This window comes from Enoplosus armatus, chromosome 1, assembly GCF_043641665.1.
Source record: "Enoplosus armatus isolate fEnoArm2 chromosome 1, fEnoArm2.hap1, whole genome shotgun sequence".
In the NCBI taxonomy this organism is placed as follows: Eukaryota; Metazoa; Chordata; class Actinopteri; order Centrarchiformes; family Enoplosidae; genus Enoplosus; species Enoplosus armatus.
Genome location: NC_092180.1, coordinates 19,518,610 through 19,590,698, shown reverse-complemented (window position 1 = coordinate 19,590,698; position 72,089 = coordinate 19,518,610). Strand labels below are relative to the sequence as shown.

The 72,089-nt window shown below is 41.0% G+C and overlaps 3 protein-coding genes across 3 annotated transcripts in view; all 3 read right to left on the bottom strand.

Moving 5' to 3' along the window:
• The window catches only part of LOC139288923 (uncharacterized), a 3,936-nt gene extending 2,412 nt beyond the window's left edge, over positions 1 to 1,524 (bottom strand). The window contains exons 1-2 of the mRNA XM_070910388.1: positions 1,504 to 1,524; positions 1 to 11 (exon numbers count right to left, since the gene is read on the bottom strand). The exon at positions 1 to 11 is cut by the window's left edge and continues 112 nt beyond it. Of these exons, the coding sequence (XP_070766489.1) occupies positions 1 to 11 (11 nt within the window). The 5' untranslated portion in view covers positions 1,504 to 1,524. The remainder of the gene's footprint in view (positions 12 to 1,503) is intronic.
• Positions 1,525 to 6,349: 4,825 nt separating this feature from the next.
• On the bottom strand, positions 6,350 to 19,855 carry lpin1a (lipin 1a). The gene is made up of 23 exons (XM_070919622.1): positions 19,655 to 19,855; positions 19,247 to 19,342; positions 15,607 to 15,703; positions 15,287 to 15,521; positions 13,503 to 13,577; positions 13,168 to 13,260; positions 12,885 to 12,996; positions 12,199 to 12,436; positions 11,711 to 11,863; positions 11,500 to 11,593; positions 11,061 to 11,260; positions 10,819 to 10,912; positions 10,330 to 10,399; positions 9,314 to 9,400; positions 8,805 to 8,897; positions 8,643 to 8,698; positions 8,407 to 8,545; positions 7,826 to 7,974; positions 7,538 to 7,624; positions 7,119 to 7,271; positions 6,864 to 6,978; positions 6,630 to 6,733; positions 6,350 to 6,521 (listed from the first exon to the last, which is right to left on the bottom strand). Exons 1-23 carry the CDS (start codon positions 19,844 to 19,846, stop codon positions 6,350 to 6,352), a joined length of 2,904 nt encoding a protein of 967 aa, XP_070775723.1. The 5' UTR covers positions 19,847 to 19,855.
• Positions 19,856 to 32,011: 12,156 nt separating this feature from the next.
• On the bottom strand, positions 32,012 to 48,052 carry greb1 (growth regulating estrogen receptor binding 1). The gene is made up of 33 exons (XM_070902043.1): positions 47,899 to 48,052; positions 47,632 to 47,739; positions 47,209 to 47,385; positions 46,720 to 46,902; positions 45,388 to 45,501; positions 44,978 to 45,112; positions 43,194 to 43,355; positions 42,939 to 43,061; positions 41,939 to 42,124; positions 41,581 to 41,717; positions 40,993 to 41,269; positions 40,746 to 40,874; positions 40,429 to 40,641; positions 39,929 to 40,126; positions 39,610 to 39,793; positions 39,276 to 39,459; positions 38,998 to 39,134; positions 38,522 to 38,873; positions 38,267 to 38,382; positions 37,904 to 38,109; positions 37,260 to 37,806; positions 36,682 to 36,838; positions 36,482 to 36,584; positions 36,151 to 36,306; positions 35,865 to 36,001; positions 35,596 to 35,757; positions 34,625 to 34,829; positions 34,336 to 34,498; positions 34,076 to 34,194; positions 33,388 to 33,620; positions 33,014 to 33,214; positions 32,719 to 32,857; positions 32,012 to 32,175 (listed from the first exon to the last, which is right to left on the bottom strand). Exons 1-33 carry the CDS (start codon positions 48,050 to 48,052, stop codon positions 32,012 to 32,014), a joined length of 5,961 nt encoding a protein of 1,986 aa, XP_070758144.1.
• Positions 48,053 to 72,089: the final 24,037 nt, after the last annotated feature.

The window sequence follows — 72,089 nt, the reverse complement described above, 5'->3', positions numbered from 1 at the left end:
TGAACAGACATCTTATAGACAAACAGACACAGGACAGAAACAGATTGAAAATATTTATATGGGCATTCACTTGTATGTGCTGCATCCCTGTTACACTAAAGGACATTCTGATTCTGCCAATCGAATCTTGTCACATTATTTGAGAAGTAAAAGTGAAACTCATTTATCACCAAAGCTATCTTCAGTTTCAGCAGATTTAGATTTAGGCTGTGATGAACAATATTTTGTCCTACATGACAAGATGTTTTGTGGCTCTTTTTGGTAAAATTAAAGAACATTTATAAATCACGTTTGCTGTATTACATTTGTTTTTAATTGAGTTTGCTGTCTTAGCATTTGTAGTCTGCCTGTTTCTGGGACATTGGACTGTGATTGGGTACATTAAAAACACTGTACACTGACTCCATGCTTTAAAAAAATGCTTTCTGATGCAGATGTACTTCCTCCCTGGCAATGAAAAACATTTTTTGTGCAGTGATTACATTTCGGTTGTCTCACATGATGTATTTTGTAATGTGTGGGCGTTGACACATGAAGCCTAAAATGTAAATGAAAGTGCAGGAAATACAAAAATGTGCATCTGAAAAGTCATTTCCAGGAATTGATGCGCAGAACTGAAAAGCATGTTCCTTGACAAATTCACACATTTTATTCTTATTTATCTATTTTATTTAGTTTTATTCAAATTTGTATTCTTTTAAATTTGCCTGTTTAGTTGGAGATTAGTTTTTATTACTTTGTACTTAAACAGAAATTCCACAAAAGAGTCAAAAGCAGGCAGTGTGCACTACGTCATTGCATTGACTTTCTTGCTTTTCTTTTTTTTACTTTTTTGTGCAATGCATTACATACACTGCAGTGTCAACATCACACAAGTACTCACACATGTTATCAATTTAAAAAGCGGTCAACAACTCCTGCTCCCATGACGCTCTGACAGCAGGCCAATGGCTGAGGCTCATGGGATATGTTGTCCTTGAATGCAAAGCAAATATTCGTAATTTTTAACATTAAAATCACTTTAAAATAACAATGTTCAAATTGAACTGTCCAGTGCAGCAATAGACACATATCTGTCATAGAACACGGACAAAATACCCCAGGAACATAGTTTAAGATTGTCAAAAATACTCTTGAAGTGAAAACCCACGGAGTTTCAGATATAGATACAGACGCAGAAGCAGAAAAACTTTGAGACTAATGCGTCTATTTGTATGGTAAATATCTCCAACACGTCGGACAGATCCTGATGTTGACATCAAGCAAAACTGATACTCACGTAATGAAGAAATACGACACATTTAACTCGAATAAGTCATTTTTTTCCCTCTCCACTCCGCTTGCAGAGATTTCAAACAGTTTGGGTGCGAGGTAAACTAATACGATGACCGTCTACTGATTACATGCTGATGTAACGTGGACACGAGTGCTGCTTTAGTGTCAAATCCCAAACAAACATGTTACAAACAAAAGAGATGTTAGAAAACAGAAGGGGAGGCAGACCTTGTGCAGCCTTGTGGTCGGTGCTGTAGTCCAGCGTCCAGCTCTTCTAACAACTCGCGTCACGTCCACATCTGGAGCCGCGTGATGGGGGATGCGTGAACGATCGGTTCGTTTTGAACACAACCACAACTCTTTATTTACTTTATTTATTTTATTTCTTCTTTTGCTTTGCTGTTATTCATTGTGATGGACGTATTCAACAAGTTCTCCCAGTTAAATCCCAACACGTGTTGTTTGGTAATATCCACCTCCAGGGAGTGTCTGATTAGAAAACACTACAACTACAATCACTTTGCTGATTCGTTTCGCTTCCGTTCAAAAATTGGAAGTCGATGGCTATGCAGTCACTTTTTCTAAGCTAATTATAGTTCAAAGGCAGATCAGTATTAAGTGAATAGTGATAGAGGTCTTTGCCACTTAAAAGTAAACATATGTCATTCTGGGGCATTTCCTGAAGCGACTGACGTTGTCTCTTTACTTTTACGCCCCAACATAAAATTAGTTGAACGGAATATGTAACTTGTTAACCATTAATAGTACCCAGTGTTACATTATGTAGAATAGGCATCACAAGAAGCATCGTTAATTATTGTGTTAATTATTGCTTGACTAGACCTGGTGTGAGTTTGTGTCATTAGGACGAGACACGAAAGAGATGAATTTGGGCCACAATCATCTTTTATTGAAAGAGAGAACGAACAACATGAGCAATGTTAGCTTTAACAGGCCGAAATGGTCGACTCCTAAAAGAGAGTCAAACTTTCCTTCACTCCAGCAAAAACACAGGGGAGGGGAGGAGGAGGGATGAGCTGTGCATGTGTGTGTGTGTGTGTGTGTGAGATAGCCCCATAACCCTGGGGTTACAAGGGGGGCAGAGCTGAAATGGAGAAGTAGAAGTAATGTGATGAAACAGTTTGAGAGAGAGGACAGGAAAGAGAGACATGGTTTCCTGTTTTTCCCAAACTGACACTGCTGTGTGCGTTTGTGTTGCTCCATCGATGAAACAGAAATGAGATTAGAAAAAGTGTGAGGGGAGAAAAAGAGCGTAGGATAAGGTGGCGAGGGGAGAAAGCAGAGATAGAAGGAAAGGGGTTGGCCTTAATTAAAAAGAGTGCTGAAACAGCTGCTATTTTTTTAACAAGACAATAAAAGAAAGATTAAGTGTTTCCTTTCCTCCCTCATGCCATTTACACCCTCGTCTCCCCCTTTCCCTCCAGCGGGGGAAGAAGTATTCAGATCTTCTACTAAAGTACTTAAGTAGCAATACCACAGTGTAAAAAGACTCAATTACAAGTAAAAGTCCTGCATTCAAAATTATATATTAGTAAAAGTACAAAAGCATTCGCAACTAAATTAACTTAAAGTATCAAAAGTAAAAATACTCATTATGCAGTGTTATATTATTGGATCATTTCTATGAATGCATTACTGTAACATGTAATTGGTACTTTAATGTTAAAGCACAATATTTCCCTCTGAAATCTGGTGCAGTAGAAGTATAACGTAGCTTAAAATACAAAGTACAAGTACCTCAAATTTAAGTACAGTACTTAAGTGAATGTACTATTTCGCTGCAGCAGAAACGTGACCTCTGTTATCATTCTCAACATCACAACCTTACGTAGACCTCAGAGAGTTAAATAAAACTTTAAACACACAACAAGAAACACGCATCACATTGCCAGAAAGTAGCAATCACCTTTGAGTTTATTGAAAAAATGTGTCCATTGTACAGATTTATTCAAACTACGTTGTTAACAAATAGCTTACACTGCACACTGCTCGGTAGGCTGCTGCTGAGTGCCCAGAAACATCATCTTTACAGGGGACAGCAAACTGGATCAACATCCATGCCAACACAGAGACGAACTGGACAGCTGGTCAAGAGTTTTAATAGATCTTTCACAGAAAGAATTAGGTGATTATCATCAAAAAAGATGATATACTCTAAACATTTGGGAAGAGCATTGTGTTCATTTAAAAGAAAAATCATATTCTCTTACTTTTGACTTCCATATTTCATAAAAAAATCTTGGAGATCTTTACACTAAAATTACAAGTTTACAAGGCAGACGGATCTTTCAATTTTTAAAATGAAGCGACACTGACCTCACACAGATCAGAGTGTGCTTTTGGCCTGAATAATTACAACATGTCTGCGCATGTTTCACACACTAATAACAATACTAAAGCAACATACTTCCCTACAAAGATCAGGTGACAAGACAGTGATCATTACATCCATGTAAATATGCATCTTAACATCACAACGGCATGCGTCCTTCGCTTCTTTTCAGATTACGCTGGACTCCAAAAAGGCATATGAACATAAAAACTTTTAGATCTGATTGAAGGTTAATTCCTGGTTCCTAGTTTTCTTTTAGGCAAAGTCAATCACAGCACAGCATCAGACATATCTATCCTATCCACAAAGAGTATATAACAGTATAACAGACTCAGCCACAGTCAATCAGAGGGCTTGTTCACAGTATTCTATCATTTTGATGTCACTTTTGTTTTCAATACAGGACACATTAATATCAGTACAAATATCCTTATTAAATTCTGACTAAAATCGTGTGAATTACTTTGAGAATTACATTTTTTCTTCAGATGATTTAAAATCAGGAGCTGTCAGGCGTTCAAAGCTGCTTTCAACTATCCACGTTTAATTTAGCATGAACAGAGGAGGTTTTATGTAGGTTGATGGTACTTTTCTTTAAGTTGCATGAAGTCTTTTCAAACAACATACTGCAGTTTGCACTTCATGTAGCCATCTTGATGCCCATGATACACCAGAGGCACCAAATGAAACAAAACGACGTAGGATTAACATCAGGAAAGAGGCAATGAATCCATCTGTTGGCTTTCCTTAAATCCTGCATGGCGATCTATTGCTCTAGTGGTCACATGGTGAAGCTGCCACCTCTCAGTGCAACAGGAGGCAACTGGTTTAAAAAGACATTTATAGTAATGCATAAAACGGATGCAAGTGCATTTGAATGAGCACCAGTATTTTAGACAATTCCTCAATTCTCAAAAGATTCGCAGAGTTTTCTTAAAAAAAAGAAAATTCACTTCATATGGTCACAAAAATGAATGTTACTCATTATTTACAGTGGTTTCCCCCATTTTAAGTTATACATGTGGTAAAAATAAACAGACAGGCTTCCATCTCACAGTACAGTAGATGTTATTTGATCAACAGAAGAAAACAAACATATAATAACAAATGAAAAAAATATGTACACAGACAAAGACATAGATGTGTTGTATACTGATCTGTGCAGTAACAACATTACAAAACTGAAAATATGTGACCAGACTCGTATGGGCTAATACAGTAATTGCATTGATGAGCATTAGTCATTAGAATAACATACACTCTGAGTGATTTATATACTACATTCTAGCTTATCACCAGAGTTTATATATTTGCACGTATAAAAACAGACAGAAAGAACACAGACAGGCGTTATTTGCATTGTCCTGCATTTATCTTGAGTATTGTCACTGAACACTGGTTAGAAAATGTACCAGAGCCACATCTTTCACAGTAGGACGGTCAGAAGACCACACACGTTTAGCTGGACCTGCAAAGGAGTTTGGCACGGAAGATGACTGGATACACCGTCTGTGCTATTTTTGCATGTTCTGGATGGTTTTACTGTAATGTAATGTAATGTAATGTGGTGTTTCTGGCGCATAGTGCTGTGCTGTATTTACTGCACTTAAGGTCAGAAAAGATGACTACAGCCACATACCTGGACCAGGTAAAACTTTGACCAAGATTCTGAGTCTCTTCTTACTATTTGGTGAATATATGGCATGTGATGGGTAAAAAAGTATTCTTTCCTAAACAAGATAAAAAACTTACTGATGCACCAACAAGTTGATTTGAGATTTGAAAAGCTGAATTGTATATGTAATTTATATTTTATTGTCGATTGTGGAAGCCAGTTGTGTAGACAATCTGGAAGAGCAGTTTGCTTCGAATCTCTGCGGGTTGCAGCAGTATTTTTGCTAAATCATTTCTTATTCAATTTACATGCTAACTCCTTATGTGTTAGTGGACTTCACTCAATGCTTAGGTCAACAGGACAGTTGATTATTTTAAGATAGACTAGAATTCTTTTTTTTTTGCATAGAATTCTGAAAAGTAATATCAGGTGATACGAATAGGGATAAACCGATACAGATCTTTTCTATCCACCGGTGTGGGATGAAGGTGAGAATGGTAACCAGTTAAAGGAATCTCTTAGGGAGCTAGAAATGCTGTGATAGATATTATACTTATGTTGTCCAGTGTTGTGCATTGTCTGTGGAATGCCTTTGCAAGTTTTATTTGTGTGTGTTTGTGTGAGTCAGTGCACTTGCAAATGTGTGATATATGTGAGTCTTTGACCCAGTGGGGAGCACTCCTCAGACAGAAGCATCAGTTAGCGTCACTCCCAAGCAGCTTTTGAAATTCTTCAGGGACCCCCCCCCCCCCTTTCTCTTTAAAAAAACGTATTTTTCCAGACTCAGCAGTCTTATTTGTAATGGACTCCTATGTCTGCTTGTGTTCTGTTTATGTGGGATATTGAAAACACATTCATCTACTTTGAATCAGTAGTTGCAGTTACTTATCTTAAGTAACTTCTTTGAGCCATTCATGTATCAGGTATCGCATCAGGAAAAGACACGCTGTTCTTGGATAAGTTTTTGATTCTAAAGTAATCAGCATCTTCACTCATAATCTGGGATGCCGGCTTCACAATGAATCACAAAACCACTGACAGCCGGACTGTGAAGTGGAGAGAAGCTGGAATGCAGCGCCCTCAGTGCTGGATTTGATGGGGTTTCCTCAGCTTGTCTCAAGTGGCTGTGGGTCTTCTTCTTCCTGGTTGGTGCCGTCAGGAAGTTGTTCGCTCCAGTAGTTGCACTGGCCAAAGGTGTCAGAGCGGGGGAAGTCTACTCCCTCATTTCTAACCAGGACCGGGAAGACATGGTCGACCATCTCGCACAGACGCCCAAAGCTGAGAAAATGACACGCAGACGTTTATAGATTTTAACTGTGCAAAACCACAGTTCAGACAGTCAAACATTGAGTACGTGTCCAGAGTGAAACAGAGAATATAGCTTACGAGGAGATATTGGTTTTGGCGTGCTCCTGAACCAGCTCTCCCTTGGGATTGACAGTGAAAATCCTGTTCAGAGGAACACCCACCTCCTTATAGGAATACACATCCTGAAATCACACACACACAAACAATCACCACCAAAAGCAAGAGGTACCAACACTATACAATTGTGACAAGGCTGAAATATTGTTACAGAGAAAGTACGTGCTTGTGTCTGTTCATGTGAAGTAGCCTCACCGTTGCTCTGTTGCCAAAAGCAGCGTAGAAAGGTTCAGTGTTCGGGTAGAAAAGGTGCTTTATGTCTGTGAGACACTCGATCTTAAACTTCTCTGGTTTCTTCTCAATCACCTCTCTACACGACATGACATCAAACATGAAGTAAATATTATTCACTGCTGTTGAATATTTTCAGTTTTGTTTTTCTGGTTTAAAGGCCAAATTAATTCTGTTAACTCCAACGTAGCCTTTTTGTACATGTGCTGTGTGTCTGACCTGTGCAAAGCAGAAAAAAGACTGCTGGGGCTGAGCAGCACGGGGCCCATTGGCAGCATGGTTCCCCTCTCATTGACCCAGTGCAGGTAGCCTCGCGTCATATCAGCCATGCCAATTGCCCTCGCCGAGCAGTACATGAATTTATATCCATTCCTGTGACAGAGAGAGAGAGACATAGACAGAGACAGAGAGAGAGAGAGAGAGAGAGAGAGAGAGAGACTGTGAGAGAGCTTCTACTTAGTTCTGCACTACAGTTTAAATAAGAAATCGATATAATGAAGACCAGCTATTAAACATATTTCAGTTAAAGGTAAGTAAAACAATGAACCGAATAAGTTATGTATGTAATATGTAATTATAAAAGCCAATCTTTACAACTGCACTCTGTACATGTGTGCAGATTATATGGTGGCACTCACTGGCTGACTTTGTGGTAGAGCCGTGCGATACCCTGGTGAGTCCAGTCTTTACCCAGTGTGGGGAGGATGTGACCCAGGGTGTCTGACCTACAACGCAACACAAGAGAGGCAACATCAAACAATCAATACTGGTGCACTTCAGTACTGTAAATAGAGACAAACCCCCAACACCAAATCTGCATAAAGCCTGCCATCTACTGGTGAAAAGCAGAAACTGAACTGCCTTCTGTTGTATTCTGTTGAATTTCACAAATTGGATAACAGTGAGACTATCTTGCTTTCCCTCACCTGGTGATGGTTCCATCTATATCAGAGATGACTATCTTGTCATCCCAGCTCCAAAGATAGATTGTGCCGTGGCAGCGACAGGTGCCCTGATACTGAGTGGTCACGCTGAACACCACATCATTAGGACCCTCCTTCAGCTGCAGGCTGGCCTGTAAACACACACACATACACACAGAGTGCATGCAGAGATTGAAAGAAGGAAGGTTATGCTAAGGATGCTAACATCACACAGGGAGGGGCTGTCACTGTCAAAACACCCATCATTAAAAGATACACTAAATGTTGCCAACTATCTTTCATTCCAGTGTTTTTGCAGTGATAGAGAATTTAATCTACATGTTTCCACTCTTGGTGGCCATTTTGAGATTTATAATGTGAGACTGGTCCAAGGGAAGACAAGGTATCCATGTTTATTATATAAGCAGAGCTACAACTTCCACATTCTTGCTTTATCATAGTGAACCATGTGTGTGATATGTATGTGTCAAGTCTCTACAGAGCTCCAACGCTGCCATAAACTGCCTTGTTGGCATGTTTTTATCCCCATTAAGCCCAATAAAGCCAACCGTAGGGATACATACCAGTTGCTCTGAGGTGAGCCGAAGAGTCTTTTTATAACAGACGCTGCCAGAACTCATAAGGAGCTCTGACTGGCATGATCCTGACGCCTGATTGGACGATCTGTGGTCTTCATCACTAGAAGATGACTCATCCTTCATCCTGAAAAATCAAACCCAACCAATTTAGTATAAGATGAAACTATGAAAACCAATGAGAATGAATGTGTTTGTGGGAGAAATATGGTGATTTAAGTCACCTGCTCATAGCGAGTGACGTCTCTGCTTGGTCTCCTCCTGCATCTGTCACTGATTCCTGAAGTGCACAAAGGTTAAAGGTCACAACTGGCTTAATCAACTGACCCCCCCATTACTGTGGCAGATTATATAAAACAAATCTCACCAATAATGTGTGTACTTACTGATTTGGAGTCGCTGTTCCTGCTCCTCCATGAGAACCACCAGCGTCCTCCTTTCTTTGGCATCTTCTCCTTCATGATGTTCTCCACTGAGGCCTGGAGACAACCGTGCACATACAACTCAAAACTGACTGAAAAAACTCAAAACAAAGTAAAGCAGAAAACACATGTCAACCCATAAATAAATGAACAGAAAGCAAAAAAAATGTAAACATAAAAGTAAAACATAACAAATACCAAAATAAAGGCAGTTACAGGTGAAACTTCAATGGCACACAAACAAAAGAGCAAAGGATGCAAAGCAAAACCTGGAAGGAAGAGACATCTGAAGACTGGACTGGATAACAGTGGGAAAATGCATGGGAAAAAATGATACACCACAAGAAGAAAGAGAGAGACATGCAAGACAGACAGACAGTTTGACAATGGTGGGAAATGATGACCAAAATACCAAAGAGACAGACAAAGGCATGCCCTGACCAACACCCAAGCAAAGCAAGAAAATATCATACAGGCTGGGCAGGGCTGGAGCCAAAGAGACCAGGTAGGCAGTATGAGAAGAGGCCAAAAGCAGAAAACACATAACTCAAACACCAACACTTAGCACACATAAACATCGGATGGATGGTGGGAGAAATAAAATATGTAAATAAACGGAAAAAAATAAGAAGGGGGATAAAGACATGACATTATTAAAGAGTTAGGAAAACAGATTTAAAGCCATATTTCACTGTGGTATAAGACTGGCAGCTTCTTCATGTGTGTTCATAAACAGCCAATTTTTTTACTGCCATATCAGATCCAGTATCCATAACAACGCTGTCAGCTTTGTCCACCTTGGTTATAATAAAAATATCACATGTAGTGTACACCAATAGCTGAAAGGGTTGAATATTGATTATGAGAGTGAACACACATTATCTGGGAGCATTTGGTTGAATTTTCTTGAAATAATGTGAGTACACTCGCAAATGGCAACACTGAACCAAAGTGAAACATAAGATTAAGGGGAATTGCTGAAAAATGCTGGGGGTGCACAGGAGAAAGTGACGCAGGGGGTTGCAGAACACTAAAAGACACCAAACACCACCTGACAAATATAATGATAAGATAACCAAATTAACATAATTTAAAAACATTATATAGTTATTTTGATTTTAACCGCTCATTCTATGCTGTATAACATTACCCTGAAGGACAGGTAGGCTACGTTGTAGTCTCAAGTGATTCATTTTAAGCTCACAGAATGGAAAAAAACTGGGGCTGGAGACCATGTTCCAGACCATAAATGAAATAAAACAAAAACTAGAATTAATGGAATCACCCACTTCATTCTTAAATTATGGTCAGAAAAGTCAAAAGTGTCGCCCATTCAGTTTCTGACCAACTTTTGAAACATGGTCATCAGTTCTTGAATTGTGGCCAAAAAACATGTTTTATGACCTTTGGCCCCCAAACTTCTCCTTGTGTCCATTTGGACATTTGTGCCAAGAGAGTATATATTTGTGTATCACTGTGGTGGTCTTACCTGCGGCAGTGGTTTCTGATAGACCTGCATGGCCAACATGACAGGAGCTGCTGTGTTCCAGTTGTAGTACCTACAACAGAGGACAGAGAGCGCTATAAGCATTTCTTTACACCTCCGACCTCTATCCGCAAAAGACAGCTGACATATTTGACTCTAAAGGAGGAATTACGAATGCTGTGGCTCTTTCGCTTCTCGATCTTCTCATCTAACTTTAGGCAAGAAAGAAAATAAGCTTGATTCCAAAAATGTTGCTCCATTATTGCAGGATTCACCAGAGATGTAAATATGCCTTTCACATTATACCTTGGTCCTGGAGAAGGTTTGCTACAATGTTTAATAGCCATTAACCCCAAAATAGAAGTATGTATGTGTCTTAATGTGTGTAGACTATTAAAACAGACAAATAACAGATGGTTGTCATAGTTTCTGCACTCTAAATGTCACACTATACTATATTCACTGTATTGAATGTAGTATAGTAGTACATACTTGTTTCCTATCTTCACCACCAGGTTAGGGTCTTCGATGATAGAAGGGTTTTCAGAGAACTGCTGGTAGGAAATTGCCCTCTCCTGGAACTGCTCTGTGGCATGAAACACACACACACACACACACACACACACACACACACACACAGATTGACAGACAGATGTTTTACAAAGTTAAAATTTAACAGCACTGTAAGCTAATTTTCCTTCTGTCATTGCCTCCGTGCAAATTCCTGATCCTACCTCTTGTGATCTCCCGGTTGTCAGTGAGCCCTCCGCACAAAGAGATGGCAACATGAGGCAGGTCCCCCATTTGGTCGGACAAACTGTCTACGCCGCTGTCCATCCCACTGCTGCTCACTGACTGTGGGGACTGATTAGTGCTCCGCACTCCCATCATCATCATCTCTGAGTCCCCCCTCATTGAGTTACTGCCTCCATCACTGAGGAGAGAGAGAAACACACACACACACACACTCTTAAAGATGTACATCACTGAAAAATATTGCTGGGATGGTGTAGGTCAGTTTCAGCCAACTACAGCTATTACAATTATTCAACTGTAATAAGTAATTACTGCCATTATTTACAATAAGGCAGTGTGTATTTGGGGTGGGGTATGATTGCACTCATGTACGCATGCTCAAACATGTTCAGTACATATATATGTCTGTTACTGAACCTTTTAGGGAAGTAGAGAGCAGCTACTTCAGGCTCCAGCTCTGTAATGTCGTCCAGGTATATGCCATCGGCACCCAGGTGTTGGCTTCTCTTTTCTAATATGAGACAATATCACACATCGTCAGTAGCAGAACTAAAAGATGACAATGAAGCATATCGACACTTTGAGATCAAGAAAATCCCTTGTATTGTTTGAGATAGAGCACTGATACCTTTCTTCTTGGATGGTGAATCAGTTCTTCTGATGGGACTTCCCCTATTCCCGCCTTCGTCAAGGTGATCAGGGAGGATCCTGGGAGACGATGAGCAGGCTGTTAAACCCTCCATCTCTGCGCACGACAGCCCGACACTTTCCACTTCTCTCCCTAAGGGAAAAAAAACACATTGGTGCATAAAAACAAACTCATGGGTCAGTAGGATATACTGATACATAAAGTTAGCATTCATTCTGCAATTCAACAATCACTATGATTACGACTTGAATCAGGCTGTCCTGTTGATTTATGGTCCATCCATGGAAAAGTAAACATGTCTCATTTCAGAAGTCAAATTTGCAAAACATAGGACCTCCAAAACATCACCACTGGAGGTCACTAAAGGGCCAGTGCTGCAAGTCTGAAAGAGAGAAATTTACAGAGACACAGACACTTGTAGAGAATACTTTGCACATTAAAAGCAATAGTGTCCTCCATATAACTACCTTGCTCTCCTCCAGCCCTGTCCAGAGTGTTAGTGGTTAGTCCGACCCTGGCTCCATTTTTGCTTTCTTCAGTGTCTTTGTCCCCACTGTGAGCAGGGGTCCCCCCTGGCTGGGGAGCATAAAGAGCGAGGGAGGGGGGTCCAGTGTCACTGATGGCTCTGAAGTGAGTGCTAGCAGACACAGGGATGGAGACAGTTGAGGCAGGATTTTGCTTCTGGTGGGACGTCAGGAAGGACGGCTGTGAGCGAGAGAGACAGAGATCAAACCTTTCACACAATATTTCTTTTTTTTTCTACCCTTACTTTCCTTATTTCCATTTCTTTCTCCATTGTGGGAAATATGCTTATTCACTTTCTTGAGATGAGAAGAATGATACCACTCTCAGGTCTGTATGGTGAACGGTTTACAGTTAGTCTTACAGACTATTTCCTATTTCCAGGTCAGGAACAGTACCTTCCTGGAGTCTCCGCTAGTTGGTCTTCATGCTAAGCTAAGCTAACAGGCCACTTACTCTTGCAGTAGCTTCCTATTCAACGTACAGACAGCAGAGTGGATACGTGTAATAGCAGCGAAATTTACAATACTAATATGTAGAGCCAATACAACAAAAATAAAGTTTTGAAATCTTAATAATATATGAAAGCAAGAGTTGAGATATTTTCTGCAGTGTGCGTGTGTGTAGATACCTGGGCAGCCTGTGGCAGCTCCCCCCATGTCCACAGCATCTCCGGGTTGTCTTTGTTCTGATTGGTTAGCTCTGAGTCGCTCTTTGGCGTTGATGACCGTGAATCATCGGGGCTGCAGGGAAAGTGACGGACACTTGATGTAAACTTCAAAAGTATACGTCACTAGTATAAAATAAAGCAGAAATGCTAATAAAAATATTTGAATAATTTGAATAATCTGTTTCCTTCATTGGTGCATTATTTCATTTCCAGCATTCAAAGAGGGTAAAATCGAAGGTGTTACCTAACAGGTGAAGAGAGGTGAGAGGTCTGCTGAGGACAAGAGATGGACAGGCCACAGAGCGGAGGGATGGAGAGAGTCTCCTTAATCACATTACTACAGGAAGACAAAAAGACACAGAAAGACAGACAAAAACAGAAAAAGAAGACAAGGAGCAGGAAAGAGTGAATCATGATTATCATCTACTAATCGTGAACACAGAAACTTTGTCAAAATGCTTAGCACAATAAGAAGAGAAAAAAGAAGAACTGAATAGAAGAGTTTACTAGACAGTCAAATAAGACAAGGATAAGTTTATCATTAAGTGTCTGTGTGTGTGGTTCGTGTCCAAATAATACCTCTGTGAACGGATCCAATCAGTGCTGGGGTGTGTGCGCGTGTTGGCTGTAGACCCCTGATCACCGTACACGGGTCTGATCATAAACACACACATGCAGGGAGATGTCAGTCATATACACGCGCACATTATTTCGAATCCTGTGCACACACCATACTTAAAATACACACTGTCCCCGAAAGTTCAAATAAAGTAAAACAAGTGATTTGTTTGCGCTCATAAAAATGTCCTAAAACACTTTGAAACACCAATTATAGTCCAATAATATCTCATCCTTACTTTGAAAAACTACTTATGAGACTGTTTGACTGTAACCACACGTCACAAACCAGCCTGAAATGTGCTTATCAAGTACAGTATGAAGCATGACAAGAGGCAGACACACATTCATTCATGTCTTTAAGGGTTTCAGGAATTTTCCTGTCCTGCCAAAGCTTGAAACCTCTGCACTAAGAGCCATTATTTCAAAGAAAGAGAGAACACTGTGGGAACATGACAAATCCTTGGAGTGCGTCCCACAAAGAGAGCTGGTTTTCAAAGGGCTTCACACACGTACGTAAACAGAAACATGCACACACATGCAGACTCACACATTAATTCTCATCTCCCCAAACTGTGCCAAAGCATACAAAACATGTAACACTGGTTTAAAGGCCCTGAAAACATATCAGCTTCTTACTATGAGTAATGGTTTCCTACTTTGAATCAGAATCTGATGACAGTTGGTGGATTGTTTGGTCATTGTCAATCAAATCTGAATAAAACCCACCCACACAGTCCTGATGAAGCAGGTTGGCTGAGCTTCTGAGTGTTGAACTCTTAATAAATAAATAATTACTTCCCTTAATTTTACTGTGATTGTTGCTTTTTAGTCATAAATATTTAACGTTACAGAGTAACACTTTTTTCAGGGGTTTTACGGGACACAGATGGTAAGCTCACATTTTGTTATGCAATCATTCTCTGAATTTGACAAGTTGCTCACAATGACAACATGCTGATGTTTAGCAGGTATAATGTTCACCATGCTCACCATTTCTCAGCATGTTAGCATGCTAAGTACAGCTGAGGCTATCGGGAATGTCATCAGTTCTGCAGGTACTGATATTTGCTTATAAGTGTAAGTATTGGACCTGATGTTGGCGCTAGATGATGAGTAAGGGGGATCACCAAAGTGATTACAAATCATCCTAATGTTTGTGCAAAATTTCACGACAATTCATCCAATAGCTGTTGAAATATCTCAGCCTGGACCAAAGGGAAAAAAAAGCGACATTGCCATCCATAGAGCCACACACACAGATAAATGGACACAATCCAATTTGAGCATTAACACAATGTCCTCAGTTTATAGGGCTTTTATTTGTATTCCTGTTCTTCTAATTCACGTGGTGCAAATGCACAAGCCCGTTTCTGGACAGCTGGAACAACCACTTACACACTCAAACTGATTCAAAACATAACCACATACACACAGTCTCTCCGCTTAAACACAATTAGAGAAGTTATTAACAGTTCATCTGTTCACAAACAACATTGTGACTGCTGACGACGGTTGTTTACCACAGCGATGGAACAGACTGACTGGTATTTAATAACCTCTCTCTCTCTCTCTCTCTCTCTCTCTCACACACACACACGCTCATTAAAACAGACAGAAACAAAAACCCATAAGCTCAGAAATACTGGAAATACTAATGTTTTTTTGCTTTTTCTGTCACTCCTGAAAGCCTAAAATGTTCAAATTAAAACACACAAACACAACAATCTACCATGTACACACACCTGCTGCCGTCACCCTCTCTCTCCTCATCAGAGCTCAAGTCAATAGTAAACATGTCTTCGTCCTCTGAGAACTCTTCCCCACTCTCCTCTCTCCTGCCTCCTCCTCCTCCTCCTCCTCCTCCTCCTGCCTCTGGCCGCGCCTTCCTCCTCCTCTTCCTCCTCTTCTTGGTCATCCCGCCATCACTCTGCTGCAGTCCCAGTGTCTGGACAGGAAGTGAGCTGCAGGGCATGGTGTCTATGTGATGACAGAAAGTAGCATGAAAATGAAGCACACACACGTTCACACAAATTCCAAAATGTGTTTTTTCCACAGGGCCTACCATGGTGACGAGAACTGCCCCTGCCCAGCTGGGCCTCCATTAACTGCTCCCCGGTTGACATGATGGGTGATGTTGCAAGGTAGGACGGAACTATTTCCTGTCAACAGAAGAACATGACATGATCCTATGAGGCCATCGATATGATCCAAAATCATCATTTACTTCTTACTCAAACTGAGGTGAACAGTATTTGATGTAAAATATTTGAAATTTGGAGAGAAATCACGTGGGAAAGTGAGTGTGAAGATAAAGTGGGGTAGCAGCAAGAGTCTACAGCCATGCTGGCAATTCTGAGGCACATTGGTACGTTGAGCTAAATGCACGGAAACATGCATTTGTTTAGCAGATACAAAGACTACCATGTTTACCATCTTAGTTTAGCATGTTAGCATGCTAAAATGTGCTAATTAGCACATTAAAATTAAAATTAAAATTTGACCTGATGATGGTGCTAGATGAAAAGTCAGAGGATCACCAAAGTGATTACAATTCATCCTGAGGGGAACATAAATGTGTGTAACATATTTCATGGCAATCCATGTAATAGATTACATATAGATAGTTGAGATATAGTGGACCAACCAACAGAGATTTCCATCCCTGGATCCTACAGCTAGCTTTGCTAACAAATATAGTATGCATTTTTGTTATTCCACAAAAACGCTGAGAGCAGAAACTGAGTGTTCATGATTGATGAAACCAAAACGCTTATTTTCCCCCATGCGAGTCTACATAATCTGGAGGGAATTTGGGTTTGAGCTCAGATTAGCAAAATCACAAGGATTTGCTCGTCGAAGTCCCCCAGCAATGACTATGCAAGAGAGAGAAATAGACAGAGACAGTGTGAGAGATGAAGAGATGATCCAGACAGTGCAGACTGACACATGCCTTGCAGTGCACGTGTCACAACACAGTCCAATTCATTTTGATGGGACAGGAAAGGGGGACAGAGCTCAGGGTGTTCATTATGGCAGGTCACAGTTCATCTGCTCAGAGCTCTAGCCTTGCTGGAAACATCCAACCCAAAACCACTTTTAATTCCTTTAAATGTTTTTGGATGCTTCATTCTCAACTATTTCTTTAAAAATTGGACGTGTTGTTTCTGTGTATACGATTTTCTGCACAAATCTGAATCTACCTGCATCAAAGAAGTATGTGACCTGATTTCAGGTGGACTATCCTTTGAGACGAACCCACTTTCCCCACAGGATACAGAATTTGTTTTTACACTGCAAAAACTAGATGACATGAGACTGAGATTACATTTCACACAGAATTTTAAATCCATGAGATCGGTCACACTGAATAAAAGTTGGTTATGAAAACAATTACACTTAATTTGTATGTTTTCACCTGTAAGGCACGTCAACATAACTACATCAAGATAAATTACACCATGTAGGTATTAAGAAATTCCTCATGTTCTAGCCTAGATTCATTTCTGCTGGAACATTTGATTAACGTTTCATGTGCAGGATATTTTTGCCAATACACAAGCCCCAGCAAATCCTCAAGTTTAACTTTACACCCTGAGGAGCAGAGAGGGAGAGAGTTAAAAGGGGGGTTGGGTGGGTGAAGCACAGAAGACTGGGCTCGGTGCCAAATAGTTTCTTTAAAATGTTGTTGATCTTTTTCCATTCAAAACGTTGAGATGATAAGGTAGACCGTTACTGAGAGACAGAAGAAAAACCCTAATGGAGGATGAGTAATTTGAAACTGAAACAGACCATATAATGTTTATTATCTGACAGTGTTTCATCTTGTGCATGTTTATCTGTGTGGAAGATACACTGTGCACAGTACGTGTTGTATGTGCTGTCTGCCTGTCTCGTTTGTCATGCTCCTCTTTCACTATTTGTATGTCTATCTGACTGTCTTCCCGCCAGTTTGGACAGTACTCAGATCAGTGACAGCCAGTTTCTGAGTGCAGTCTGTGTGCAACAGACTGTAGGTGAAGGTGAATTTGGCGGAGCTATAAATAGCCCTCTGGTGGTTTTCCACTCTGCAGAGGGAGAGAGGTATGTCAAGGAGAGGACTTGACATAAGGCCCAAACAGTGTGACAGACATGGTCGAAAAGAATTAGCAAATAAGGCTCAATGTTTGTTTGAATTTGAAAAAGAGTCTATGGCATTAAAACGTTAGTCTTTATTTTCACATCCATTAAAGACTGAGGCATTACAATAATCTAAAGAGCACGTATTGATTGATTGACAGAAAGGTTCCCAATCTTTGACAGAGACAGTAAGTAATGAAAGCAGAATTAGACCAACATAATCCATTGACATGATGTTTGTCAAGTACTTTTTCCTAATCTCATCTGTCCATACACAACCAACATACTGTTCACATTGTCAGGGACATTGTCACATTGTTCAGGACTCCAGAATGAAGCCTCAAAGAAAAAAATAACCAAGCATCAGTGGCTACTGAGTCACTATCGGAGGACAACAGCAAACAAGCGTGCACCTTCTGGCATCGAGATGAAGTCAAATAGTTGTGCTGCCATGACTAACTTTCCAGGGTTGTAAAATCCAGCTGCAGAAACAGCTGTGTGGTGTCTTAGCATTTGATAAGCTTCCAAACTGGATTTGCTGGTTCATATTTCATGCTCTAACTTTACAATGTAAAAACATCCTCACACCAAAGCAAGCCATTGCATTCTATAGCCAGGCTGCTGCTGAAAAAGATCAAAACCTTTCATTTCTAGACACATTTCTTTCCATATTTCAAATGTAAAAAATAATCCTTGGCTTACAACCACTCTATCGAGGTTATTAAACAAAAATGTGCGAACAGCTATGCTCTTAATACCCAGGTCTCACTGAAATCTTAATTTTTTTGGTTCTGTATGTATGATGACAGACTGTATGATGAACACAGGATTTTCAGTATTAAAGTGGAGATGAAATGGCAATGGCACTAACATCGTGACGTATTTCTGAGTGAAACAGGATAGGCAGGCGGGAGAGGAATTTCGTTGAAAAGTGGGCGTGTCATAACTGACGTACCATGCTGTTGCTTGCCAGCCAACAAATGAGTGTTAGCTCTGTGCTGCTAAAAGTTGAAGATTGCTTGATAGGTGGATGTCATGATATTATTGGTTGAAATTGGTTGGTTCAGCACATGTCATGTTTTGTTTTACAGGAAGAAAACATGATTGGATTTTGATGTAAGAATACAAAGACATTTTTTTTTGTTGCACAATATGACTGCGGGTCAAAAGGGTTTAAAGGGTCATTTCTCATTTCATCTCAACTTTGAAATATTTTGAAGCCTCCTCCAGCAGCTGTCTGACAGGACTCTGAGAGGACAGCCTCATGTTGCATCTCAGACTACACGAGAGGATGGGGGGCATGTCTGCCTCCCCCAGGCTTGTTTGGGCAGGAAAACTAGAGATCTAAGCCTGATAGTTAAAATGACAAAACAACATGTATTTGCAGATTCATCAGTAAGTGGTGAAATCACAGTTAGAACTACCACAATGTGAGAGGGAAAGAATTGAATGTGTTCCCTATGAGTCCAAGCACTGTCTGTATTCTAGTTCAGGCTGTACAACCTTCAGGTCAGTAAGTTATGTTCCGTCCTATATTTGTGTGTGTTTACCGACTCAGAGTAATGACTCTGTCAATCATCACTCACCAGCGTGTTCTCAGTCTCTTTGACGAAGAAGGCCTCTCCATTTTCTCCCAGCTTCATTTGCAAACTCACTGGCTCTCCATTAACCTCTATGTCCACCTGCAGGACAGAATAAAGAGTCCTTTAACGTGCTTTAAACCTCATTAGCGGGAATCAAACAAACCTTCAATTTGGGATTTTGTGTCAACATATTCAGTAACTTTTACTTAGTAGTTCTTCCACCTCTGATTAAAACTTGTGTCATCATCTCTTAGGAACTTGCTTTTCTGCTGTTGTCAGAATACAAGTGTGAGCGACAGCCTCTGAGCTCTCAAATAACCTGTTACACAAAAATACACTGCATGCAGTACAGTACAGTACAAGAGATAGAAAGAGTGAACGCATGAGGGAGGGAGCACCCTATAATCTCACCACTTTCTCACGGGACCGCAGCACGCCCATCTTGCCGAACCGGACGTGGAAGGGGGAGCACTGCAGGGAGCCATCAGGCTGCCGGACCACGATGACATCTATACACCCGGACAGTGTTGCAGGGTTGAGTCCCCTGTACAGCTCCTTGACCTGCACAAACACCTGGCCCGCCAACTGACCCACATAGTTCATGGTCTGCAACTGGAGACAGACAGGGAAGGAAAGAGGGAGGGGGAGAGTTATGGTTGATTTATTTTCCTACAAAGGCGTCTCTTTTGTCCATTAAATGAGGTTTTATTTACATTTCAGGCCTTTAACGTATGCAGAGCATCACACACTGGCAGGACAAATGACCTTTAATGGACTTATTGGCTGTTGGAGATCAAACTCTTGACAGATGAGACGTTATATGTAACCACAAGGCCATCCTGTCATCCTGCCACAGTAAAACACATTATTGATCCACTCAGTCCAATTACTGCCCACTCACGCAAGCTAACTTAGCAGATGTTTGGCAGGTTGCTGAAACCAAACAATGACAGTTTTCACATTATTTTCTAGTCTCATGGTGTGGTATTGATTGATGTTGGTGTGTGGGTGCATGGATGTGAAAACATTCTTCTTTTTAATGTCTGTTGAAAACAAAAATCACTCTCAAAAGTGCCTTTTCCTCTCTGTAATGCAATGCTCCATCGGGGACAAGAGTAATCATGTGGTGCTGTGCCAGTCTCTGTGATCCACAACCTCTAATGCTCTCTGTCTAGAATGCCAAACATGGCCCTGGAGAGAGCCGCCGACAGGGAAATGCATTCATTGGGCTGCGAGATGGGTGGTTGTTGATTCGGGGCGCAGAGAAGAGAGAGAAGAGTAAGAAAATATATTCAGCGTCCAGGAGAAATCAACAGTATTGATTGAGATAATAAGAGGGAAAGTGAGGAGAAAAGAAGACAGGAGGAGAGGAGAGGGGCTGAGAAAAAGAGTGAAATTCTGAAGGAAAAGAAAAGAAACAAACAAAAGCAGAGGAAGATGGATGACTCTAGAGAAATAGATAATGTTAGTTAATGTTAAGAGGAAATTTGGGGAAGAGGGAGGGAAAATACTTTATTTAGCTTTAGTCTGCAAAATGACGTATACACACACACACACACACAATATGTGAGATCAGCGTGTCGTCTGTGTAACAAACTGTCCCTTAAAATCTCCACCTGCCACCTGTTTGTGCTGACTCAGTTACTGGCATCCTCTCTGTCTCCCATCACACACACACACACACACACACACACACACACACACACACACATTGTTACAGCGTAGGGGACAGATGGCTAAATATTTTAGCAGACCACGTAAGAACATTCTAATGACGTTAACATGATTTGTTAACACCAATTAATTACTGTGAATCACAGATTGGGGCTCTTCTGCTCTAATGATCCAGCATTACTGTTGTACATCACAGGCTAGTTCTGACCGGCCTGCTATGGCTACACAGCACGCTACAATTTAGCTGTTATTAAACCAATGAATACACTGTGTCCAGACTGAGCCTCATGGCACCTCTGCTTAAATCACATCAAACTAAATGTGGGTGTATTTATATAAAAATGTCACATGTACTTAAAAATAAACCTATCATCACAGAAACAAACTGTGGTGCCTTTTGGATATTTTTGAGGGGTCAGTTAATCCAAATGACAAGAAACATATTTTCTAACTAGAGCGATATCTAGCTGTGCAGACAATTGTGGTTTTCCTGGGGACGATGTCTTTCTATTTTTAATTTCTACTACAGCAGAAAGTACATCCAATTGTTTGAGGTTTGAGGTGGCAACAGAAATCTTAGAAGAGACATATTTCTAAAAACATGGACAAATAAAAGCAAAACTACCTGCATGGCTAGATACCACAGGAGTGAAAACACAATATAAATCGTCTTTTGGGTGAATGGACCCTTTAATCTCTCGGTGGGACTTGAAACTGAGAACTGGGAGTGGGACTGTTGGACAATGATAACATAATTACTTGACCCCTTTTTCTCACTTGTCCCTTTATTTTCTTTCTCTCACAAACACACACATGCCACAGACCTAATATCACTGTCAACATAGACCACGTGCAAACAGTTGAACCATTCACTCACACACACACACACACACACACACACACACACACAACCAAAGCCTTGCCCAGTCTTCCAGGAAATCTCTGTTTAACAGCCAATCACAATGTTTCACCATTACGTAACAACCAATCACAAGACAATTCATAAGGTCATTCGTTGTCATTCAATGTAATTGAATTTCTAGGAAACAACACATCAAAGCCCACAGAGATATTAATTAATAAAAGTTAGTCAGTATAAAACTTCACTCTCACTACAGCAAAGACAGCGAGACCATAAACCCGAGAGACAGACAGAGGCCGAGGGACTAACAGACAGATGATGATGTGAAGGATTATCCAATTAAATCAGTTTAATGTGGCTGGAGCAGCAGTCTGACACTCTGGGATTACTGACTGTTACAACTAAATGGCAACAAGGACAGACAGAGATCATCGTAATTCATTATAGTACATATTTGGTAAAGAGAAAGAAGTATATATTTATATCATGTATAACCTTGTCCCCCATGAATTAGCAGAAGGAGGCATGTATATGTTGAAGCTGAATAACAAACGAGATGGAGTGAAATATCTGCATGAGGTTGATAATTGGATCGTAGTATCGTGTGTGGCCTGTGAGGCGACATGTAAACATCTGCACACGGGGTGAGGCTCTGCAGTCTGCACCGCAGCTCTGCCTTCATTCAAACAGCCGCACATTGTGACACGCAAAACCAACGTGAAGGCACACGTCCGATCCCATACGGAGTACACACTGAATAAATGGCATATTATGATTATTTGATATTTCCCTTACGGCGGGTTACAGTAATCTACAATCCAGCAATCCCACTTACATTATTTATTGATGTGTCTCTTCGCTCCGGGATCTTTCCGCCATCCAAACTGTTCCTCTAAACGCCCGCTACAGTTTTAGTCCGTTACGTGTCCGTCATCAGATCAAACATAGTCGGTAACGCGTTCCTCACATCTGATCTGGGATCTTAAGCTCAAGGCTGCTTCGCTATTTAAACCGCAGTGAAGCGATTCCTCCCACCGCCACCGGACTGCAGATACGGAGCCGCCCGATTGGCTGAGCCGGCGGCGACGTCACATAATATTGACTCAAATTTTCCCTCTTAATAGGCTGGCAGTTTTGTTTACGATTATATTACTGTGATTTTATACTATTTATGTATTGTACCCTTTATGAAGGATTAATAAATTGTATCTAATGGCTTTTTTAATGGTTAATAAATAATATAAGCCCTTTTTGGGTTGCCATGTTGTGGCTGTGTTTATCCTCATCCAGCATGACACTTGATTTGTCGTTTGTCATAAGCTTTAACTAATCAGGAATGGACTGTTTGACCTCTGACCTTCTGGAAAAGAGCTGCAGGGCATCTGGCTGCCTTATTACCTAGTGGCACCTAATTCATTTTTTATTTTTTTTAATTTATGCTGTTTTGATATAAATAGTAAACAACATGTGAACCCAGTTACCCAAACGACATACTATGAAATACATAGCAGTCTACATAAGGCAAATATGACAATCTTAGATTCCACAGAGTTGGTTAATCTTAAACAGCACATGCAGAGCAGCATGTTTTAAGCCATACATTTCTCCCTGTGTATGACTGGGAGAAGAGCACCAGTAAACAGGCTCTTGTTCTCTTTCTAAAGAAACACAAATCTAGTAAGTGGAGCAGAGGAGACCAGAATAGCAGTGACATTCAGGCGGCTCGAAGGCATCTGTAGTTGTGCAATGTACTGACTGTGTCTCAGTTTTCAGAAATGTAAATCTACCCACTTGCCCTTACACATCAAGGCCAGACCAAGACATTGTTGGCCTGTTCATTATTCTCACTACGTTTTGATTCCCAAATGGCGGGCTTTACTATAGCATATTTATTATATATATTTATTTTTGTCCCCCATATTTTTTTTTATATCTGTATTTATTATTTGTATATTGTTTTTTCTTTAAAAACAAACAAACTTCTAATTCTTATTGAAACAGTGCTGTCTGCTGTGTGTTTCTGCACCTTTCTGACTTTGCTGCTGTGACGTGTAAATTTCCCCACTGTGGGATTAATAAAAAGTCTAAGTCTAAATCATATTAAGATTGTAAAACTTACACGTTTTTAACAAAAAGTAACATATGCAAGTTAGAGTTATTGAACTGAAACCCCATTAACTGCCACTCTGAATCTGCAATATTGTACCCTATCTATGTGGAATAATGTGGTCTTTCAGTTCCAGGTTATCTTCAACAATATATATATATACAGTATATACATTAACCTGGGAAGCAAAGTTTTTTTGACACAATTTACTGGAATAGTTCAACATTTTTGAGAAATACTCTTATTTGCCTTCTTGTCAATGGTTAGATGAGAAGATTGATAATCCGTGAATATGAGGCTACATGCAGCAGCAGGTTAGATTAGTTTATAAAGACTGAAAACAAAATGTGCCTACCAGCACCTCTAAAGCTCATTAATTGACACGTTATGTGTCATTTGTTTAATCCGAAACAGATAACAGAAGTGTAAAAATGCCATGTTGTGGTTTTATGGGGGTTATGTGCTCTTTCTTGGCAGGGAACAGTAACTTCCAGGAGTCTCCTCTGGTTGCCATGGCATGATGACGACAAGATGAAGTTACTGTGCCTGGCCAAGACATAGTCTGGCGCATAACCCACTGTTATACCACTTTTTACATGCCGGTTTTTGTATTGATTAAACACATTTTAGAGGTGCTGATAGGCAGATTTTGTTGTTTCCAGTCTTTGTGCTAAGCTAACTGGTGGTATCGATTTTTTCATTAAACCCATGTCTATAAAGTGTATTTCCCAAAATGTCAAATTATTCCTTTAAGTATAATACTCTTTTTTTTTGTCTGTCAAAAACAGCAATTTGTGGTTTTATGTGTGGTCAAATGTGGGACTATTTCTTGGCTGGGAGCAGTGACTTCCTAAAGTCTTGTCTTTACCGTGAGGTTGCCAGGCAATAAACTAAGATAACCTGCTGTTGGCTCATTATGTTGACAGCTTAGAAATTTATGGGCTCGAGACAGAGAGCCTGAGGAGAAGGTGTCTTTGATAACGGACAAGTAACATGCATGATACATGTACCGTTATCAGTCCCCTAAGCTGTTGTACTGTACATTACATCACATGTGTTCCTATTTTGTATTAAGATACAGTATGTGTAACAGGTAGAGTTCTCATGGCACATGTATGTATTTATGTATGAGGGGCCGTACAAGCCATAATTCATTCTGGCCCTCTCACATAGATACATTCTCCTTTCACATACATATATTATAGATCTTACATTTAAAATCAATCTACTCACATACATATATTGTCACTTTTACATATGTATATACTTGACACTCACTCACTGCATGTATTTTGTCTCATTTTTTGTGGTATCCATCACTTTTACTGACACAGGAAGTTCCTGCTTAAGCAGGAAGTCACTCTCAAACCAGTAAATACATGTGCAAGACTTGCTCATCTTATCCTAACCTGATATTAAAAAGCAGAACAATACAATGATGCTATTCAAATTCATTCTGTTTTCTTATCAAGTGCAGTTTTCCATTTTTGGAGGAATTAGCAATGAAAATGACATTAGATATGTTTAATAATGTCTTAAAATGTACTGAATGAATGCAAAGAGAAGCTATAGATTATTTTGTTTGAGAGGCTGCATGGAGAACTTTGTGATCACATTCAGACTTTATCTGGATTTCTGTCAATCTCAAGATTTATTGAAGATTCAAGAAATACTGAAGCAGTCAATACATTAGAGTCCTTGTATGGATGTCTTAATTTTTGCTGACTGCTTATGAAACCAGACAAAGAACCAGGTCTGAGCACAGTCATGTCCTGTTCCCTCGACCTGTCATGACTGGTCATCAAGGCAGACCTCGATACAGCATTTCAGGAGAGCAAACAGACATAGTGTTATCAAACCAAACTTCCTTCGCGGTAACAATAAAGCTAAAGTTATAAACAAACACAACCGATTTATTTCCACTTGACATGGGCAGAAAATGATATAAAATGATACCACTTTCAGTGCTTCTCCTATCTGTTATTATATGTTCCTGACCACTGTAATCAGATTATAGTAAGATTATGTAAGGTGCTATTGCCTGACCTCAGATCTGGACACAGAGTTCCCACTTTAGAGAAACAATCACAACGTGTCTCTCCTCACAGACTCTCCCCTGGCTGCGTCTCATGGCTTTTTTTTTTATTCTTAGAACCAGCCCTGAGTTACACTCACATCCAACATCCCACTGTTTGCTTTTCTAGACTTTTTTTAGAGAGTGCTAATACAACACAAACACAGTGACTTTCTCAACATGAGAACACTGACAGAGAAGTATATTGAGCATCTCTAAAGGAATAATGTCTAGAGAGAACTGGGTTTTGTTTGTGTGTGAGCATGAAACTCCCATCACAGCCTGTGATACAGTTCATGACTCACACACACACACACACACACTGCACCGGGCAGACGGAGAGGGAACAAGGAAACACGTGTTGGGTTTTCTAAGAACTGAGTCATTCATCAGGGAGCCACAAGTAGCCAACTAGAGGGGGAGAGGGAGGGGAGAGGGGGAGACAGACTGAGAGAATATGGAGAGTAGGCTAGAGAGAGAATTTGCAGAATGTTAATGTTTGTGTGGACGTGTGACTGAGAGAGAAGGTTGTAGAGGTGTGACTGAGGAGAAGAACTTGTTTATTTACTCCATTGTGCAGGGTGATCATCGGATCAGGTGGATTTACAGACTGTTTTGCAGTCAACAAATCTATATTCAAAATCTGACAAGTCTTGTCATGGATGACGCAATACATGGATTTATAAATGGACAACCAGAATAACAATTTATATTTAATTATATTTATCTTCTATCTCTTTATTCTGTCCCCTGCTTCACTATTTTCACTTTTATCCTTCCTAAAATTGTTTTCCCATTTAAAGAAATAATTCGACATTTTGAGGATATGGATACTGTAGTGTTTGTATGGTAAATACGAAGCTGCATCCAGTTGCCGGTTAGCTTAGCTTAGCATAACGACTGGAACAGTTAGTTGAAAATCCACCTACCAGCACAAATTAACATGTTATATATTGCTTGTTTAATCGGTACAACCAAAGTCAGGCTAGCTGTTTCCCCGTTTCCCGTTTTTATCCTAAGCTAAGCTACCTGGCTGCAGCTACAAAGTCAATGCACAGAAATGAGAGTCTTCACATGTACCTCTTGGGAAGAAAGCAAAAAAACGTACATTTCCCAAAGGTCAAATTATTCCTTTAAGATCGTAATTAAAAGAAATACGCAGTAAATATTTCTGGACCCGTCAAATGATGGCTGGTCAATGAGGTCTCTAGTTCCTACCTTATTTAATTTTTAGTGCATCACATTGGCTGCATGTCTTTGAATTCAACAGGGGCATCATTGAATTAAACAGAAGCGTATTTAAGTGTTAAGGAAATGAAACTGCAAACACTGACACAGACTTGACTTCTGGAATTTCATTCATTACAGCACATGTGTGGCCATGTGCTTTGTTTGTTTATGTGGGTGGGTTAATATTTGCTCTCTGCATGCATGCACTGTATGTGTCCCTGTGGGCATGGACAGCATAGTGTACAGAGTGTATAAAGTGTCTGTTTACAGTGTGTGTGTTTGTGTGTGTGCTGGCTGATATGTTCCCTATCACTCCAGCGATCGCCCTGCTGCAGTGTGTTACTTTATGTCAGACACGTGAGAGGGAGAGAGAGGAAGGAAGAAGGTTGGTTTGCTGAGAGAGGGGAAGCCTGATCTCTCCCAGGAACTCTCACTGAGGTCAAGAATGCATTCACTTCATCACCACGGAGACGGGGGTGTTTCTGGGAGGATGGGCTGAATGAGCCAATCAGAAGGCTGCCTGAGCCACACATTACAACTAAACTGTACAACCCGTCCTACCAGACACCCTCCATGGCCTCAGAAAAAATCTGATTAGTTTGGTTTCCAGAGCCAGACATGACTGGTTAATGCTGTAATACCACTGCCACCTACTTTGACCTGAACAACAATGTCTGACATCTGACTGGAACAAATATCTGATGTATTAGTGAAAGAGCAACAACGTTATGAATTGAGCCTTAAAAAGGACATACCTACCCAACTCTTATCTCATTGAGACAAAAGCACATGCTGTTGAGAAGAGGACAGATATAGCAAATCCTCTTATATAATGTGCAGTAGTTGTCACATTCCAAGGTTTATTAGCATCATAAATGAGTCATCATTTTGTCTATACAGTGCATACGCATGTTGTGTTGTCTTTAGCAATACACAACAGGCTGTGGTGAAGCTTCTTGCAAGAGGCTGCTAACAATAAAGGTTTCCAAACTATATGTGTACATCATTCTAATTAGAGCATGAAGTGCACTATGTAAAGATGTCTTCCTGAAAAATCATATTGACTTCTATTTAAATTGTAGTGCCCAATAATTATATAACAATTGAAGCGTGTGTGTTTTATTTACTGGACTTGAGGATATTTTTGCATTCTGAAATTTTCATGCCATAATTGATTAAGCTCATGATGCACCGCCTGACAGCATGACGGCCTAAAAAACAAGTTTTACATGTGGTTTGAGGTTTCAGAAGGTTTGTTTGCACTAATCATAAAAAATGGAGCAAAATGGAGCAAAGTAAACTTGACACACAATACAGTCTGTCCCTCCAAAAAATCTTTAAACATATGAGAATATAGCACCTAAAACTCTGAAAACCATTAGCACATATAGACTTATCTTGACATATCTTGACACAGAGCAACAGAGGGACAAAATAATGGCAACAGAGAACTTTACAGTTAAAGATTAACTTCAGGCAGACATAATCTAAAGGAGGAAGAGGGAATGTGGAGGTGCTGCCTGAGCCCACAGAGCCACTCTGCTCTGCCCCCCTGCACGGTGGGACTATTATGTAATGGCTTTGCTAACTGTGGTGTAATATGCCTTTATAAGTACCTATGTGGGCTTGAGGTCATGCGTGGAGATATGAGCTGTTGATCTAGCACATGGTTATACTGCACACAAACACAGACAAAAGCTCACATGTGCAGAAGCAGCACACACACATACACACACACACACACACACACACACACACACGGAGAGCTGGCTGTTCAGCACATGGTTGTACAACAGAAGAAAACAAACAAAGACACACATAATATCCCAAATACAAACACACACACACACACACACACACACACACACACACACACACAGAATAAGCATGTTATTTGTGTTTGCGTTTTTAAGGACACTGTCTAGTTTTCTAGGAAAGTAACTGAAGACCTTCTGACCGGTCAGGTGGTCCCTCCTCACATCCATCTCTCCCTCATGCCTCCCTCCATCTTCACACTGGTCAAAGTTTTACAATAATGGATAATTTCAGTAAGAATTATTTGGTGTTAAAATGCACTCCTTGGAACTAGTCTCCTCTCCATATGAAGGCAATTCCATTGTTTGCCTTAGAAATGCTTCCACCTTTCTATATATCTGTTATTTAGCTCACTTCAGCTCAGAAGTTGCCACCACAGAGTCCTGTCTTACATGGGTAGTCCAGGCCTACTACCTTCTGCTGGTTGTTTGTAGTCTAGGTATTTTTTAGTAGAAACAGTCCCGCTACAGGTAATGGTGCTTGGGGACCTTTTATGACATAAGTAATAGGATAGTAATACCTATAGAAAAATATAAATTGGTTAGGACAATAGGACAAAATAATTGCTTTGAAATGATAGCTCTAATGTGAGGATTTTGCTTTCCCTTTTCTTTTTTTCTGCTCAGTAATTTGGGATGTATTTGGGATTTGGACTGTTGGTAGGACAAAAAAGACATTTGAAGACATCACCTTGGTCTTTGGGATCAAACTGGCATTTGCTGACATGTTATGAGGTAAACGATTAACTGACTGATAATTGAATTAATCAATTAATCGACAATAAGTATCCTTATTAGTTGCATCCGACATGCTATACATCTATTATTATTATACATATATTAACATTTTAGTTTTGTTACCCAGGACCAGCTGTCATTAGGGCTGTCATCCTCACTGTGGCTGCTGAAGTCGTGCTCTTCCTCTTCTAAGTGGGTCATGGCTCCATGTCGCACGATTCACAGTCCTGAGCAGCGGTACGGACTCTTCAGTGAGTCTCAGAACACAGGCAGGATATCTGAAGGAATCCTTGTGAGTGGTCCAGATGTGTGATGTGTCAAAAATCTGTGAGTATTTGTTGTTGTCTCTTTCCTGGTCAGCTTTCTCTAAAATCTTTCTTGTCTTTGTCTAACACAGTTACTTCTTGACAGATGCAGAGTGCTGTCTGAACTCTGAAGATCCTACTCTACTGATTCTGATTATATCTCTTCAATAGCTCTTCTAGGTGGTTCTGGGTGAGTCCTATGACTCTTAAATCTGTTCGAGTGAGGAGCTGCTGCTTGTGTGACATGCAGTGAGCATTTTAGACTAAATTTATCAACAAGTGTGTTCTGGGAATGGACGACATGGAGGAAATCTGAGAGGGTTCAGAGTATCTGGACTCTACTGCTGCTTCAGGTGGCCGTCTGACGCCACGATGTCCACACAAACACAAACACAAACACACAGTCCAGCAAACATACATACATTGTGGATTTGTGCTAATTGATGACTTGACTTGAACATTATAAATTACACATGAATGAAGGTTTTCCCATGTTTTCTTTTAAAATACTTGAACACCGTATTTACATGTAGTCTATGTATGTCCTATCTGTTTGTGTTTTTATGGTGTGTGAAGAACTTACTTTGCCTGAGGACAAAAAAGTGGTTATTATTAATCAACAAGTTCTGAAATCACTTTGCATAACACAGACACCGGAGTTTCCATGTGAGGACCGGGGAAGCATCTGAGGGCAGCAGCGAGGAATGTCATCGGAGGGTAAAGTTTGTCTCTCTCCCCTTGTGATACTTAAGCTAACAGCAAATGAAGACTTTGGGGGCTCTGTTTGCAGTCTCAAATATCTCCTGAACACTGGCAATGCAGGACACAGCTCCGCCTGATGAAGAACAATAACCTTGTTGTGCACTTAAAGTCTGTTTCAGCTTGGCTGCCTTTTTATAGAGTAGACTCAAGCAGGTTTGGCAATATGGGCCAAATTAATTTTGAGAGACAGACAATAACAGTAAGTGTGCAAACAGACGCATTTATTAAACCCACCCTGGTCTTCAGACTGCAAAGTATTTTAACTATTCTTTATCTTTATCTATTGTGAAGTTTGGTGTGATCAGTGTAAGTCTGTTCAGTTCTGTGTCTATGGACATAAAAACACACACACGAAAGAAATGTAAAATGTCTGTACATTTATACAATTAAAGGCATACAAAAGTGTACATTATGAAATGCTGCCAACACAAAGTGTTGTTGCGTGTCTTCAACAGTTAAAATCATCAAATCATCATACAGTCTATGGAGCATAAAGCGTAACAAATGTTCTACAGCCAAACAGAATACCTTTTCTTGTACACAGTTAATAAGTACTTTTTTTTTACATACTGCAAATCTGACAAAATATATTCAAAATATTTCATATGTAAAAACAGACAAGCAAAACACACCTCTACTAAAACCTCCTGATAAAACTGTTTGTTGCCAAAAATCGGCTACCATTGCACACAAATGATTGTGTCTACCCTTTTTTAAAGCTTCTTATATTGTGTGCACCTGCAAAGAAGTGTGCAGAACACTGTGATATTGTAATAAAAACTTCAACACAGCTAGACCTGCAAACACATATGAAGAAATACAAATGCAGAACCTGCAATTACTGAGACATCTTTCTCCTTCAAATGTACTGTATGTGTCCTTTAACCTTTTCATCACCACACTACTCTACAATGGGTATATTTTATTTTAGGACAAAAACGTTTCTAGTGGTTACAGAGAAAGTGAGTTATGGACTGGTGCATGTGTTCATGTATTATGTTCCACCCACAACGTTCCCAGTGGGTCTCACAGGTCTGGGTAATATGCATAGTCTACTGACTGCATTGTCCATCAGAACCTACGTTAGTGCGTACTGTCATGCTATAAAAAACACTCCAGTACGTTTCGTCTCTTTGGCAATTTCTCTTTGATTTCCATCTCGACTGTGACTCTTTGTAGCCCACTGTAAACATGTGTTTCAGTCATATATGTTTTCCTGTCAGGAAGAAGAGAGGTCTGTCCTCTTTGGCGTTGGCAGTCTGGAATTCATCGCTGAGCCTGAACCTCCACTCCTCCTCGAGCTCCAGCCTGCCCACCGTCTGCCTCAAGGAGCTACGATCTGCACTGATGACACACAGAGTCGCACCTACAGGAAGGCAGACAGGAGGGAGAGAGACTTTAACTATGACATGGGAATCATAATAACTTTTGGATGTCATCATCACCATAAACGAATGAGATCGTGGTTCTCTGTTGGTGATTTATTATTTCCACTATCTATAAAAGTGAAAAACATTTGCTCTTTTTGAATGTGTCTCAGAAGAGTGTCTTATTCTTGTTTTGTGCTGTAATGCAATTTTTCTTTGTGCTGTAAAGAAACTAAACAAATGTCTTGTCCAGTTGGTTTCACTGTCAAATGCAATATAACTGCTCTGCTGAGGTGTCCGACCTCTTGGTCTTGGTGATGGTTTTATCAATTAATAATAATGCTAATGTGAGAACAGGCGATACAGACAGGAAATATGACTAGGGAGAGGGGTATGACATGCAACAAAGGTCGCCCGCCGAAATTGAACCTGCAACGTTGCAGTTAAACAGTATGCTCAAAAATTCATTATTGCATATGCACCGCCTATAACACACATATGGGTATATTTTTTCATTGTCTGTATTTGGTCGGCCTTTGTACCTTTGAGGAAGGTGAACTTCTTGAGGAACCCAGGAGTCACAAAGGAGTCAGCAAAACAGAGGAGAAGGCCACTGAACAGCAGCCCTGTGGTGCTGATGTTTACAGAGTGAGGTCTGGAACTCATGAAACACACCGTCACCTGCAGGAGGCAAGAACAGAGTGACTTTTATATACTGTATGTTGGAGTTTATGGGTATATGAACCTATACTTCTGTTCAGAGGCTTATAGTCCATATCAAGGTTTCAGTCCCTCTGCCTGCTTGTGTGAGTGTGTGTGTGGGTGTGTGCTGTCTACCTCAGGTCCCAGGTTGAGATAACAGTCCACAGACAGGACAGGGTGTGTGTAGTTCTTGGTGCTGAGTGGAAATAGCTTCTGGCTGGTGTGTTGGAGGTATTTTTCCAGGAGGAGCTGAGCTGGTGTAGCCAAGAAAAGGTGCTTGCTGTCTGGGGCACAGATGTACTGCGAGGGCCCCACTGAGGTGGGAACATCTGTCATCTGGAGAAAGTTCACAATTTTTTTAATAACCTTTGTTGCCATAAGCTTTTTTAACTAAAACCTCTTTCATTAACTGTTACATGCATACACAGATTCATAATTATGCTTGCTGGATCTTAATTCTGCTCTGTGAGTCATATGTGGTTGTGTTTTCATGTGTCTTCAGCATCTACCTTGGTCTTGATAATAAATGTCCTGTATCCTCCGATGGCGATCTGCTTCTTCATGACGCTGAAGCTGTTAAACCGGCAGACGAGCAGTCCGGCGCTGTGTAGCCTCAGGGTGAAGTCAACATCGTGACAGGTGAAGCGGTTCTGGTCATACTGGATGTTCTGACTCCGGTCGACGTTGAGGAGGAGGAAGTCATGAAGGTGACCTCTGGAGAAGGGTTCCCTCTGTTTATCACCTGGAGGAAACAAAATAAATTGCAACTTCAGATTTATTTCAGTCATAAACCGGAAAAGTTTGTTTTGCATTCCACTTTATTACAAAAGGAATTGACATGTTTCTCATTGTTATTCATAACTGGCTAATGGGGGCTTGTTTAAAGATCTGATCTATAGCTTGGAGCCAGTCATATATTAAACATGCATTAAAAAAACATATCTGTAAAATCTTTGAGATAAACAAGCAAACACTGAAGAGATGAAGACATAACAATCTGTATCTGTAGCTGAGATCTGAGGCATCTACCTGACTATTTCAAGGCAACTTCCTAAACATGCATTGTAGCGGTTTATCATTTTGAAGCAGTCAACAACAGCCTTGCAATAGGTACCTTAGTGAAGCTTATAATGTTAACAATAATGTTTACAAAGACTGAAATGCTGTCAAAGTGGTTCTGAGATCATGATCCCTGACCTGTGAGTCCGCGGCTGCTCCACTTCCTGATCCCGCATAGTCCGTAGTGGGCCAGGTCTGGACAGGCCTCCATGTGCTGTAAGACCTGCTTCAGTGACACAGCATGCTCCACCGGACCACTAAGGACAGCAGAAAAAACAAACAGCAACTACGTTAAACCCAACTCTAATAAAATGAATAAACATAGTCTTACTTCTAATACAAGTAACAGCTATTTTGTCCTACACACTTATTTGTATAAATAATGAGTCTGTATGTACTTGCGTGCGTCGAGGTCCACTGCGTTCCACATAACGCAGGAGTCATCAGCCAGGATGATGAAGGGCCAGACGTCACTTGCTGGGCCCCCTCCCTCCAAACGCCGACTGCGCTCCAACTCCAAGTTGTGATATGAGAGCTCTTTAATCAGGAAGTGAGCAGCACCTGCAAGAAAATGGGAATCATATAATCATACTGAGTGTGTCAGTGTAACTGCTAAACATGCCTGTATTAAAAAATCTATGAAACTGGGGACTCCCTACATATCTAACAGTAGTAGCAGTAACATACCTATTCCAGCTCCATTGAAGACCGTGGGCAGTACCAGCATGATGTGGTTGGGCCAGTACTTCTTATACACAGCCATCTCATACTCTTTGACCACCAGGATATGTAGATGTGAGGCTCCATCCATAGCATGGTACAGGTTAAACAGGCCGTGCTCATGACGACCGGTGGTTGGGGTGAAGATTGGGCTCTTGATGCAGTCTGGGCCCTGGGGAAGTGGGAAAACAAATCAGTGTAAAGTGTAACTAATGAGGAAATAATGCAAATTACAACACCTATATACATTTAGACATTTCAACACAATCTTGAAAAGGCAGAAGGGAAGGGAATACCAGAGGAGGGATGATATGATGTAATCAGATGTTTTGCGCCTGGTGCGCTGGTCAGAGGTTTTTTTAGTGCTTCACAAAATTGACAGAATATCTTCTCAACAGAAACCTGCACATATTTTTTTAATGAAAATAAATAGGAACCACTGGGCTACAGTAATCCACAAGGACAATATGAGCCATAGTCTAGCCTGTAGCACCACCTAGTGGAGCTTAAGGGTGTTGCACTGTGGTCAAACATGCAAATCACCACTTAAATGAAATGGTAATGTGTTGAGGGATTTGTGTCTGGCCTAGGAGGGATTGAAATACAGACTGTTATCTCCACATTTAAACGATTATCATGCCTCGCCCCTCTGTATAACAACCGGCTTTAGGTTGCAACAGCTACTTAAGAACTAGTTATTTTCTAGCATAACCCGGTCCTTATTCTGCTTTTTTTTAAGATTATTTTTTTGGGCATTTTGCCTAATTGACAGAGATAGAGAGGAAAGGTGGGAGATAGAGAGAAAGGGGGTCATTCTCATTCTTTGTGAGCTAAAAGTGAGCTACAGGGCACCCCTGCTTTATCATTTGTCACTCCGTACATCAGCATCTGGCAAAAGGAAATGCTAGTATTTTGAGATTCAATAGTTCAGGATTTACCCAATCAGAGGTGAGAGGCAGCCGCATGCTCTCCAGCTGGCCTCCTGGTTTGCTGAAGCTGAAGTAGTGCTCTTTAGACTTTGGGATGATGAAGTAGAGCTGGATATCTTCTCCAAGCAGTAGATGGGTGAATGTGAAGGCATGTAGTGTGGACTCATACATCTGAATACAAGATTAGAGAGGACATACAACATCACCTGTAGCATTTGCACTTCAAAAGCAGTGTGTGAGTGTCATTTCTCAGATTGTGTGTTTGTTGTTCTGCTGACCTGGTATCTGGGGTTGAAGCCCAAATACTGGTGACACTGTTCACAGTGGTGGTAGGTGTTGTAGGCTGCATATTTAGACAGCTTGATCCTAGATGTCCGCCTACGTAGGTACACATCCTCCTGGCGCATGGGGTTTCCTTGGACAGACAACAGGGGCAAAGACAGATTAGGACGATAGCACAATACACAGGTAACTTTTAGAGAAGATGAATGTTCTGTGAATATTGATGTAGTTGTGTGTCAATATATTGACTTGTATGTGTATGTGTGTGTCATCTGTGCCTACCTTCAGCACTGGGCTTATATCCAGGGCTGTAGACAGAGCTGATGTCATCATATTTGGGGTCATGGATGGTGTAGTCAAAGGGCATTGTCTTCATAATGTCTGGGTTGGGCCAGGGAGCATTGGGTGGGTGGTACTGCACCCCCTCCGCCTGGGCACCTAAATACACAACACATTCACAAGTGTATGCATTACACATGAGTTCACAACAGTGTGAATATTGAAGATTAGAATCTACATATCCTGACAAAAAGTAACGTGTTTAGAAAACCTAGTCTCGTTACTTTACATAATGTAAGTGAGAAATGGTGGCCACTGCTACAAATATACTGACTGTAGTTGATGTCTTCTTCATCGTAGATATCCACCTCCATCAGCCTGATCAGCATCCGAGAAAGAATACCCAGGAAGTGCAGGTACGCTCCTGTCTTACCCACCTGCCCGCGGAAAGAACAAAAGGGGAAATTAATGTAAATGTACAGCATAGCACGAGCTTGAGTTTGAATAAACAAAAGAAATTAAGACAGTAAGTACCTGTGGGGGTCCACTGAGCAGCAGCCTGCGAGGGTGAAAGTTGTCGCTTCGTCCTTCAGTGCGATTGCTGCTGTCCATGTGGTATGAACGGGGGACTGTCCACTGGCGATAGTACAGTGACTGTTCTGTACATGTCATCATCTTACTCAGCAAGGGCCTGCACATGAAACACACAGCTCATAATTACATTTCTCCTAGTGAGACTTTTAGTGTCCGATCATTCCAGGACACTTTTCCAGGTACTGGATGCACAAAACTGTGTTTTGTTTACATTGGTGTCATGTCTTCAAAACTACTACTGCTAGATAGCTTTAAAGGCATAGCAGGGAGACCATCAGACCACCACATTTTTAAGGTTTCAGTTATGGTATACCCTGGATGTTCTGTGAGAAAATGACCCAAATAATTAAAAAGGTGGGAGTCAAATCTATCGATAGTATATTTTACTGTACGTGTTCAAATAATGCTAACTTTGCATAGCACTAGCAGTCCTTGGAAGTTCTAAACAGTGTTAGCATCCTGTGGTGGATAGTTTGTCTGCTTGCAGTGGTGTGAAAATATGTCAAAATATGTTTTACCTGAAGCTGCTTGCCCATGCGACAGACATGTGTGGCAGGAACGAAGTACATCGTGGAAGCCCGCTGCTGTCACTGGCTGTGATAATATCGTAGAGGGCGCGAGGGAGGAGCACAGAGGGCGGGCGACTCACACACCGAGCCCAGGAGCAGCTCAGATGAGGAGAGGAGGCTCGCGGGGACAAGGAGCCAGAGGAGGTGGATTTGGAGTGCTGGCGACGAGACTGGGCAGGGGGAAGCGGTTGAGGTTGTGGGTGGGGTATTTGCATCTGGGAGAGGGACTGGTGGTGGGGAGGGGTTTGAGTGTAAGGTTGGAAATTTGTTTGAGACAACGGCTGATTTTGACTCTGAATTTGGGGTTGTGGATACGGAAAAGATTGAGACGGGGGCTGGTGCTGAAGTTGAGTCTGTGATTGTGAGGGGGATTGTTTTGTGTCCATGGTCCCTTTCTGGACTTTTGGAGAGGTGGTGCTTTGGGCAGGGAAGGGATCTAAACCTCCACTGTCCTGGCATGACTGTAGATGCTGGCTGGACGACAGAGGGGAGTCCCCTGGAAATGGAAGGAGAAGAAAGAGAGTAAGAAGAAACCAATAAATGAACCACCAAATCAGTTGAGATATCACATTTTAATGTGCATCTCATCTCACCGTTCTCCTGTCCCTCCTCCTCCTCATTGTCAGTACTGCTGAGTTTCTCTGCATCACTCTCCAGCAGGTCACTTCCTGGTCCAGGGTTGTGTGGCAGTCGTGACTCCGCCCTCACTAGATAAGCAGCCAATCCTAGCTCTTGTTCGAGTGTGGTACGCTGAAGGTAGGAGCAGCTTATCACTCTAAAATCACAGTACTTCAGTGACCTGTGGGCAGAATAAGTTCACTGTTTATTACATGTATTATATCTTCTGTGCTTTCCTGCAAGAAACTATGGCTTTACACTTTTTTATCAAGTAGTGAACGCTAGGTACATGGAGGGTTGGGAACATGGGAGTTATGATGAGAACTCAGTGTGTGTACCTGGGCAGTGATTCCCCCAGCGGCTCAGCTCCAGACAGGATCAGGATGCAGGGAAGGGCCTCCAGCTCCAGGTAGGTCTGAGGAACCCAGTCAGCATCCTGGATCTTCAGCCATGTCTGCAGGACACATACACAAGTACAGAAAACATACAATTTCCACAGTCAGTCTGTGTCTTTTTATTTCTCTACTTGTGAGCTCATCTGCCCATAAAATGATTTATCCTGTATTTCATGATGCTATGAACTACTACCCCACCTTGATCTGATCAGTGAAGCTCTGTCCAATATTAAGAGCTTGGTTAGGATTCCCCAGTATGATTTCAAAACTCTCCTCCAGACCCAGCTGCCTCCTGACTCTAGACAGCCGGCGGTGGGCCCAAGCTGCCAGAGCCAAAGAGGGGATCCGCAGCAGGACCATGTGACCATGGTGGGCGGGACATTGTTGGGCAGCAGTGAGCAGTGATTGTACGATCTCCAGGGTCTCCACTGAGGTGTGTTTGTGGAGATTGTGGGAGCCGCTGATTCTGCTGGAGGCCGCCATCAGAGCTACGCAGTAATGTTGGATCAAAACTGTAGTCCGGATCACAGCACTGTGCAGCTTAGGGAACCTGGGATGAGAGAGACTGTAAGGGCCTCTTGCTCTGTTTTTTTGTGTAGGCCTCCAAGTAATTAAAACTTTTTTGTGAAGTGTAGGGTGTTTGTGTAGATTAAACAAGTGTGTGTTTGTGCTACCTTTCTTCCAGGGCAGATGCCATGCTTTCAAAGGAGGAATCATAACGCATCAGAGGCAGGCTGCTCCCTGAACGAGTCGACTCTAAAAGCTCTGACACACCAAAGTACCGCGTCCTCTCGTGATACAGGTCCACATCCTACACACGCAAACAGACAATGTTACGGGTACGCAGACATTCAAGTGATTCAAGTGTAAACTCCCAATCAATCATGTCTGTTAAACTCCAGATGTGTGTGTTAAATATTGAGTGTGTATCACACACAGATGTCTGTCTTACATTACTGAATGCAGAAGGCCAGTGGATCTCGTTGTAGGGGCTGATGCGAGTGTACTGTGTCTGCAGAGCGAAGGGGAAGGAGGTGACGTGGAGAATTAGGATGTTGGGAGCATCTCTGACCTGACGGGAGTTTAACAGCTGGTCCACCAGACCCAAACTACCATCTGAGCTACTGCAGGATGCACTAAATGAGAGACAGAGACAAAGACAGAGAAAGAGAAAACACACTTTATTGCTTTGTTGATTCTCTTCTTGTACCAGGTTATTGTATTGATGGAAGTGAACACAGTAATCATTCTGCATCACTGATCTCTATTTTCTCTCTCACACACACCTGTTAATGTCCCAGTGGGCGTGGTCATGGACCAGGATGTAGAGTGTGTAGGAGTTGCTGTGCGCTTCTTGGATGAGGCTGTCAATTCGTGCCTGAGCGCTCTGATCCATCTTGACCACATAACGCTCAGCATCCCGTTGAGACAAACACTCCTGGTCTAAACCCCCAAGCTCCTGAAGGACACCTGAGAAACACAAAGAGAAAGAGGGTGATACAGGTCAACACATCATGTTATAGGCCTCCACACAAATTAAAATTATTCTTCTTTTCTCTCCTTTGAATAATGGATGAATAAAGTAATGTAGATCATGTAACTAACCTGAGCTCCAGAGGTGGAGAACAGTCTGCTGAAATGTGACCTCAGAGGGTGGGACCAGGATGAGGAAGCTGACCCTGTCGAAGGAGCCGAGGTCCAGGTTCTGCGTGCTGGAGTCTGCTATGGCGCAAACATGGGACAGCAGCTTTCTGGCCACTGCAAGCTGGATGGGACGAACCTCACGCCACTCTACAGAGTATTCTACACATATACAAACAAATATAATGTTAAATATAATGATTGTCCTGGTCTCAAGTGTGCACATTTGCTGGCAAAAGGAGGAAGGAACATAATAATACAACATAAGTAAGACTTAAGCAAATGGGGGGTTCTAACTTGTATGATATTAGGTATTATGTGAAGCTCAAAACTATGAAATAGTATGGATTACAGCTTTGGGAAAACCTGATGTACCCAATGCATGACATCTGCCGGAAGAGAACAGCTAATGATCTCATCCAAGCACTATTTCATTGGGTATTTTCACACTGTCTGTGTCTCACCTGAACAAGTGTCTTTGGGACTTGAAGCTCTCTCTTTAGGGCTGGGCGAGTCTTTTGAACACTGTGTGTGTGAATCCTTTGGACTGTGTGTGTCTTTGGGATTTTGTGTGGTTTTGAGACTCCTCTCTTCAGCTGATTCCTGACTACTGGATAAGGGAGATGGCTCGTCGCTGTCCACAGTGGCACTATCCAGCAGGGAATCCAAATCACCATCTGAGAAACAGACACGCCTCATGTTACTGATTTATGACTAAAACACACATTAGTCTGCCTGTACTTCACACACAAATGTGCATGTAAAAAAAAGGCAGACACACCTTGTCCGAGGGAATTGCAGTAGTGGATGAGTTCCTGGGCAACACCAGTGGAGAGCTGGTGGTTGATTTCTTTCAGACCCTCGCTGGGAGAGAACATAGTCTCTGCTAAAGCACGACACTGATGTTTACCTGCAACACACACACGAAAATACACTGAATTAAAATCTGCTTCATTGTTTTTGTTCAATTCTCATGACAACTTTACATTATTCACACATACACACGCATATAAAAACACAACTCCCACCTGTGACCACCACACAGGACTGCGTTTCCTGTCCCAGTGCAGTGACGATAATGACCACGTAGTTGGTGTTTTCAAGCCGTCCTTCCATTAACCTGCTGAATGTTTGCTGGATGCCTTGAGCCAAAGATCCGATCTGCTCCCCTAACACCACCACACCCTCTCCACAGGACGATGCAGCCAGTTGGGCGAGCCAAGGAAGCTGGCTGGGGGTCAGGGGTTGTTGGCTCTGGGGTGGTAAGGAGAGATGCTGAGGGAGCCCAGGTAGGGTGGATGGGGTCTGGAGACAGAGTAGAAAATGATGGGCAATTTGTTTATTTATTCAGTCTTATTCTGTCTTGTCATCAGTATGTCTCTCTGTAATATGCTGCATGAAGAGGACATACTAAGCCTGATGTGACGGGAGACAGAATAACCAGAATAATCTGGGGCGTTAAAAGGAGTTGGGAATTTCCAGATCTTAACGTCTCCTAAATGTCTGGAGCATAATGTGTGCGTAATTGTGTTTGCTTATTTGAATGCTTAATTTTCTTTAGTTATTTTCAAACATAACATTTGATAATAGGAGACTTCTCAGGTGCCTCATCTCACCTCTATGCCATAGTGCCTCCCTTGGGTGGCTGGTGTTTGAGGCTGCTGGTACTGTCTGATCTCGCTGAGGTGGGACTCCCTCCATGACCTCATGAATATCTGCTCCAAGTCCTCTATCAGGGGCACCTGGTCGGGGCCTTGGAAAAATATAGGTGAGAGACAAAGAAAATGGTAAATGTGGTGAAGAAGAATTCCTTACAGGAGTTTTAGGAAATATGGTTCATTAACAGATTAACTGTTACCCTCTCTACCTTTTTGTGGCCATTATGAGGCACAGCAATGACATCATGAAATATCACTTGCCTACTGAACTGTGTATGATCACAGTTTTTATTCTGGAAGAAGGTTTTACACTCACCTAGCTGAACAAGGTAGTAGACTGTGAGTAGAATCTGCATCTCAGTTGACAATGGCTGAATGGGTGATGGTCCATAGTGCTGGTAGACTCTGGGGAGTGTCTGGGAGCTCAGGTAACAACTCTGGAGCAGAGAACTGACAAGCACTTCACTGACATTGCCTGTCAGCTGAGGGAGAGGGCCATGACCTGTGTCAATGACAGTAAAACAGATGAACACAGTGAGGCTCAAAATTAGCTCTCACAAACAAAAACACAGTTGTCTGGGGCTGTCATCTTCTGTTTTTATTATAAAAAGACTTAAGATACATGTTAGATTGTATTTTGCTGTTCACAGGTGTGTGTGTGTGTTTGTTTCAGTTACTATACCAAAGTCTTACACTGCAGCAAACCCAAATAGAGACCAGTTGCTGTACAGGATCAAGTGACGGGAAAATGCAGTTCTATCTAGGGATAGGACTACGCGATGGGAGGCACAAAGAGCAGCTAAAGTGGAGGAAAAGACAGGAAATGACAAGATGGGTGGTTGGTGAGGTAAAGGGCAGATAGGTGAGGAATGAGAAGTGAAAACAGAAATAAAATCAAATAAAGCATGAGATATAAGAAGTGGTTGAGGGCATAGAAGATGGAGAGGGAAGGTGGATGAGCTGACAGGTGATACAAAGGGGTGAAAAGGGTGGAGTGGAGGGGATGAGGGGAGGGCAAAAAGGCAGAATAACAGCCTTGGGTGTTGGCTGACCTCTAACCTGTGAGGAGCGGTGAGCTAAACTGGCCATCTGTTGGGTGGTTACTGAAAACCTCACCTTTTCAAGTCCAGAACTGACAGCTGGGTGGAAAATGATCAACAAACACCAGCTAGTCAATAATGACTTTGACTGATTAGATAACTCTGTCACAGCTGTAGTCGACAACAGCATGCACTGTAGGTGTGGCAGCATGTGTATGTGTGTGTGACTGCTGAAGAAAAACAGAGAAAGTGCATTCTATCATAATACCATCTGACCTTTAAAGATGACAGGTTGCAGTCTGCAGGTGTGTAGCAGCTGATCAGGGATTGTTACAGACAGCCCGGGGGGAGAGAGTGGGGTTAAGGACCCCTGCGATGAACTCAGCGGGGCTGCAGTCTCTGGAGAAAGCACAGAAATACATTTACACAGAAATGCTTCATGAAGCAACAGCATTAAATAAATGTCTCCAACCACATCATGTTTCTCCCTTTATCTTTTCTGTCTACCTATGTCTCTTCTCCTCTTCTTACCTGATCTGGCTCCATTTGTGATGACAGAGGACACGGATAATGTTGATAAGGCTGATGAAGATGGCGGTGTCTTCACTGTGCTCTCTGGCAGACTGTTGGCAGATGACTCAGGCGACCAGCCCTTGTGCCTCTTTTTTGGAGGTCCAGCATTTGAATGTGGCCCTGCAGGATAAAAAACAAGATCATATAGCGTATTAGCTTAGATGTTTGTAGTTTATGCTTTTAATGTTTACAATGTAGAAACTGAACTTGCTATCAAGATCTCTTTTCTCCCAGTTTTTAAAATTACAATCTAAATTTAGTTGCTGCTCCTGCTTTAACATTTGTCACTGCAATTTAATTTGTTAAGTAGATTTCTTTGTTGATTATTTTTCACTTTTTTCATCGTCACATTTTTCTACAATTCAGTTTTCTTTGGGAACGAAGAGCAACTTTTCTAATTGTAATAACCCACAAATCAACAGACATACGCTAAATTATGTTTTAGGATGGACTTTTGACTATTGACACAGTAATGGGAAACAGTTGTATTTTAGTCATACATTAACCTGTCTCTTCCTCTTCCTCTCAACGTTCTGTTGAAATGCAGTAACAGGGAGACACATAAAAGGTCCACTTGTTAAAAGGGCCATGAGAAAAACAACATCTACAGGAAGGAAGCTTTTCATTCAGCGAGAAAGCAGGAAAAAAGACGAGACAGAGAGGGAATTTTACAACCCTGGTTAATAGAGGTGACAGACAGAAGGAGAGGGAGGGAGAGAGACAGAAAGACAAAGGACAACCCCCAACACACAATGCAGCTGGCTGGCTCCTGTATAGCAGGGGTGTTATAACACACACACACACACACACTGAGGCCGCTGGGCTGCTGGTGGTAGGAGCTTTCCCTTTCAGAGGTGTGAAGAAACCCATGAGAGGGGCTTAATGACAACAGACACAAACTGACCACATTTACATGCACACAAGAAGCCAGATAATCTGCACATTAGATGAGCAGCAACAGTCTGAAAACTTTAAACCCCAGTTTGCAGGCAGTCAGTTAGTGACTTATCAGATTTCTTCACTGACCATGTTAGTTTTGGCATTTTTAATATTAAGATAAGTTAATATTGAGGAAATGATTTTGTTATATTCAAAATAATCTCATTCACATTTGTTTAGGTTCAAGAAGTAGATCTTATGTCCTTGTGCATAAGTAGCAATAATGTCAAATTTAGTGTCACCGGAAGCTGGAACCGAATGCTTATTTTATTTTGGCATTTATTTATTTGATAGGACAGTAGAGAGAGACAGGTAAGGCAGGGGAGAGAAAGAGGGGGATGACATGCAGCAAAGGACCTCTACCAAATGGTAGATCTACTGGGGTGCCTGAGGAAGCATATTTAATATATCTCACTGGTGTAATATTGTCTGTGCCATTTTTATGGGAAAATGGGTATAATTTTGTAAGATAGTGAAAGACAGGTAAGGGCTGGAAAGTTTTTTTAAATATCTACCCTAAAACCCCACACAAACATCAAGTAAAATAACAATTATTCACACAGGAAATGATGATAAATAAATAAATGGTCAAAAAATCCTTCCAATGATGAGTTCAACTGTTATGTGAACACCTTCATCTTCAAGGTTTTCACTCTCACATTGATGTTGTAATTGGAATTAAGCACAACTTGAAAGACATGTCAAAAATATGTCAATCATTCAAATGACATGTCATACATACACATCCTTCTGGATATTAACTGGATTACAGAGCTAAAGTCACCAGTGTGCATAATCTGTACCTGAAGCTGAGGGTCTCCCAGGCCCTGACTGATTTAAAGGCGGCTGGGCGGTGGAGGGAACAGCATGGTTGCCATTTGTCAGCAAGTGGGGGTCAGCTATTTGTGGCAGACCAATTGGGTCCACATGTGATCCTGCTGTACAGATAGATAGACAAAAATGAATTAACAACATTAATAACTTACTTTCTGTTTCTGTAATGACTACTTAATGCCTTCTCTCTCCGTTACCGCTTGTTTAAGTGAGATACAGACAGACAGTCTGTCAACAACAGTTTCCACTGCCATTAATGTTTAAACTAGAGTCTGGAGTCTGACACAGTAAAAAGACTTCTTTCTGAAAATGCCAACATGGCATTCTCAGATTTGATATTCAAGTGTGTCTACATTTCTGTGTGTTTGTGGTGTGTTACCTGTGTAGCTACCAGGGGTGTGTGACGGGTGAGTCAGTGCCATGTTTGATGGCTGTTCATCGGATGTCACATGGCCTTCTGAGAGACTGGACCCAATCTGTCTCATCCTGCCATCTGAAACCCACAAAGACACACAAACTAAGTGATTTGATAGACAGAAACTTAGTGCAGATTATTGCAATAACGTATTTGTTGTGCGTGTGTGTAAAGATGTATGTGGGCATTCATATGTGAGAACTCTGGAGAAAAAACAGAGGCCGTTCCAAGAAGTACGTATAAAAAAACTAGTTAACTGAGTAAAACCTGGGACCCAAAGTTAAGCAAAGTTATCCAGATAACTCCTGTAACGCTGCTTCTGACAGATACGCTCTGTTTCTGTTTCAATCTGCAATGAACACATTGTACATATGTTTCTCCCTTTTCTCCTATTTCAACCAAAGCAAGGGTCCAGGAAAGGTTATCCAACCTATGCCACTGACAGTGACCCTTCCCAGACTCAGGTCTGACACTGCTTTGCTTTGGTATCAAAAACATTAACATCAATTTGTTCTCTGACTTCTTTTACACTGAAGTCTTAAGCTTCACTATTTCCCTCCCAAACAACAAGAGTAAAGAATTAAGCAGAAACAACAGGATAAGGTTAGAAACATTGAGAGAACACAATGTCTACAGTGTCCTTTCTCAAAGGCCCCTTCACCAGGTGGTGTCCTTTCACACCATTTCAATTTGATGGGTTACCTCCAGGCTGTGGCCTCTCTGTACACTCTGTCATCTCACCTTTCACCTGTCCTTAAGGCTTAACTACCTGTCCATCTGGTCAGACCCTTACACTCATAGCTTCCCAATCAATACAAGTCAGAGTTTTAGACTTCTGTACAACAATACAGGACCTACATTTAAGGGATCTATCCTAATGCATGACTTGTGCTTGTGGACTGGTGAAAGTAAACTATTTTAACTCTCAACTAAAACAACTATATTAATTGTGCAGAACAACACTTATATTCCAAATTATGAGTGTGATAAAGACGTGACTCTTCCCAGCATGCATGCAAGTATGAAGGTCTTTCCTTTCAGTTAATTAACTCATCCATACAGTCATCTGAAAGTGGCAATGTTTTTCATTTGCAGTCTCGCCTAGCACAAAGCAAATAGCACACAAACCAGATCCACAGTGGTTACCTTCATTAAACTAAAGACAAGCTTTAAAATACTAGGCCACATTTTTCTTTTTCTTTATCACATTAGAATGTAATTCATCATTTATCAAAAATTATATAAATTAGACAATCACTTCGGTTTCCAAATACAACGCATGTATCCATCTCTTACCGTGTCCCCTCCAGCAGATGGGAGCTCCTTTGACCAGCACGCCCTGGTTGTTTCGGTACAGATGGTACTTCAAGTGCTTCTGTTTCTTAGGCTGGGTGCTGAGCTTTAGGTTAATGTGATTGGAGAACTCTGTGAAATAGCGAAAGCCTTTCTCTCCACAGCCCATACAGTTCCCTGAGAAGCCTGGAAAGAGCACACATACAGAAAATGCATGATTACAACAGGCTGTGTTTCATGTAACAATCTCGATGATCAACTTATAAGGAATAGTTCAACATTGGAGTTTTGTTAGGAGTTAGAGTCGGGGTGCTGTTTCACTTTGTCTCCAGTTTTGATGCTAAGCTAGGCTTACAACGTCCCATCTCCGTCCACATCAATTTTCTCATCTCACTCTTGGAAAGAGAGCAAATGAAGGTATTGCCCAAAATGGTGAACTAGTCCTTTTTTTATTCCTGAAAGTTGACATTTTTCAACAGCCTCCTGCCTCACCCAGCAGTGCGTTGTGACCTCGTTCGTCTGGCAGAAAGCGGCGGTCCACGGCGCATACCAGCAGGGTCTCAGCAAGGGAGGGGGACTTCACCCCAACCAACATGAACCCAGGGGGCACATCCAAGGGGTCTGATGCCAGCGAGGTCAGACGCAGGTCCCTGCCTGCCTGACAGAAGCCTGTGGGGAGGAAAAGATTAGTAGTGGTACCTTTTCTTTGACTTTTAGATTACGCTTTTTTTTTAGCATAAATAAGAAGAGCCACACTCACAAAACCACAGAACTGACCCCTGCAAATTGTGTGACTACATATCCAACAGAATGAACCACCAGTTGCAGCGCAAAATCTTAGTAAATGTTGCCCTGGGGGTGTATGTTTTTTAGACAATTTTCTGAGCATAAATATATGTGTGTATGTGTACAAACCATCTGTTGTGCAGCATCCCTCAGGTGGGGGCTTCATCTGATAGGGTGTTGGGGGGCTGTTAGACTCTGAGCCATCTTCATCGTCCTCATCATCATTCTCTGTACGTCCTGTTGGCGACATACACAAAAAAACATACAATTCCAATGGTGAACAAGTGTGACAAGCAGATACAGATGCAATACAGATGTCAGGATTCAAATAGGAGGAAATTAAGTCTTTTGCTAAACTAGTTATCACACCTTCTCCTATGCATCCATGCAACCCACCGTCATGTGCCAATGGCTGCTCTGTCTCAAGGTATAGCTGTGAGAAGACAGGTCGAGGCACTACGGTGTTCGACCTCAGTGAGGCCTCAATGGAGTTATGGAGGACCTCCTCAAAGCGCGTGGTCCGCAGCTGGCCCGCATAGGAGTTCCCCATTGGTGTCCTGCAAAAACACAGTAACCTTGTGTTGGACAATCAAAATATATTTCCAAGTTTTTTGCAAGAAAAACTGAATTTAGTGTAGAAATTTCTAACCAACAAGATCCTTTGGAGACAGAAAGGAGAAATAATAGCTATGACCGTAAGACTCTGTATGTGATAAAAGACATTGAGCGTCTGGTGTTTACACTTGTTGAATCCCTCTGACAATGAGAATAAATGTACTGCTTAATATTGTCAGGTCTGAGTCACACACACACAGTAATAGACACATTTATGCACCGATGAAAAGAGACACACACAGACCCACACATACATAAACAGTGGTTACTAGTGGATGGCATCTGTCCAGACAGCATGCCATAAAATCAGCTGCAGTGACAGAGTCAGGGCACCCTGACCTAGACGCTACTCCCTCCCTCTTTCTCTCTGGTTCGCCTCATCTGCTCTGGAAAAGATGAGAGACACCCTGAAGAAAGCAATTTTTTCCATGTGCTTTTTCAAAATGTGCACTGAAAACTGTTGTTGTAGTTGTTAAAGTTGAAAATATAAAAAGATGATTTGATCCCATTAATCACGTTCACGTTTTAATTATTGTTCTAAGTCAGTGTGTTCAAGTTATTGTATTAGTTTTTTAAATTTAATTTTATGTTCTTATTGTACTTAAAAAGTGTGTTAAAGAATAGAAAAACATTGAAACATTTTTGAACAATGCACTTAAAAGGAGTGCTGTATGATTTGTTTGTCACTGTGTCATACAAGACACCTCACACACTACTGATGAGATTTTGATAATGTGCGTGGAGTAATGCATGTCATTGTTTCAATCCTCATTTTCAAAATTAGAATCATATCTTGTACATAAATAAGATGCTGAATGAACACGTAATAGACATGGACTAAGGCATCTGGGCAGAAGAACATTTTTGTCATACCCAAAGATGTGTTGTACTGCAAAAAGAACTGGGTCAGTGAGGAGGGAAATAACATGGTTGGATTGTAAACACCAACTTAATCCCCCTCCTCTAAACCTTTGACTGCCCATATGCTGGCTGCTACACACACACACACACACAAAAAGGTACACATGACTGGCTGACAAACTTGGAGGCATGAGACTCATTGACCAGTCAGCAACCTGCAGGTCGGCTTAATGAGAAGACTAGCCTCAGATTACAGACTTAAAGCTGTTTGGGTCTTACACTAAAGGTTAGCTTCCGATCAGAGTTAGGACTTTGTCTGTTTCAAAACCATGAGTCTTGTAACCAATGGCATTTCAGGCTACGTCAAAGACAATGTAAGTCAAACGACAGATTAGATTAGAGTTTTTAATAGATGAATTAAGCTTTCTCTGTAGCCAAAGTGTTGCATTGCATCTCTTGACAGCAAAAACATTCATATTTGCCGTTTAATTTGAAAGTTAAAGGAAAACTTTTTTTGCAGCCTGGGTCACGATTTACGAAATGGAAATCCTTGAATCTGCTCTTTCAACACCAAAAATTAATCTTCATTTTCTATGTGGCTCCACATTTGTATGACTTCTCAATTGTGCTATATCCAGACTTTGTTCCACATCAGAATCAGATCAGATCAGAATTCTGATGTGGAACAAAGTCTGGATATAGACTTCACATGGAGTGCTTGCTTAATGTTGATCTATGAAAGCTTTTGATAAATGGGTTAAGATTGAATTCTGCAGTATAGATACATTAGCCAAAACTACAAAAGCAATAACAAGAGGATTGGATTTGTTTCACAGTTATAATGATGCCACCCTGTGCTGCTCATATATATTCAATAAAATGATGAGGGATGTACAGTAGCAAAGGATTCAGCATGGCCATCCTCTGTGGTGAGAGACACTATCAGGAGATCACATTAGGACTGAACAAAGTTATTATTTCCCTTTGAGGTCTTGTTCAGATGAGCATGACATACACTGCACTTTTGATATTAATAATTGTGGAATTCATTTATTTTGTGGATTTGCTTTTTCCATGACCTCTGCCAAAAAAGCGCAGCATCAGCTGCAGATTGTACCAGCTGCTCTGGTTGAGATTTTCTGCCCATTATCAAATAAAGTCCCACATGTTGATGTAAACAGGCCATTCTCCTCTTGAAAGTCATGTAGGAGATGAACACAAACACGCAAAAAAACTTACTCTCCCTCACCCACTCTCTCACACACACACACACACACACACACACACACACACACACACACACACACACACCTTACCAGCCACCTTCTGCTTCCACACTTTCATATGTAAAGAAGCTGTGCAGACTTTTAAGGCCTTGCACCACTTTGTAGAGAGACAGAGGATGGAAGACAAAAAGCCCTGTCATAACACAGCCGGCGCTGAGAGGAAGTAATCACACCTTCTACCAAAGAGCAGACTGATCTTTTTACAACCAGAGAGAGAGGAGACAGGGAGGGAAACAGTGAGAGAGGAGATGAAAGCAGAGAGGTGTACTCCACCTTTTATTGAATCCTGACCAAAATCCTAAACTTCTGACCAACTGGTGATCAAATAACTAACTACTGTGGGCTTAAATCTGAAGCCATTTTATATGTTGCATGGTAGAGCTTTTCGGCCAAACATTAATTTGGATCAATATAACATCAAAGACAAAATGTTCTGCAAGTATTGATACAGTAAATGCAGGCGTGTCTACTATGATGTCAACCAATGTGCTTTAAAATCTAAGGGTTGCAAGGAAGCACACAAAGGAACCTAGTGCTGTGATTTGTATTGTTCAGTCAAAATGTCCATCATAATCTCCAGCTGCACACTCTTTCAGTGTTACACAGATCCCAAATTTAGGAATATCTGTTCCTAACATAATCCAGAAGACCTGCTGCACATAGAAGAAGTCATGTAGCAGAAATGACAGAAATAAGCAGAATGTAAAACTTTTAATGACGCTTTGTTGATCTTTTCTCCTCCCATCTCCCCCTCCTTCCTCTCTCCCTCATGTGGAAGTGGGAGATCCTTTCATCTCCCCCCCATACCCCCCCCCCCTCTTCTCTGTCTCTGTCTTTCTTTCACCCTGGGGAGAGAGACACTATTGTGGTGTTTTATGACCCCTTGGACCCCCTTCCCACCACCAACCTCAAACACAACACAACCTCACACACACAAAGCTGAAGTTAGGATCCCTTTAAACTCCCCTTGCAATCCACAGATAATACTACCACATCATAGCTTTTATACTAAGTATTTTTACACTTTAAAGGCGTATTTAACAAAATATTTATTAAGGATATTACTGATTCACTGATTCTTACTGATCTAAGAAAGACATTTATAATTTTTAACCTTCTATGATGAAGTAAAATGATTTGTTAGCATCTTAGTGCATGCTACTAAATATATCTTGCATAGAAGAGATTTGATGTAATAGATAATGCCCCGACACATCATCTATCAGGCCTGTATGTCATTATGTCCTGCTCAACTCCTTGCTTATATATGCAAACCCACATATACGCTCTCTGCTTTGAGGGCATGGATGTATTAGTTTGAGGGATGTCTCATGACCGCAAGGTCAAAGGTGAGTCCAGATAACAATGTTTAATTAAGACTTTGATGTGGCCTATACTTCTCATACACAACGCACACAAACATATGCGGATGCACACACACACACACACACACACACACACACACGCATACGTACCCACACACACGCATACGTACCCACACACACGCTCTCCCATGGACTCAGGCTCAGTGGACACAAAGGGCTTGTCTTGAGGGGTGAAAGGTCGTCCTGGGAGAGGTCAGATAAGAACCCCAGGCTCTTTCTCTGCTGGCCAGGCCCACATACCAGTCGAACACACACACACAAACACATGCAGCATCCCTGCTATTCTTTCTTTCTGTTCAGCCTGACAAGAAGGGTTGCAGTCTCCAACCTCCACCCCACCCCACCTTCAATAGCTGATCATATTACACAGTCACACACAAACAGAGACACACACACACACACACACACACAGGCATGCACAGTTGAGTGAATGCATACATACAAATATGCCCAACATGCATATAAACACACTATCAACAGTGACTGTTCTTGAGGGGTGATGTGTGTGTGTGTGTGTGTGTGTGTGTGTGTGTGTGTGTGTGTGTGTGTGCGAGTGAGAGAGAGATAAAGCAAAGGAATGTCAAGCAGTGTCAGCTGGTCACTGCAGCATCTCTTTCAGCCCTGAACAGTAGAATTAAAAGAGAAAAAAACTTCCTGCTTTGCAGATGCTCTGTGACCACTGACCCACAGCAACACATATGCAAAGGGATGTCAGTTGTACACACACAGTGGACCCTCAGATGGGCTCATCACTGACCAGTGACCCACATCAAATGCTCTCATTCACAGTTTGCTCAACAGACACTGGATCGATTGCCAGCGAGCCAACTGGCCAACTGCTCAGGCAACCCCTCAGCCAGCCACACAAAACATTCATCCACACACACACACACACACACACACACACACACACACACACACACACTGAATTGGCCAGCCACTCAGCTAACCTGTCAGCTCTGCCAAAACACAGAATTTCCAACTACTGTCCTGCAGGCACCCTCCAACTAATCTTTTACAAACAATGACTTGTACATGCCTATATAAACTTAAAAATGTAATTACAACTAAAATGTATCCAGCATGCTATAACAACACATGGAAAACATTGTCAGCTGTGAGCAACAGTGAAACAATACAGGTAAACACACGGATATGCTGTCAGTGTGTGTACAGTACACTATCTGCTAGAGTTAGTGTAAAGAAATGGCTGGAAGGCACTACAAAGCTCCAACTCTCCCTGAATATTCAACGTCTGCTCTGCCTGTTGGTTTGCTATCATGCTCCACGTCCTTGAGCAGTTTCTTTTTTTTTCTTCTGCTCTCTCTATCTTGCACAACTCCAGGGGAAACTTGTGTTGTCTACAGGCATGCAAATCTGGCTGGAAGTGTACCTTAGTATGGTTTCAGCTGCAGGAAAGGTGTCACAAACATAGACTGGATCATGAGGTGAAAGATCCCCATCATCATGAGTTACATCATTTTAAATGTATTTAACCTGTTATGAGCAGTTGACACAGAAGTACACATGCACACACTGTCCAGTATACACACTGCAGAAACTCTATCTTTGTCTCTATAAGTTTTTTTTAAAGTTTTCAACACAAAGCACTGGTTTATTTAACAGCCATAAACACCAGGGCCAATACAATATGATAATAAAACAATATTAAAGGACTTTTTAGAGAAATGTTTTAACAAATATCCTAATATAACAATTTCCAAGACACCAGTTTATCTGTTGCACCTATTCTGGTAGGCGACATATTGTACTGCCAAGTTGTTACACACTGCAGCCTAAAAGTTTACAAAAGAATCATACAATTTGTTTCAGAAGGGAAATTCACAATGTAACAACTATAAACTTAGACGGTTTAGGTTGCAGCCAAAATTGCTTGACCTAAATATATATATTTTTTAAATACAGGAAATTAATTTAAGAGCTGCATTTGGAATATTATAATAAAGTTCACTCCATATGTAAAATATTTACATTACAATACAACAAACTAGGCACAGAAAAAAAGACCAGGTACAGTATGACATGGAGGAAACATCTATTTACTGGAGAAGCCACACATGGATGTAGCCATGTTACATTTACAACATGTTAAAAAGCGTTTGAAAAAAATGTCCCGTAGTCTGCTGGATAGTTAGCCATGAGAAAGAAAAAAAGGGGGACATTTTGTGGACGCCCAAACTCCATATTACATTGAGAAGCGTAATGACAATGAAGATAAACATGAGATAAGTGTGAAAAACGGATATGTACCACAAGTTTTCCAGCAAAAAGACACATTTCACAGCTAAAAGCCACAGCAAGTGGGAAGTTCTCAGATTTGTTAGCAGTATTTATTTCCTGTTTCCAAACAGCATCAGCAACAACTGAGCTTTTCATCACCAAGACGACAGGGAAGGTAACTTCATGTGCTCTACTATACCTGCACAAAACACTACGGTAAAAACCAAAACTAGGAACACTACTGCGGACAAGCCTTACCTCTAATATCCAGCGGGAGAAGCCCAGTAACTAATCTTCATGAGGAGCCTGGAAGTTGATACAACGTGCTGTCACCATGTCTCCGGCGCGAGACCTACAGCGGGACTGGGTGCCGCTTGTGTCATCACCTCTGGTCCTCAGCTCCGAAAGGTCCCTCCCCTCTCCCTCCTAAAACATGGTACGGTCCGAGCGGCGGGTCACTGTTTTTTGTCTTAAGGCGTTTTCACTAATTTCTCTTTTCAAAGTTATAATGTCATGTACTTGTCGTGTTATTAAGACGAGCAGAAAAGGCAACAATTACACAGGTGGGAAGAAATGTCTTTGAAACCCGTAAAAGTTTAGATACATCAGGTATTTATGCTAAATCAGAAAACACCTATGAAAAAATAAGTTACATAATAGTCAAATCTGGTCGACTAAATGAGCATGAGATTTTGAGTGAGCGTGTATCACTCACAGACAACCAACCCTCTGCACAATTGTCAGTTATCATGAAATTAAAACTCTAAACTATCATTCAGTTGCTTGAAGACATTTTTTGATGCAGCCCCTAAACTTGGAAGTATTTCGACGAATTATTTAGTCCATTTTTATTTATATGAGAGTAATTGTTTTTATAATTTGCGCATTATACAGTAAATCACGTCCATTGTATTTATAGCCGATGAGTACACTTTTGTCTCGGAGTATTCTGTACAACATTGGACAACTCCACAAAACCTTTAACGGGGAGAAGTTGTAGTAGAAAACCATCTTCTATACGGAAAAACTTAAAATGACAACTGCACCAGTTAACTGTGTGAGTTTCATCAGTTTAGTCAAGTAAATTAGACTCGTTTATGATAATTTATTGACGTCTGTCGGCCTCTACTGGACAACAAGTGGCATTACAGTGTACACGCAGGAGAGGACAGGGAATGCTAATTATCACAGTTACCACCAAATAAAATATCGTTTCACATCCTGTATCTGAATAATTCAGCTACATAATTGTAACTTTGTCGCATGTAGCATGTCACTGCCACCACATGCATAGTCTTCTTCCTGTATGCCAACTCAGCTGTTGGAAAACTTGACTTTTGTGATGAGATTTGATTTTTCAATATTTGTTTAGTTTTTTGTATTTGTGTTTTCAGGTGACATATTTTGCAGTGTGATTTGTATAAGGTAATTTCTTACAGCAAACGTGGTCACAAATGGATTAATGGAACATTATATTAACTAAGTATTAATGTTAAAGGTTTTGAATAAATATTTTTACTGCATTGTAGAGTTAAAACACATTTTATACTTATTCTTTGACAAATGAGATCATCATTTTCCATCCCAGCCCAAATGGCAAACCTGATTCTACTGAGAGTAAAAGAGAAACATGTCCACCTCTCTTTCTTTCCACCAATATGGGCAGAATTATGAATATGTGACAAGAGTACGTCACAGCCTCAGTGGAGAGATCCCACCTACGCAGCGCCGCAAATGTTAATTTTTCATTCAGCACCTCCCCTCTCTCCCAGGCAATCTGTCATGCTGATGGGACAAGAGAGACCCCCCCGCTCCCCCCGTGCTAAACTCCCTGTGGCCACAATAGACCAACAGACAGACAGGTGAGTATGTAAGGGCCATTAAAGCACTAATACCTCCAACAAGTTCTCCGTGTCATTTTGGATGTGATGTTGTGTGTATACATATACACATCCCATAATTCCCTTACTGTATTCTCATCTGCCACGTTAAGTGTTGCTGCTATCACAAACCAAATTATAGCGAGAAAATTACAATTACAGGTCACCGATCTGTGATTTATTAGATATGTGAGGAAAGCGTGACTCTGCTGAGTCGTTTCAGAATCAGATTAGAAATACAACTAGCACAAAGATAATGATTTGGTTTTACTGTAGATTACAACTCTGTCCTTTGAGTTTCCAAACTGAAACTACAGTACAACATCAGATTGACTTGCAAGATAATTAAATTATTTTGGCACCTGAATCTTAGTTTTGTCCATCATTTCTGTCAGTTATGGCAACATTTTACTCACCAGTTTCATTCATTGCTGAGATTTGGGGATGACACAACTATGCTAGACACTGCGCTGCAGTTTAGTCTATTAGGGCAAGCAAGTCTACACGACTTATTTGGAAGAGAAAAAGCAACTGAAATGTACATTATACTCATCGATTGCATTCAAGTAGAGAGAGTTTGAACTATGAAATATTAAAGTTGAATGTAAACTATGAATTATTTACTAATGTTAACTTATAAAATTGTACATCATGATTATATAAATAACATAAACATTAGGCTTTATTCATGTTAAAATAATAATGTAATTTAATGATTCATTTGATTAATTTACTGGTTGTTAGGATTCTTATGACTTTTATTCCAAAGTGATACCTAAATCCTAAAATGCAGAGGATATTTATAAAAGTCATGACCGTTTTTCCACTGTGGTCCTCCCTCCTAATTACAGCTTACATTTTGTCGCTGTGAATCTCATACTTCATCCTTTCCGCCGCCCCAACTGGGCAGTGCCAATCTGTACAGTGGCATAGCCATGCCACGCCAACACAACATCCCCTGATGGGAGAACAGGTGTTGGACAGGGTCCAGTGGAGCAGAGCGGAGCGGGCTGCCATGATATATCAGATGAACCGGCCAGCACCGACTCCTCTGGCCCGAGGGAGGGGGACCCAGCCATTTATTAAGTGTGTGTGTGTGTGTGTGTGTGTGTGTGTGTGTGTGTGTGCAGAGGTTCTGTGAGGGCAGCAGCAGTACAACAATGAGCCCCAACAAAACTGATTGGGACCCAAAAACCCAACAGGGAGGCAGGCTAATCTGGGAAATCCCTGAACAAAAACTATATATTTTAGCTTGAAGCAATCCAAATTATACAACCCACATAGGGCATACAGTTGTGACATTATGTACCATGATATGAGACATAGAGATGTCAAATTAATCTTTATATTTTAGATGAATTAAGAGTAAATCTTCTCTGTCAGCTCTGCATAAACAAAGCAGAAGTCACATAGACAACCTATCTATTATCTCTTAACTTTAACTAGAACTATGAGACACCCTGTTTTTGATGCAAATGTTCTTTTTTTGCGTTACACCTCAACTTATTTTTGCTAAATTTTGGGTGGCCTTAAAACAGGTCCCCATGAACCATTTCTGTTTCCTGACTCAGACCTTAAGAAACTGCTTTATTGGGTTTCTGAGATCAGTTTCTCAAGTCCCTTTACTGCTAATTTTACAGCCAAAATGACACTGGGTATGATGATTTGCTCAGTCGCTGTGGAGCCATATTGGCCGAGGCAAGGCTTGTAGTTCCTGTTAATGGGTTGAATATAATATTTTATGTCCCGTTGCTATAGCCACGCTGCTTAACTTGTGATGTAAAAATAGTCAGGCCCATTCATTTTAGTATAAATACTTCACTTCGCTTCAAGACACAGAACTGAGCTGGATGTAAAACATGTCTATTCGAATGTGCCCCGGCAGAGGGAAAAGGTATTGCTACTTTACACATAATGACGGCCCAGGTCGTTTGGCTGAGAATAATGGTGGTTTCGCTGTAAAGCATATCACTCTCATTAGGTTTTTACACACTGGTCGTGCATAACTGGAGATGCACTTGTCTGGACACACACACACACACACACACACACGTATGCATGCATTCACACACAGAGTGCACCCACACACACGCACACAAACACACACACACACACACACATATCCATCTCCAAAGTCATTAAATCCCTTTGAAAAGAGGCCTCATTTGAGAGAAGCAATAAAATTTTTAATCATTTTATTACCAAAAGAGTATTTAACAAGTGGGTAATGAAACGCCAAAGGCAGGTTAGCTGAGTTTAACCTTCATAGAGGAAGCCATGTATCACATGCTGCCCCGAGGCATGGTGGGACAGAAATGTCATCCTCCATTATCCACCATACCTGAAGTGTGGCGTTGCGCGGCTGGCAGGCAGGCGTCTCGCTCTGCAAGGCGAGGCTGACGGGAAATTAGGGGGAATTCAATTAATGGACGTTTTTTACGCACCAGGGAGAGGGCACAGCTGCACACACACACTTTAACGCATTTGCACACACACATCGTATCAAATGTTACACACTTGTGAATGCACACGCACGTACCTGAAAGCATATCCTACACATCTCCCGCTGTGAGGGGCTACTGACGGGACAAGAGAGCAGCATGTTCTTTCAATGGCCGTGTCTCTTTCTTCAGCTCCCTTTAATGTTTCCCTCTTTTGATACCTCTTCTACTTAACTTTCTGTCTTCCTCACTCCGCTAGTAGAGACTTGGTTCTTTTGAATCTCTGTCTCTATGTGTCTCACTTTCCCTAAGGTGATAGTATAGCGGGTTCGCTCCACTGCTTTCCCTCAGCAGGTCAATTAAGGAGAAAATGAGGCAGAGGGGGACACTCTCAGTCTGTCACCATAAAAGAACCATACCTACCTACCTACCTCAATTGCTCATATAATATACCGCAAAAACTGCCCTGCAGTATAAGTGCAAGTTTGACTGTGTGTGCACGCGAGAGGCGAAAGAGACAGTCTGGTAGAAAAGCAATAAGGGAGGGGTTGAATCATATATGTACCTGTTAGAGAATGAAAAAAGTGGTATTTCCAGAAAAGCAATCGCCAAGTCCTTAAGGGAGGGGAAATGCACTGAGCACCAAATACAGGCCCATACATTACATCTTTCAATTTCTTTGACACACAGGAATAATTTATGGCTGATAACAAAAATACTCTATTTTCAATAACAAGCTTCTGCGGTACTTAGAGGGACTGGCCCCCAAAGTTAATTGAAAAGTGTCCTGGCTCTCATTTGCATAAGAAACACATTTAAAGGTGAAAAATTATAAATAAATATGCGGCCACCTGTGAAATATGGCTTTTGGCCTGCTGGTCATTTATAACTTTGCCTTTAATTACGTGACAGGCTGGGGTTCTGCAGCTGTAATGAGAGGCTGGAGTGATGGAGAGGAGTGTGTGAGAGACAGAGGGCTATAGGTCATTTAGTGTAGGAACAGACAAACATGCGTGCAGACGCACACAGATGGACGGACGCACACGCAGGCAGAAAGATATTATAAATGTATGGACACACAAAGATAGACACACACGTGGATTTAAACACACACACATAAGTGGACAGATATCCACATGGTCGTACACACAAAGACGGACGAACGAAAAAAATATCAAATTTAAAAGGTTATCTATGCATTTGATTATTACGTAGCAGAACTTATTACCTTTTGAAACTCAGTGATCTGTCACAGTGTAGATGTCATTCTGTTGGATCTCTTTGCCTGGACGTCCAGACAAGCAGGTTTAATACAGACTTAAAATTCTGGTTGAATTTTTATCCAGTGAGCTCAGCCAATCAAAGAAGATTGAATTTGCAATTCAAATAATGACGTCAGTGATGTGAGTGACTAGTCATTCTAAATCCACGAGTGGACAATCTTGCAACACATCATTTCTTCCCCCAGACATCAGGCAAGTGTTACTTTTCTCCTGGCTCAAATTACAAATAAACAAAAAAGTTAAGAAGACCACAGAGGGAAAAAACACCTCAATGCTCAGCCAATTCCCCTCTCCAAGCCCAAGAAAGATGTCATCCTTGTAGAATATTTATCGTACAATATTATTTATTATATATTACAGTATTTTTATCATCAGCTTTTCCCTGTTTTAAAACTTACTGCAAATATAGGCTTCCCTGACTGGTGTTTTATCTTGTAATGATTCACTAATTCACAGTTTTCTTTTTAATTTACTTTGTCTCGACCCCTAAAGAAAACATCAAAGTGCTCTGTTGGATTTATAGACACTAGCAAATTCCCAGACAGACAACCATGCATGTTAAGTAACAGACATATTTTGGCGATTAAAGTGTCACACAGAGAGGTTATGACAAAAGTCAGGCAGAGAGACAGACAGGTAGGCATTACAGAACATCAGACAGATAGTTAGACAAAAGACTGTGTGGTGGATATGCGGCGGGTGGCACTGTCTCGGTGTCTCCTCCTCCCTCCCTCCCTCCTTCCCTCCCTCCCTCTCTTTTATGCATAAAGAAAACAGCTTGCATTGCCCTGCAGGTACTACCAGAGCGCTGTGCCGCCACGCACCGCTTTCACTTTCACCTTCACACCTTCTCTGCGGTCACTTCCCGGTAGAGCTTGCGTCGCAGCAGCAGCACTTCCTGGGGTGTTCTTTCTCTCTCTCTCTCTCTCTCCCCCCTCATCTCCTTTCTTTTTTTTAAAAACCCTCTTTCTCCATCTCTGAATAGCAGTAGGGAGGGAAGGAGGGAGGCACAAGCATGCCCCGGCCCAGCTCACTAAGTCCTATTATAAGTAGAAGAAGGCGATATTTCACCATTTCACCCCCCAGAAATATTACAAGATAGACAAGCAAGCGGGGGCTAATCCCTGGGATGAAATTAGCAGCGGAGGGGTTAGCGGCAGGATGGAGGGATGATAGAGAGGGGGGCTGGGGCGGGTAGCTGAGCCCAGCTAGAGGCAACTCGTCCACAGGGATAATTACAAGATGCTCCCGGGATCTGTCTGTCTGTCTGTCGGCTGTGCTGGGCTGGCCTTCATTTTTGATGGCTCTATTTTCAACAAGGGGGACTAGTTCTCTCCCTCGCTTCCTAGTGTGTGTGTGTGTGTGTTGCCCTTTCTTTCTATGTCTCCAGTGCTTCAGATACATAGTAAAAGCTATTAAAATTGAAATTGTTCTAGGGGCAGTGAGCGGACGAGGGAGAGAAGCGACACACTCAACCCCCATGACAGACTGTTTAATAATGGGTGGACGGTGTGTGTGTGTGTGTGTGTGTGTGTGTGTGGGAAGTGAGCCTATGACCCAACTGGCAGGCCTGGTGTGAATATTTCTCCTTATTTCAAGCTGCACTTGCACTCTTTGCAGGAATATAATGCTTTTTACAGAAATATTAAAATCTGGATTCTGTCTCTGAAATTCCTCATAACTTTCATCACATTTTGAGACTTTAACACAACCTCTTCTCCTTTTTCCTTTAACATTATACATGTTGCTAAACTTCAGAATGTGGGGAAAAAAAACGATTCTGTTGAGTACTTATTATAGTTATCTACCTATCTAATGAAAGAGTACCTGTACTTCCTTTTCCCCCTTTTCTCTCCCTGTAAACATTACAATGATATACAAAACAAATAGAATTAAGTTACAGCAGAAACAGTGAAAGTGTTTTGTTTTAATGTCCCTACATTACAGGTATAAGTGAGTAAGTCTCCCTCCCTCCCTCTGGTCAGTGGTGGGAGGTGAGCATGGCAGCAGAAAGCTTTGACCAGCACACTGACCCCTCTCTAGGGAAACAATGACTTTGAGAAGGCTGGAACACACACACACACACACACACACACACACACACACACACACACACACACACACACACACACACACACACTCATGAAATGAAGAATGGAATGGGCAAACTCATTCATCACTTTAACAAATATAACAGGCTATTGTAGGAGCTCGCAAAATAGAAGACAAAAGCTAAAGCAGTTGCACTTAGGCCAATGGCTGCATTCACTCAGCCACATACAGAATATGTACCCTCTGCATGCAACACACACACACACACACACAAATCTCGATTTCAGTTCAGTGCAGTCCACACATCTACAATGAAACAACTTCTCTGAAACTTTGATCTAAAAGTAGTTTGAAATAAATATGAGTACATTCAAAGCAAACGTTGTAAATGCATCATTTTCAAATAGACCTGATTTATACCAGTCAATAGTATAATATAAAAAGAAGCTGTTTAAGGAAGCCTAAAGTTCAGTGGTTTTTTCCCCAGTCGTGAATGTAACCACAACATACCAAAATCAGTGGCTCCCTATCATGATTTTCTTGTAAAACATAATTTAGTTTTATTCTTCCAGCAACTTTCCTACCAGGGAACTATTCATTGCAAAACATTATGTTTCATACTGAGTATAATTCTTTGGAGAAGATGGCCTTTTTAATGCATTAAGTTCTATTTATTTATATTGCCTACATGTGTGTTGACACTAATCAAACATCACAGTCATTACTCAGTGAGTCCCTCCCCTTGAGCGTGTTGCAGAGTCTAAACATGGTTGTCTCTTTTGAAACCAGCAAATGGGCGTTAGAGAATTGAGTTGCAGCTGAGGTGGTCCTCACAGGACCTGTAGATGGCGCTCTATACCAGGAAATGACACTGGACTTTGATGGAATGCGGACCGTAGCGCAGAATAAATGTGTGTGTGTGAGAGAGAGAGAGAGAGAGAGAGAGAGAGAGAAACAGAAAAAAAGAGCGAGAAAGATGGAAAGTGTGTGTGTGTTGGAGAGAGACAGAAAGAGGGAGAAATAGGGAGAGAGAGATGGAGAGAGGTGTACAGAACCTGATGTTACAGAATAGTCTAATGACCGTCCTTCTTTGTCTTTGAGCTGGCAGACAGAGTCATCCAGCACATTCAGCACCAGAATAGCTACAGAACAACCACACATAAAGTGAAGTTATAAACAAAAAAGAGCACACTAGATCATCGAGACAGGCAGAGCCAGGATGACATTTTCCTTCTGATAACTGCAACCTCTCACATAATTCACATATTCATCCAAAAGCCTGGTCTGGGAGCTCCTGTGGGTTCAGTTAGGTTCGAAAGGTATTGTTTTTAGCTGCTAAACTTCTAAGTTCATGCAGGTAAATGGAACAAGCTGAATATGTAACACTATAACAGGTTTAATCACACAAAACAGGCCGACACACAGAGGTAATCCTCACAAAGAATTCCGGTAAAATTAAAGTGGAGGGTCAAACAGCTGATGATGAGGCGTTTAAATGATATTTCAGATAGTGTTTGATGTTTTCCTAATAATCACAATGATTTGATTTTATTGAAACCATATCATCATGTCATTTCCATTATGTTGATTACTATTTCCTCCTCTCTGTAATTATGGAGCAATTACACATTAATTAAATATGAAAAATGGTGAATTGTAAGTTGTTCTACAGGAACTACTAATATGGGAAAAATGCTGGACAGGTGGTGTATTTGTCTTATGGTGTCACCACTTCTAACAGTGTGATTAGTAAATTCAGTCAAGGTCAGGTGAATAATTGGCCTGGTGGTAGCAAGCAGCTGTGTCACATTTTGTTACATGTCATTACACTGTAATTACATTGTAATTATACAAAGAAAGAAAGCAGCAGAATAAATGCAGCGTTACTCATACTAAAAATAATGTCCTGACTGTAGTGATTTAATTTTTGTCATGTTGAGTCACATAAAAATGCATTTAATTTCATGACAATCATTACTTAATTTTTCAAGAGCAATTACACATCAAAGGGCATTTCACAAGCTATTTCCTCTGTATAATAATGCACACATGGTGAATAAACATTTTAAAAAAATGTCATGGCTGCCACTGTCTAAATATGTGATCCAATGAGTCACACAAATGTCATATTGTTTTTTATCCAGCTTTTGAATGAAGTAGTTTCAGGGTAAAAATCTGTTTATTATGGTGTTAGTGGCAATGACATTCATCTGACTGGGATTCCAGTCTAAAAATAGAATTACAGATGTGACCAAATAACATGCTCAGTGCTGCGATCTTGACAATGACCTGCATGTTGCAGAAGAATGCATGTATAGCCAAAAAAATGCCGCAAATTTAAAACAACAAGACCTAGGAGTGTGTACTAACAGATTTTCTGCCACAGCCACATTTCTATTACTAACATGAATATACATAGTTAATATAATAAAGTTAATCACTGGAAATATAATTCAAGTGCATTCTAAACAAGTACATCTGATTTACATATTTTTATTTTTTAGCTGACATTGTCATTTAGTGAAGCTCATTCAAATCAGATGATTAAACGTCTGGCTGATACTCCATGTACAGATCATGAGGAAAAACATTCAAATGCTAGGCTGCATCTCAATCAAACTGACGTCTTTAAAATTCCTCAACATTTGGCTTGAATAAAACATACGTATGCAGAAATTATAGACGTTACATATTTTGTCTTTGAAGTATTTAGTCACTGATTAAAAATTGCAGAACACTTTTGGACCATATGCTGTCGTATTGCAGACAGTACAGTCATAATTTAATAGTAGCTGCAGATGCATGATCACATATGTCCTATCCTGCACTGCATATAAAAAAGGTGCCCTTGACAATGACTCAGCCCTACTGTATTGATGCTTTCTATCCTCATTTAATTTAACTTTTCTGAGATGTGTTTTTTGCGCAGTACCAGTTCAGAAGTAGGAGAAATAGGTGACGTAGAGAATGGTAAAAGGCAAATTTGTTTTCCCTCTTCTCATAAATTGTGTGATTAAAAGTGTTTAAAACACTGTGCTAACAAGGGCAATATCCCCATTCTTATTTAGTAAGTAGCAAGTAATTATAGAACACCAAATCAGACTTATATTTTTTTCTTATATTTCATTGTGCTTTATATGATATTGATAGTATCACATGCAGCTGATATCGTTCTTGTGATGATGATGATGATGATGATGTGTGTGTCCACTGCACCAACACTCTATTAGGGAAATTTAGCATTTTAATCTTTCATTCCTGTGGAGTAACTTATTTCATTTGCTGCCTCCAGGGAGGTCAGAGGGAAAGGCTAACTGTAGAATGGGACCTATGGGAACCAGTGAGGGTCCAGTCTCTTGCTCAAGGACACTACGGCAGAGAAATTGCTTGCTAAAAAGGGGACATGAAGCGCTGTGTCTGTTGCAGCACACTTTTGTAACATATTTGTAAAAAACCTTTTACATACACAAAACCTTTTAAAAGCAATGCTGCGCATTTGTACATAATTTGCTAAAAATACTTTTGTGGTGAATTGCATGTTTTCCCTAAACAGCCATACTATATATATGTTGTGCTGCGGCAGTGAACTGTGTTGCAGTCATTAATGTATGTCATTAATTTAAAAAGTGTTTGATTTTCATCTTTATCTCCTATTAGACATCTTAATTCATTCACATGCTAACAAAAATATGTTATAATTTCAGTTTCCTTCATCTTATTTATAGTTCAAACAGGCTCTGACTTGACCATCATCACCTTCATACCCCCTCAAGGTGTCTCTCACATATAAGGACGCGCATACACACAAACACACACACACACACACACACACACACACACACACACACACTAGTGGCTCTTTAGCACTCACCATTTTACTGTTCAGCATGTCCCACTCAGCAGTGTATGAAAATAAAGACAGCGTCCTTGACAAAGACACTCCCAATGTTGCGAGTCCGCTTTCTTTTTTTTCTTTCAAGTTTTCTGATTAGATTCTTTGTTCGACGCTGCTTTAGCAAAACTACGAGGCTGTTCATAGACGGCCATTGTTACATGTGGACTTTGTCAAATGGCACGTAGAAGTCACATGTCTTCGTCCTTCCCTCAGTTACAACTGAATGTTTCTTTCTGTACTCGTTTCAATATAAACTGAAAGCCCTTTATTTTCAATACTGCAAAAATTATGAATTATTAACTCAATGAATTTGCAAAAAAATCGATTATTATTATTATTAATGCTTTTATTATTATAATAATACTTAGTAGTAGTGTTACACTTAGTATTATTAGGTGTGTATCACATGTTAAAAAGTAGTTAGTTTGATGATCTAACAATTTAGTGCAATGCTAAATACATAGGATTTCAAGATTAAGACAGAAATTAAGCTATAGGAAATTAGAGATATTTCTGACATTTCATTGCTAATTCATGAAATGGTGGCAGTTATGTTTTTATAATTATTTGTGTCACGTTTTCAAAATACATATGAACTGCTTTTCAAGATTTTCTTTAAGCAGTGTATAGAACTTATTTTGTCAGTATTATTATGATTTAAATGTTTATAAGATTTTACTTCATCTTTTTTTTACTGTTATTTAAAATGGTCTGATAAACAGTCTTATAAATAATTAAAAAAGAAATCTGCTTCGCTATTTATGACATGTCCCATGAATAAAGACGTTCACCCGCACACACTCTTTCTCTCCTGCTCTCTGTCTCAACGCTCTGACTTTGTTGTGTGCGTAATAGTTTCTAACGGTTACAGCTAATGAATTGACCAGCCTCGGGGAGGTATATATAAACCTATTAGCTTTAATAAAGTCTGAAGGTATAAAATTACTCTCTGAGGTATTTCACTATACACTTAGTACTCTCCCCAACCTAATAATTCCAGCTTCTCTTCCAAGTACATTGTCGTGCTCTTTGATTGCATTCTGGGGTCTGTCTGCACAATTATTTTCAATTTAACCACTCAGAGGACAGTGGAGAGAGGGAGTGTGGGTGAGATGTGTTGTCTCCCTGCTTTGAGATGCACGTAACCTCAGAGTCAACTAGGAAATGGAGAGAGATGGCGGCAGAATGAGAGAGGGGACAAGAGAAATTAAACAAACAGACGGAAGTGGAGAATAACAGAGGATGCAGAGGTATTGATGAGGAGAGAACGTGACAAAAGAGAGACAGACAGAAAGAAAGAGAGAAACGAGGAGATATGATTCCCTCCAGTTAGCTGAGTGTGTGCATGTGTGCTCATTTGGCTGCCTCTTAATCCCTGATTCAATTTCCAGCCTTTAAACATGACGAATTACATTCCTGTCCTCACCTAATGCTTTTAACACATCCCTATAAGAGGCCTTAATCAGGTGAGATGGGCTCCAATGCTGCTGGCTGTACACACACACACACACACACACACACACACACACATAGGCTGATTAGCCTAGCCACGGTGCTAGCCACCCCGGATAAACCACCAGGTGGATAATGTGCTGCTTTAGCGCCTTAATTACGCCATAATCTGTTCAGCGCCTCAACCCCCTGCACAGAAGGACAGAGAGAGAGAGGGTGGGGGGCGGTTGGAGGTAAGGAGGACTGAAAGACGGGACAAGAGAAGAGCGGGTGGAGGGAGTTGGGAGAAGGAGAGGAAAAGAAGCCTGGAGGCACTCTGCTTCTTCTTAACCTACACCTCCCTCCCCCCTCATCTCATCTCTAAACTATCTCTGGTCCTGCCGTGTTTCACCTGCTTGTATTTTTTTTTCACTCCTTCCTTCTTTCTCTCCTTTCATGCTTCCTTTCTTTCTAAATTACTTTATACAACCCCCCCAGACACACTTCTGAACCTGTTTTGTTGCCTAACACACCTCAGCTCTCTGTGTTCGTCTCTGGCCAGTCTCTCCTTCTGTTTCCTGTGCGTCTTGAAGCCCTACTATATTTCACGTCACCCTCCTTCTCTCTTTCTTTTCATCCCTCCAACCCCCTCCATCCGCCTCTCTCCTTTACTCGCTGTGTGTCTCAGTATCTCGGGTCCTCCTGTACCCTGTACCTGTCACTGTGCGCAGCCCTTTGACAAATCACGTGAAGGGCAGACTGAGTTTTGTAGGACGAGACAAAGCTTAAACATATGGCTGCCTTGTCCCCAGGTGCTCTGCTGCGTGCTGTAGCAAGTCCCCGGGAGTCCTTATATATAACATTAGCTACCTGTCTGTCTACCAGGCTAGCTGCCTCTCTGTCTGTCTGTTTCTGCGTGTTGGTCTGTCCCGACATTTGACTATGAGGTTTACAGCTGTTTTTCTTCAACCTTCTGTCTCTTTGTCTGTGTTAATGACCTTTTCATTGGTTTTTAACCTTTAAAGGTGGTAAATGAATTGGTAAAACATTTATATAAAATTATGGTTGATATATTCTTTGATGTCTCCATTTGATTGCATGTCACTCGGCCCATTGGACTGCCGTTGTTATGTACATATGGCAGATCAGTTACAACAAGTCACTGTCTCTTATGCAGTGTTTGAATTATGCTGTGGCTTTAAACGCTGGTTCTCTAACCAGGGAGGGAGGTGGCAAGTGGTATTGCACTGAAACAAATATCATATATAGCAAAAAAACAAAAAAAACAAATATGTAGCTGATATTCAGTGATATAACTGTTACACACATATTCATACCTGTCAAGATAAACAGATACAAAAATGAAACTCACCACTTAGTGAGACATTTGGGCCTGTTTCTTTACAAGTAATCTGTCACAGTGTGGGATAACAGACATCAGCAACAGTTGATTCTTACATCAAGTCTATTCTGTAATTGTGTTTTTTTGTGGCTGAGCAGCTTCACAGAAGTGTGTGAAAGGGAACGAGTGACAGCAAGTTTGACATTTACAGATGATTATATGCCAAAATGTCAAAAGCGTGTTTTGGCTTGTTGCATAATGAAACTGAAACATTTGTGTGGCAGGTCATGTAAACTAAAATATTTCTTTATTCAACTGTTACATCTATTGTGTTCTGTTGAATTTACATTTTTAATTTGACACCTCAGTACTGATTGAAAACACACATATGACCCAGAAATATTTTGTTTTATCAATGCCTGCTGGTTACAATTGAAATACACACACACACACACACACACAAGCAAATCACATCAGTTTTCCCCACTAATGAAGATGAAGTGAGATATGAGTGTTTTCTCACCGCGCTCGATGCCCCATTTAATGCCAATTAGCCACTGAACCTCAATTTGTGTCATGTTATTTATTCTTTTGCGTTTTTCTTTCTTCCCCGCAGTATCAGTCAACACAGACTGTCCTTCACTCTACACTTAAAAATACAAAGATGCTTTGAACAGAGACAGACACACATATTAACATAACAGACACACATGCAACGTGTACTGTTGGTCCTGGTAAATCTAAACACACTCAAATCACAGTTTACCACAGCACATGTAGACTTCAGCATGTGCTTTAAAGCTACGCTAATCCATTTTTTTAATATTACAGTGGATTAAATGATTGCGTGTAATGTGAAAGGGGTTGCTTGTGCAGCAACCCTTTTTAGCAACAAAATCAGGTAGCCCTCAATACAGAGGCAATCTTTGCATCCTAGATTTGGTAGTCTAAATAATTATTTACATCTTTATTATTATTAATTAACAATTGGCTAAATGTCTAATGTTAGCTGTCTTTGAGGAACGGCTAGCAGTAGCCAAACAGTGATTATAACTAAAGATATGCGTTAGGTTACTCTTACAGAAGTTACTGTAGTACCATGCTTTGACAGTGCAGATGCTAGCACTAACAAACAGTTAAAGGTCATTATGGAGCCCGGGACTAGCAAAAGGTAAGTCAGTGTCAAACTCTACTTAGGACTCCAGACTTTAGACCAGGGGTGCCCAATACGTCGATCACGATCTACCGGTCGATCGCAAAGGTAGTGTGGGTAGATTGCATGGCATTAAAAAATAGACGTCAGCCTATCATCCATCCTCACTATGAAATTTGTCACTTGATTGACATACAGGGCAGCCAGTCTGACATCTGATCTTTTCTGACACATGGGTCACCACGCATGCGCGTACAAGCGCGCCAAGTGCGGCAAAACTACTGTCCGGACTATGCATCCCGGGCTGATTCCATTCAGTGCAAGTCATCAGAGTAAGGTAATGACAAAAAATGTACAGAGTTATATTGTGCAATATGGGTTCATGCAGTTATGCAAGGTACACCAACATATATTGTACATATAAAGAATACTCAATATATTTATAAATAAATATATGTTTTGCATTTTTATAGTAGGTAGATCATTTTGACTTGGTCATTTTATAAGTAGCTCGCATGCTGAAAAAGTGTGTGCACCCCTGCTTTAGACCTACTTGTGACTTGGAATGACCTTTGAATGTTCCACCTCTGGTGTGTATTGTGCTAAAGAAATCTGAGTGAAAATAAAATTCTTGTTTTGTGTTAGATGATACTGACTGGTTCCAGTGTGACGGGCTATCAGCACATCAAGACTGTATTAAAGTCAAATGATAGCAAGGTAATTAATTTACACTGGTAGCCACACAGTCAAGTGCAGTAAGAGGTTTTCTTTATTACTCCACCACATATATGACTGTCCAGCTCATGTTGACAGCCAGTGTGAAATGATCACCCACCAAATGCTGGTAAAACTATTTGAAAAAAAAGAAAACTAGTCAAAATAATCAGTACATTTCAGAAATTTGTGGTAATATAGACAACAATGGAGAAACATCCCACTCAATTGTAATGTAAAAAGTACCAAGAAATATAAAAAAGCATTAGCGTGAAGTAGATAGATATGTAGATATGTAGATAGATAGATGGATAGATTAAAGAGTGCAAGAGAAAAGGGAGAGGTAGTCGGCGGGACAGAGAGAGAGAAAGACCATGTTTGGGAACGTCCTACAAAGTTTTGAAGTTCTTTCCTTTCTCAAACTTTTCGTGTATTTGCTGTCATGCAGAATAATTTTGGGCTTTGCTCGTCTCCGGGGCAATGGCCTCAGGGGCAGGCAGACCCCCATGGGGGACAGGTGTCAGGCAGGTGTGTATGCGTGTGTGGGAACACACATGTGTGTGTGTGTGTGTGTGTGTGTGTGTGCGTGTCAGTGAGTAATGGCGCTATCAACTGGCCTCCACGATCCATCATGCGCGTCCCTGGCCTAGCACCTCGAGGGCCGCAGCACACATTGCACACACGTACATTTAAATGAGTGAACACACCCACACACACATGTGCACATAAATACACACCCACACAAGCAGATGTACTTAAGCATGAAAAGGCCAATCAGATGTTGCGGCAATCAGTTTTATTCTCCCCTGCAGACATATACACACACACACACACACACATACACACACATACATACACACTCACACGTATACATTGTATACACGGTCTGTCTCTCACATTACCTTATAAAGACTTATGTTAAATAAGAGAGAAAGTTAAGAGAAAGTTTCAAGTTTGGTGGTTTAATGCTTGTAGTCGCTGCAAAAACTGCATCAGCAGAGGGCAAACATTTCAAGAGGTTGTCTAGATTTCAATCAGCCATCACGGACACTTGCTGCTTCTAAGGCCATGCTACTAAAAACTTAATTAAACACTAATCGTGAACGCTGTTGTATTGTTTAGTTTGTTTGAGTATGAAAATTGTAAATTCTCAGTGCCATGTATCACCCTTCACTTCCTGCTATTTTCTCTCAGTTCATTTATTTTCTGTCTCTTTTGTTTCCCGTCTCTTTCCTTCTCTTTGTCTGCCAATTTGTCCGTCGTCTTCCTTCATGTAGCAGAAAATCTTTCTGAACAGATCGCTCTGTTCAGTTATCATCTCAACGGGGGAGGGTGGTATTATAATTAACAAAACAATAAAAGTTTATTAATGAACATTAAAATGCAAAATAGCAGGAAGAGAAGACGGTGGGTGCTATCAATCAAAAAGAAGTGACTCCCCCGCTTTTTTGAGTCTTAATTAGCCGACCACTCATTAATGGGATGAGTGTGTTTGTGTGTGTGGGTGCAGGGGAGGTTACAAAAGGACTTTAATTGATCAGTGGCTTCTAAATGGGCTATCAGCAAGTTGGAGCCCGAAAAAAATGTAATTTATTGAACGGTGTCAGTTTTATTTTCACACCAACTAATTATGGAGTGCAGTTTTCACTTGGTAGAAGGCCTCGTCCAATCAGCCGAAGGCAGTTGGAACAATAGAGTGCTGCAGGAATGAGTCCTAAAAATTATTTAGCATTTTTACACTTCTGGTTGCCTCTTTTCGAAGTCAATGGGTTTTTGAATGGGTTTTTGGATGCCTGAAATAAGGTCTGTGGTTATCACAAGCTTAAGAGATTTTCTTGTTTTGTTCTACGACATAAAATATGTCAGTAAAAACCCCACTTTTGAGGTTTTATGCATCTTAAAAAAGGTTGCTAACAAGCGGCTAAATGAGACTACAGAAGTTGTCGGGGCATTAATCGTCTTCATGCCAAACATGAAAACTCACAGAAACTTACCACCAGCTTTGTAC

Bases quoted from the DNA above. Each gene is read 5' to 3' on its own strand.
- greb1 (XM_070902043.1), bottom strand. From the start codon at position 48,052: ATGGGGAACTCCTATGCGGGCCAGCTGCGGACCACGCGCTTTGAGGAG. The intron at 37,807-37,903 runs GTGAGATGAGAT...TTCCATTTCCAG, and splicing joins GGAGGAGGGACAGGAGAACG to GGGACTCCCCTCTGTCGTCC. The intron at 36,307-36,481 runs GTCAGTATATTT...TTGTGTATTTAG, and splicing joins TGAAGAAGACATCAACTACA to GTGCCCAGGCGGAGGGGGTG.
- lpin1a (XM_070919622.1), bottom strand. From the start codon at position 19,846: ATGAACTATGTGGGTCAGTTGGCGGGCCAGGTGTTTGTGCAGGTCAAG. The intron at 19,343-19,654 runs GTGAGATTATAG...TCTGTCCTGCAG, and splicing joins TGCGGTCCCGTGAGAAAGTG to GTGGACATAGAGGTTAATGG. The intron at 12,437-12,884 runs GTATCTACACAC...TCTCGCTCACAG, and splicing joins AGCTGCCACAGGCTGCCCAG to CCGTCCTTCCTGACGTCCCA.